The sequence below is a fragment of the Jaculus jaculus genome, chromosome 6, assembly GCF_020740685.1.
Source record: "Jaculus jaculus isolate mJacJac1 chromosome 6, mJacJac1.mat.Y.cur, whole genome shotgun sequence".
NCBI classification, from domain to species: domain Eukaryota; kingdom Metazoa; phylum Chordata; class Mammalia; order Rodentia; family Dipodidae; genus Jaculus; species Jaculus jaculus.
This window is the reverse complement of record NC_059107.1, coordinates 125561087-125633175: the sequence shown is the minus strand read 5'-3', so window position 1 is coordinate 125633175 and position 72089 is coordinate 125561087.

Genomic DNA, 72089 nt, shown 5'->3' with positions numbered 1-72089 from the left:
ACCTCAAAAGGGCCCTGGCTGAAGCTAAGAAAAACTGGCAAAACTAGCAAGGGTGCTGTTTTCCTGATGAACAAGATAACAGCACAATGGGGAAGGAGACCAACACAGTGAAAAATCAACTCCTACCAAATCAGAGAGCCAGAGCCTCAGAGGCCCCCAGTACCTTTTCACTGAAGCAGATCAAAAATGAGGCCAACCTGGCTCAGGGAAATTTTTTGGAAGAGGAGGCGGAAAGAATGTCAGAGACACATGTTGGGTCATGATATGCAGAGACACTTATGGTGCCAATAACTGTGGGTTAACTCTACAATGCATGACTCATATACCTCAACAAGGAGGGGCCAATGGGGAGGGTGTAGGTCATGGATGAACCTAATAATGGTACCAAACTGACTGTATTTGCTGAATACAAAACTAATTAATAAAAAAATTTAAAAAGGTCCCAAGGTGTCTTCTTTATTAAATTTGGAATATATGTGTTACTTCTTTACTCACAGGAGCTGTTATCAAACTAAACAATTAAGAACATATAGTCTGTGATCTTTCAAAATACATTTCTTATCTATCAGATTGGGATGACTTGGGATGGTTCTACAATAAAGAATTAACTTTGTTTTATTGAACATAGAAGGAATTAATGGCAGAAAAAATTTTAGTGCTTTTAATAATAAATGACATTTCTAAAAAGCACACACTAATATTAAGATAAGGTGTTCAGCTACTTGATATTGTTAGTAATTGCCAGGAAGCATGGGATTTCTACTAATTTTTAATACTTTGAAGTATATATTATTATTCACCTTCTTTTCTCTAAGGGATAATGCTCACAATAAGCAATTATTAATATTTCAAAAGTTTCCAATAATAAGCACTTATTTTCTTCCTGATAGGTCCTCAGATCCAGTGTTGTTTGGCTTATATTTGCTGGGATCCTCTGGACCTGGAAAAATCTTTACTGAGCTAGTTTGGATTAGATTCACTTCTGCAGCATATGCATTATCCCTGCTTTAGGCTAACAGGGAGATGTTACACAGGGCATATTACTCTGAGGCAGAGGATGACAATTCCAAGAGGGTAAGTCAAATTATACAATCACCTTGCAGACCTTCACTGCATGAGGTGTGTTTAGCTCCACTTATATCCCATCTGCCAGAGCAACCCAAAAACTAAGCCAAACTTCAGTGCTCCATGGCAAAGAGGGAAACTCCAAAATTACCTGCCAAATGTGGTGGTTGAATGTAAAATGCCCCCATGGCTTGTGAGTTTGTAACTAAGCCTCATACTTAATTCCCAGATGTTGGAGCTTTTGGGTGGTAGTGCCTTGCTGGAGAAGGTATGTCACTAGGGTCATGCCTTCGGTATTATAGCCCAGCCCCTCTTGCCACACATACCTCATTCTTGCTCCTTCCTCCATGCTGATGTGAAGATGCGACACCCCGCTGGATGATCCTGCAATGCTTTCCACACCATGAGGAAACTTTACCTTGTAACGGTAAGCTGGAAATACACCCCTTCCTTCTTTAAGTTTCCCAGTAATGACAATATAATTGCCACACAAAGGAAGTGGATGAATTCTACAATAAAGTAGATCTGAAGAGTTGGGGACTGTGACCTAATATACCACAGCATTATGATGAAGTAATGTTTACTCCAACACAGTCAATTAAATGTTTTTTAAAAGTAATAAATAAGTTCAATAGTTTCTTTCATAGTTTGTGCCCTTTTATGCAAGGATCGTGTTCTGATTTTATTTAATACAATGATTCCTGAAGCCACTTGGACTGCTTTCTAAGGTAGTGCAAGTTGTCTTCTCCAGTGCCATGTGAATGGAGTCCCCTGGGGTTATACTCCACAATTACCCAACCTGAATGACAAAAAGAGTTGTGGAATAAAAGACAGTAGCCTGAGTCTCATAGATGCTATTCCTAGTCCCCTTTGAGCTATCATTAGAATTGAGGGGTCACAGGTCAAATGTCTGGAGGAGAACTCCTGACAGCCACACACAAAGAAAGCAGTTGGGTTATTGTGCAATAGGGACACTAAGCTATTTGTGTTATGACTAAGAACAGCATTTGTATCTTCCTAGGGCGTGAGTTTTAAAACCTTCAATCTAACCAAATGTTCTCATTCAGGACTAGTTTGCCAGACTTCTCTAGGAGTATAGCTAGAAAGGAAATAAGATAATTAATACATAATTTATTATGATATAAAATTATCATGAATAGTGAAGGTGAATAGCAGATTCTCATCTGCATAGAAGAGTTTATTCATAGGGAAGCAAATCTCCTGGGACAGAGAGTAACACAGAGCTGTGAGAGAACTAAAAATAATGGCAAGGTGTATTTTTTTCCTTATGCTCAGTCATGATTCTAATTTGAAAATCAATGCCTACAGTTACTGAATAATAGTCATCGTGTATATTATGAAGTATTTGGTAAGTATATTTCCTTTAAAAGAATATAGGTTGCTGGGATATAAAATAAGAGAGAAGCTTGTTGTTTAATAAGTAAACTTTCTTTATAGTAGTTTTAATTTTATAGAAAAAATGGAATGGAAACCTATAAGGGTTCTCATATGACATTCATCCACCATTCTCCACAGAACAGTTTCTTTTTGATATCTTGTATTGAAGTGGTACATTTGTAATACTTGATGAACTAATTTTAGCAAATTATTGCTGATTAGAATCTATAGTTTACATCAGGGATCACTGTTTGTATTGTATATTCTTTGAGGATATTTACCATTTTAGTAACACACTTAGTAGTTATATATCCCTAAACATGCCTGGGGCTCCATCGGTTTACTTCTTCTTGCCCTCTAGATGGAAATCATATATATATATATATATATATATATATATATATATATATATATATATATATATATATTCTTTTTATTTATTTGACAGAGAACAAGAGAGAGAGAGAGAGAGAGAGAGAGAGAGAGAGAGAGAGAGAGAGAGAGAGGGAGGAGAGAGAGAGAGAATGGGCACATTGCAATGAACTCCAGATGCATGTGCCCCCTTGTGCATCTGGCTAACATGAGACCTAGGGAATGGAACCTGGGTCCTTTAGGTTTGCAGGCAAATGCCTTAACTGCTAAGCCATCCCCCAGCCTGGAAACTTGTATTTTAATCATATGTTTTGTCTTGATTCATTTAAAACTTTATAGCATGGACATATACAACTAAATTAAAATTTTAATTCCTAAGGTCTATAACACTGATATCATGGATGACAAAGATGATTCTGCAGATCAAGATTGATACTGGATAAGATACATAATACCAAGGAAGGGCATCTGATGGGCATCTGTCAGGTTAGAGAAGGGAGACAAGGAAGCAGACCAAGGGTGTGGTATGAGTTGTAAATAAGTGTCTGTTCTGTGTAAAATTCTGAGCCATTTGGGTAAGAGATAAAGACTGTGGAACCCATGTGTGTCACAATAGCTGTATCTCATCTGACAGAATCCACGATTCTTTCATAAAAGCAAGACCCAGCTAAGTCAGCACCACTGGACTCTATGCTAGAGTGTGGCAGTCATGCTGGCAGTGCTAAAGGACCACAGGTGAAGGTGTATTCTAGAACATATCTCAGAGACAGAACTGAACAGAACGATGAAACATTGAGCTCCACTGACAGTTACAAATGCACAACAAAACAAGCAGCGTTGAATTCTGAAGCATGACACATGAAAGACAACAAAATCCTTTTAACCATCAGAACAGTTTGCTTATTTTTACTTGAGAGAATGAATGAATTATTCTTATTCCTATATTGCTAATAATTGGATTTTTATGGCATAAAACAATCAAACTTCAACCAAACCGATGCTCTACCTTTCTATTTACATAGTCTCTTTACTTTTTTGTAGTTTTCTAGTACACATTGATGCTGTCAGTTATTTTCTAAATGCATGAAAAAAGGACCAAGCTGATATTGCAAGGATGACATGTATCATCAGCTACCAAAGGACAATGAAATAAAATTCCCCCAAATTTAATTTATGCATTTTCAGTTAGAGAACAGAAATATCACACCATGAACTAACTTTGTGCATGCTTCATTACTTTGTCTACTCAGTGTGTTTGGCTTAGTGGAATACATGCAAGTCAGATCAGCTGCAGGATACTCACATTGGAATTATGCCATCTGCCATCCACTTCTGTCAAAAAGTATAGCAAGTTGTTATGTTAGTAAAATCCTCTCCTCTTACATATCTGACCTCTTGACAAAATCTATTTATTTTACTCCCTAGTGTGTCAAAAATCCAGTCTCACCTTAGTATTTCCACAAGTATGTTCTCTAGCTAGCCACAGTAATTTCTTGCATGGAGTCTCAAATTGTTGAGTGACCTTTAAGAATGCAAATTTTATCATGTAGCTTGTCTGCTTAAAATTATTTAATGACTTCTCATTGTTACTAGAATACAGTAAAAAAAAAAAAAAAAAAAAAAAAAAAAAGGTTCTGGCTTCAAAGTTCTGTCTACTCTGCCTCTGTCCACCTGGCTCACCTTATTTGTCATACTGTCTGTCAGCCAACAGGCAGCTGCACACACTCTCACCTGCACCAGCAGTCTGTTTTTCATTTTATTTTACTCCCTCTGTTTTAAATAGCAAAATCTAGCCTTGTTAAATTTGAGGAGAAAAAAATTAACGGAGTCATGAAGCACACGTGATGACTGGGGATTTTATGGATGTACAATATGCAGCCAGGAAAGATGCCAGTACTTCAGACGTTTTGTCATGTGGACAATACTGTCCCTTAGTCTAACCCCCTCAGGTGGCAGTGTACCCAACCATGCCTGTTTCTCAAGGAACTTGCTATGGTGGCATTGGTTATTGTCTACTGAAAGCATTCCTTCAGTTCCCATGCATGGATAAGCTGTTGCTGATGTCATTTTTAATGGGTCTGCATCAAGGACAGAGCTGCTGCCATTACAAACATTGTACCTATCGAGTGTGCTGGGGAAATGAATATAATGCATTGCTAGCTTTGATTAATTTGAGTGAACTCTGTTCCCAACCAAGACTCATAAAATGATATTTATCAAATCAATAACAAAAATGTAGATGTCATCTGGCCCAACTAGAGTATTAGTTCAGTCTTTCTCATTCTTTAGTACTCGATGGGACTTTTAACTCTCTAAAGTACATCTATGGACATCCTCTTCTGCCCACGTAGATCAGATCTCTGCAACATACTTTCATAGTACTTTTTATTTACATTCTCTAGCACTAATGTTATTTTTATGAACTAAATAATTGTGTTCTTCTTTTTTTTTTAAATATTTATTTATTTATTTATTTGAGAGAGACAGACACAGAGAGAAAGACAGATAGAGGGAGAGATAGAGAATGGGCGCGCCAGGGCTTCTAGCCTCTGCAAATGAACTCCAGACACGTGCGCCCCTTTGTGCATCTGGCTAACGTGGGACCTGTGGAACCAAGCCTCGAACCGGGGTCCGTAGGCTTCACAGGCAAGCTCGTAACCGCTAAGCCATCTCTCCAGCCCATTTTTTTTACCGATTGAATTTCTGTTAGAATGTAAGATTTATGGAGGCACTGTGTCTATTGCTGTCACAATTTTCTATTTACAAATAAAGGGGCTGAGGAGATGGCTCAACAATTAAAGGAACTAGCTGGCAAAGCCTGCAGACCCAAATTCAATTCTCCAGCCACTCACATAAAGCTAGGCAGGTATTCTATTGCAGCAGCAAGAATCCCTACACTTTAGACATACAGTAAATCCCTAACATGTTCTGAATGAGCAAGTGATGCACTGACTACACGTATCTCCTCACAATTATTTTCAAGCTGTATTTTCTGTAGTTTAAGGGAATTTTCACTTAATGACAGCTTACAAGGAGCTATTTCTCTTTTTCTTCTCATTTCTTATGCTACGTTTTCCATACATTTACACAATGAACCCTAGTTATAATCCCCTCCCACATCCTTCTTTGTCTCACTCATTCATGCCCCCTCCACCTAACCCCCCCCTTTAATTTCCAACTAATTCCTCTTCTATTTTGATGTGGGATTTCCTGCCCTCTTCCATTATCTGTGTGTGATAATGTGTTGATGGGTCCAATATTATGCAGGTCTTGTACAGATGACAAAAGCCACGAGTGAGGTCTTGAATGCAACTGAGATTTTGTTTGAAAGACAGCACTCCAGGGCTCTCCTCCTCATCCTTTCGCCATCACATTCTTTCTGCCACCTCTTCTGATATGGTTCATAAGCCTTGGAAAGTTTGTTAGAGAGGTCTCATTCAGTGCTGCACTCACAACTTTGACTTCTTTTCAGTCCTTTGATGAATTTTGAATCTCTCCATTAGACTCTACCATCTGCAAAAAGGAGTGCCTTTAACCAAAATTGAGAGCTGTGTCAATAGATGAACATGAGCATAAATATAAGGAGGGCAATTTGGTGGGCATGACCTATCCATTTAGACAAACAACAGTAGCAGCTTTCCCACAGTGTTTATTACTTTGTCAGCCATAAGCTTTTGACTGACTTTTCAGTAATAGGCATGAATTCCATCCCATGGAGTGGGCCTCAAATCTAAGCTGAGAGTAGTTGGCTACCCTCATAACACAATGTCAGTATTGTACTAGTGGGCAGATCTTACCTGGCTGGCCAGTTGCATAGCATATAGGGTCCATTGCTGGTTAAGACTCTTGATGACTTTTCCCCTCCAGCTATCTGCATAACACTTTGCTGCACTATAACAACTAGCTAGCCAGGAGAAGGCTTCCAGTTCAGTTCTAGTTTGAGTTTTCAGAGTCTTGAAACCAAAACATGTAGTGTCTTCAGCACTAGGGTCTTACCATGTCATTCTAGTGGACAATCAAGATCCTTGGCAATTACCTGTATTGTTTTGATGAATGGTGCCAGTTCTTTTGATGAAAAATTAGAGATGAGAAGAAAAATCCTATACCTATTGATCTTTGAATGACAATTTAGGTTAAGATTTCAAATGGCTTATATATAAAAATTAATATTTGGTTGAGATAGCACCTTATGCATAGCTTTATTATTTAAGTTTTCAAGCCAGAATTCTTTCACACAGCATTCCATTTGCAGTTTCAAGCAATGTTACCTAAGTCTCATACTTCCCTTAAGTTCCAAATTTATCTTCTCTATTCATTCTTTTCCTAGTCATCCTTTGTTCAGTCTTCTCAAAGTCTTTTCATTGCTTTATGGCTGATAATCTACAATCTTACCTGCAAGTGAGTTCTTGCTATTATTAACAGTATTCTATTTACAAAGGATGCTATGGGGATTGCACTGTGCTGTAGATTACAATTATATAGATCACATTTGCAATCATGCAAGTAAGAACACTGTACAGAGCTTAACAAGGTTCTTCAATCCTAAAATGTATTTAAAATGAAAAAGGAACTAACTAGAAAATTTGTTAGATTTATATATAATATTTTATTGACTGAACTGAGAGTTTTACAAATGTGGTTGGGTAAATGAGTTCAGTTCTCTTGTCTTCCTCTCTTCCACTTCCTTTTTCTTCTTTATCTTCCTCTTCTCTCCCCTCCCTTCCCCTCTTCCTCCCTTTCCCCTCCCTCTCCTTTTTCTTCTCTTTCCTCTTTTGGGAGATGAGTGCATGGCCACACATGTGCTAGGCAAGCACTCTACCACTGCATTACATTTCCAACTGAGGAATCCCGCTTTAACTGCTCTTATCTTTCTCCATACCTCCACTCCTCTTTGAACCTACACTTGTCCTTGGAAGAGGCTCCATTAGTGACAATCATTTGTGGATTCAGCTTCTTCTGTGTGTTAGAACAAGTGGAGCAAATTGCTATTGTCCCTCAAAGAGCTTATAGTGTACAAGACTCAGAAATTATTTTTTTAATTAAATTTATTAATAATCAGTCTGTTGCATGCTTATTTTGAATGAAATTATAAATTACTGTATATTGTGAAAGACAGAGATGGGAGTGATGAGAGCCTGTTCAGGGGTCAGTATGACGAACTTAGGAAAAGTTGTCTTGAAAGAAGTTAAAGTAAGCAAAAGTGGGTTCAGGTACAAAGGTAGGACAGGGCCAAGTCAAAGGCATTGGAATTTGATGATATTGAAAGGTGCCTGTGAATTGAATGATTAAGGTCCTGATTTTCTCTCTCTCTCTCTCTCTTTCTCTCTCTCTCTCTCTCTGTGTGTGTGTGTGTGTGTGTTTGTGCACATGCATACACATGGGTGTAGATGTTTATGTACACCCTTTCTTTACCATTACCTGAACAATAGTTTTGAACCAAGAAGGCAAAATTGTCAAACATGTGAGCAGAGTTAGCATTGTATAAAACAGAAGCAACACTTATATCAAGATAAGTGAGACACAGAGTAGGAAACTGTGCTGCAGAGCTGAATGTACATCAGAGAGTTATGGTTTCTTCCATTTGCCTGGGGATTATTTATGGTCTTTTAACATGAAGGGTAGAGTATTTCTATAAACTGATCCATGAATCTCACATCTGCCCCAGATCTATTATCCATACCATGCTTTCTGTGTGGAATACCCTGATGGCCTATCACGCTTTTGCTTTCATATCAAATCACATTTATAATCTTTCAAATATATATCTTTTTATTTCATAGTCCATTCTTTCTTAACCAGAGCAAGAGGTTGAATCACCTGTTTATTGTTTTTTTGTACTAAATGTCATAACATTTTTGCATCCCTTTATAGTAATAAGAACAACTTTTATTTCTGTTTAAAGTGTTCTCATTCCACAACCCTTTGGCATTTATGTTGTGATCTCTTGGAGATAAATGTAATTTGCTTGTTGTGGTGTTGCATACCTCTGGCTCTTGCCAAATTTATCAAGTGACATTAGCAACTTGCAACAGGTCCAAACCATCATCATTTCAAGACAAAACCCAAACTGATCTGCATTATGATCACATAGAAATTAGAACAATCAATACACATTGACCTAGTCAGTTATAAAATGGCATGTAAGTGCATAACATGTAAGTGCATAACTACAAGTTCTACTGCAAAGAAAGCTGAGTAATGTCTAATTAATCATGGTTCCATGTAAACCCAACCTTAGACTTTGAGTAAAATACCCTTCTCCTATGCATACTGACTACCAGATTTCTCAGGTAGTCAAACAGAGATACAGAAACAGAGATAATCATGACTGCTCCATCAGGATTATTAAACACATGTGGAAATTCTTTGCAAATGTAAAATGCATGGTGTGTTAATGGTTATTGAACACAATAAAGAGACTTGCATAGCATAATGTGTTTAAAATGGCATTGATGTTGCATACGTTTCCTGCAATTGGATGAAATCATCCTTACAAGAGGGAAACATCCGGAGCTGTTGTGTAGTTTTTCTTGGCAGGTGTTGCTGTGTGATCCACATTGTTCTACTGGGAATGCCCCAGAAGATTACATGCTCATTTCAGCTGTGAGCTACCAGAAAAAAAAAAGAAAAAGAAAAAAAAAAAGCCTTTTGAAGGAAATATGTTGAATAATACATCAAACCTTGATCTATATGTTCTTGCTTCTTGAATGTTTGATTTGTCCTTCCTAAAACTTATGTGATTTTGTAACAAAAATTAAAATAAGCATCTAAGTAAATCTGCTGTTTGCAGCAGATATCATTGACTTAATTCAGTTGCTTTTAAGATTTTCCTTTAAAAGCTTTTTTTTTTTTTTTCTTGTTTGCTTTCTTTTGTAGATTTTTTTTTTTTCTTTCTTTCTGGCTTTTACAAAGTGGAGTCTCAAGTCTATCTCAGGCTGACCCAATCCTCATTCTATAGCCTCAGGCTGGCCAGCCTCCAATTACCAAGGCAAACCGCCTACTTCAGCCTCCCAAATGTTAGGAGTAAAGGCACACACCATCATACCTGACCCTTCAGAAGTTTGACAACTGCAAAAAGAAAATAATTTATTTAAAAATATCAACACCATTTGTAGAACAACAGCCTACCACAAATAGAAGGTTAGTTTTGGGCAGAATTTCAAAAAGACTTTATTTGTATGAATAAATTAATCATTTCTTTATTGTAGGTATGAATTCAAAGTAATAAAAGATATAATACAAAATTTTTGCAGTAGGACACTATGGTGGAAAGGTTATTACATGCTGTAGGCCATTCATAAAATTAATATCTGCACAGGGAACACATAGCCTTGCATTTTAACTCTTGACAACGGAACAGTTGCTCATTGTTTGCAGACTAATTTTTGCTTGCTTAGGGCTTCTAGGGATCTGTCTTAGGTTGACTTCACCACAGGTTTTCTGCATTTTCTATGTTGGAGCATCTTCTTTCTTTCCTTCCCAGTAATATGTAGCATGACAAAGCAAACTCATGGACATATGCTGCTAGGAACGATGCTTGTTTCCTATTTCCTGATCAAGTTACTAACAGTACAACAGAAGAGGCTGCTACTTTAACAAAGTCATAATGAAGAATTTGCTGGTTTGCAACTTCACTGTTTGGCTTGAACAGTGGCCTCCCAACTTCACGCTGGCTTCTAGTTCATTTGACTTGGGTGATGATGTCTATGTTTCAGTGCAATGAAGACTGCAAGTGGTGTTGCATCTGTGAGATGTTCCCCTTGGTGGGCCTGGCCTCAGAATTGGACTTATTTCCAAATGGTATTTGGGGAATTGATCACACAGCTGCTCTATGTGGATGACAAGAGAGGCTGCTACATTCTATGCCATCTAATTTTGCTTTGCCAAGAATAATGCATATTTTATATGTAGTTGTATGTATCTATCAGAAAATGTGCTTCAGTAATTTTCAAAATTGCACTTGTTCCAACATTGCATGGTTCTTAGGTGAACATAGTTTATAATAGTTTTCCTTGCCCCTACTTTGGTTATATGTATCTATCATTGATAATTCAAACATTTAATTTTATGACTTTAGCAGTAGTGGATAGCATTGGGCAAATGCTCTTTGCTGGTTTAATTATTTGAGATAAAATGGTTTATTTTCTTAATGTGATTTGACATAGCTGTTAGTCTAACCAGATTCAAATTATCATAAGCAAAAATAAAGAAAGCCATGCAATTAAGTGAAAGCTGGAAATGAAAGTTTAGTTGTAGGTCAAATGAGGTGAGGAGAAAAATTTTTATGATTCTTCAGTCCATTAAGTAAACAATTACCCAATTAGTGCATGGTGAACTGATTCTGGGCCATCAAAACCAGCTTTGAAAGGAAATAGACTGTTTCATAAAAGAAGGATGGAAGGGAATTTTCATGACCACACTAACTAGTTCATTTAGGTCTGAAGAGATGGGAGTTTCATATATGAAGAGGGAGGTGGGAAGAATAAGAAGGATCGAGCTGAAAGAAAACCAAATACTAAGGGGACTAACAGTGAAAGCAAAAAAAAAAAAAAAGATTCAGGAAGAGATTTAGATTTGAAAGTGATGACATTTTATTGTATATTCTGTCATTCACCTACTAGGGAGAGAGATTTTTTGGGAAACCGCATGCCACATATATCCCATACTTACTTGTCATTTCACTTTAACATTTTATCTGGACTCAGAGAAGCACTAAATTTCAATACATGATCTGTCCCTTACGTGGAGGAAGAATACAAGGACAGACCGCAGAAACTTGCCTCCTGTCTCAGGAGCATGTGAGGACACACTAATTTTCATGTGAGAAGTATAAATTAAAGACATGTCTGATTATTATTATTGTTACAAATTCAGAAGAAGAATAGCCTGTAATTTTAGTCATAGTTTTTGAGACAAAGGCCTTCCTGTTAAACCTTTCCAAAAACCATACATATAACCAGCAAAGACATAATTTTCTTCATTTACTCCCATCCAGAAATGTATGACCTTTTCTAGGCCTTTCACATGCATAGCCATCATCTTGTGTAAGCAAAGGATGGACCAATTTATCCAAGGAAAAGAGACTGTTCAGTATAGTCCATCTTGAGACATGAGGTCCCTGGTCAACATTGCGTTAACCTGAGCAAATGTTGTCAACCCTAAAAGCTTCTGATTCAGGGGTGGATGATAGTTTATAGGATTGTCTTGAGGGCTGTGTAAGATCTATAAAGTATGTTAGCACAGTACCTGACTAATAGTAAAAATGCAAACATTATCCAAGTATTAATTTATATATGAAAGGCTGGACATGAAAGAGAGGAGTGCTTCAGTTAAGCAGAATCTGTCACTTAGCTTGTCCTTCAGCTCAGTTTCCAAGGACTCAAGCTATGGTACATTAGGTAGACCTGCTTAGCCCAAGCATTGGTACTTGGGGATTATGATCTAAAGAAGACTGCTCTAGGCCCAGGGCAGGGTCGCCTTCCTGCAGGTGAAATGCCTTAACCGCTAAGCCATTCCACCAGCCCAAGTTTTTCATTAAAAAAAATTTTAGGGACTTCCAGTTAAGATGGTGGCATAGGTACCTACATAGCAGCCTAGGGGGGAAAAAACCCAAAATAACTCAGCAAAATACACACTTTTATTAAAAAGTGAGGTGTATAGGAAATTGAAGCAGCAGCGGAGTAGAAGAGATCCAGAGCATCCAGAGCCCGCACAGGCCGGCAAAAGCGGCCCCGACAGCTCTGCAAACCAGGGCAGCGGTGGCACACCAGAAAGCTGACAGACTCAGCTCCAGGAAAAGCTAGGTGCAGGGAGCTTCCACTCACACTGCACTCTCCACAACTCAGGAAACGTGAAGGGAGAGTGACAGTGAGCAATGGAGGAGCAGACCATGAGGTAGAAGAACACGTGGAACAGCGAGAGAACCAGAGCAACTGTTGCTCCCTCCCCTCCCCCACTGCCTGAGCCCAGCTCTAGAGAACAGAGCAGCGGTCCTGGGACCCGGCCACGCCAACTTGAGCCCACAGTGGGACCCAAGCAGGAGCAGAGTCCGGCAGCAACATCAGTGACTCTGGCACTGGTAACAGTGGCCCCAGCAGCAGATCCAGTAGCAGAGCAGCAGCAGACACAGCAGCAACAGACCCAGTAGCGGCAGCAGCAGCAGACCCAACAGCAGCAGCTTCAGTGGCAGTAGCAGTGGTGGACCCAGCAGTAACCGCTTCAGCAGCAGCAGCCAAAGACCCAGCAGAGGCAGCTTTACCAGCAGCAGTTCCAGCAGTGAGTGTGCTGATCTGCAGGGCCACAGTTTCCAGGCTTGGATTGCCCTGCTGGAAAAGCCAGTGCCCAGCTCCAGAAATCAGAACAGCAGCCCAATGACCCAGGCAGCAACTTAACTGAGACCAAAATCATCCAAGGTAACTGGGTTTGCACCAGGGAAGGGTCTTACTTGGTCACAGCTGACTTGGATCCCTCAACAGACCAGAAATCTTAACCTCTTTGTTGATAGAGGATCTGGTTGTTATAATAACTACTCTTGCATAAATACTTGGGGCTGTTTTGATTGAATGTGTTCAGTGTTTAGTTAAATTTTAGAATCTATCTGTATTTTATTCCACTCAGTCTACTTGAATACTCCCAAAGCAGGGAAACTCAACCCCTAGGAACACCTTTGTAGATACTCTGAGAGCCTTAAGAACCACACCTAACACCTTAAGCTCCTACCCTGAAAATATATAACAACAAATCAGTTGATACAGCTAAGAATACCCAGCTACCTAGAAAATCCAAGCATTAACTTAATCCAAGATGCAAAAATATATACATTATAACACAAGAAACACTAAAAGGCAAGATGGTATAAATCCACCTAAAAGTATTAATGTTTCAGAAATAACCTCCAGTGAGAACGAGTTAAAGGAAATCCTTAGAAAGATTTCAAAATAGTAAATATGTTCAAAGAAGTCAGAGAACAAATCAAAGGAGTCAAAGAGGAACTCAAAGAGGAAATCAAAGGAATCAAAGACGCAGGACACCAATTTAATGAAATAAAGAAGGCAATACAAGACATAAATAAGGAAATAGAAATAATAAAGAAAAACCAGTCAGAATTACTAGCAATGAAGAACACAGTTAATGAAATAAAGACCTCTGTAGAAAATCTCACCAGTAGAATGGATGAAGGAGAGGACAGAATATCTAAGCTAGAAGACCAGGTGGCAGATCTAATACAGTCCAACAAAGAGAAATACAAACTTATAGAAAAGTATGAGTGGGAATTTCAAGATATTGGGACACTATGAAAAGATCAAATACAAGAATTCAGGGCATAGTAGAAGGAGAAGAATTCCACTCCAAAGGCATAGTAGGTGTCTTCAACAAAATCATAGAAGAAAATTTCCCCCAAATTGGGAAAGAGGTGCCAATGCAGATGCAGGAAGCCTTTAGAACCCCAGCCAGACAAAACTTGGAAAGAACCTCTCCTTGCCATATAATCAAACTTCCAAACACAAAAACCAAGGAAAAAATATTGAAAGCAGTTAGAGAGAAAAATCAAGTTACCTACAAAAGCAAGTCCATCAGGTTTACAGCAGATTATTCAACACAAACATTTAAAGCCAGAAGGGCTTGGAGTGATATATACCAAGTTCTGAAAGATAACAACTGTCAACCAAGGTTATTTTATCTTGCAAAGCTATCCATCCAAATAGACGGAGAAATAAGGACATTCCATGACAAAAGCAGGTTAAAGGAGTATTTGAAGACAAAACCAGCTCAACAGAAAATACTTGATAGAATCCTCCATGCTAAAGAAAAGGAAAAGCATACATATAAGGAACCTAGAAAAAACAAGCAATACTCAAATACTAGTTAATGCAAGAGAGAACAGGTAGAATTGAAACCACAAAAAAAAGAAGGGCAAACATAAATACACACCTTTCAATAATATCTCTTAATATCAATGACCTCAATGCCCCAGCCAAAAGACATAGATTTGCAGACTGGGTTAAAAAGCAGGATCCTACAATTTGTTGTCTCCAAGAAACTCACCTTTCTACAAAGGACAGACATTATCTTAGGGTGAAAGGTTGGAAGACGGTGTTTCAAGGAAATGGGCCTAGAAAATAAGCAGGGGTTACCATCCTAATATCTGACAAGGTAGACTTTAGTCCAACGTTAGTCAAGAAAGATAATGAAGGTCACTTTATATTGATTAAGGGCACACTCCAACTGGAGGACATTACAATCCTAAACATATATGCACCCAACATGGGGGCTCCAAAATTCATCAAACAAACACTATTAGAACAAAGTTCACAGATAACACCAAACACAGTGGTGGTGGGTGACTTTAACACCCCACTCTCATCAATTGACAGGTCATCCCAGGAAAAATAAGCAGAGAGGCATCTGGACTAAATGAGGTCATAGATGGAATGGACCTAACAGATATACAGGACATTTCATCCAAAGGCTGCAGAATATACATTCTTTTCAGCAGGACATGGAAGATTCTCTAAAATAGACCATATATTAGGACACAAAGCAAATCTTAACAAATTTAGGAAAATTGAAATAATTCCTTGCATTCTATCTGACCACAATGGAATTAGACTACAAATCAGTAGCAAGAAAGGCTATAGAGCATACACAAAATCATGGAAACTAAACAATACACTACTAAATGATGAATGGGTTAATGAAGAAATCAAGAAGTAAATCAAAGAATTTATAGAGTCAAATGATAATGAGAACACAACATATAAAAATCTCTGGGACACAATGAAGGCAGTTCTAAGAGGTAAATTTATAGCCTTAAGTGCCTATATTAAGAAATTAGAATGGTCACAAGTAAATGACCTAATGCTTCACCATGAAGCCTTGGAAAAAGAAGAACAAGGCAAACCAAAAATCAGTAGATGGGAAGAAATAGTAAGGATTAGGGCAGAAATTAATGAAATAAAAACAACAACAACAAAAAATTCTAAGAATTAATGAAACAAAGAGTTGGTTCTTTGAAAGGATAAACAAGATTGATAAACCCTTAGAAAATCTGACCAAAAGAAAGAGAGAAGAGACACAAATCCATAAAATCAGAGGTGAAAAAGGTAGCATCACAACAGATTCCAGAAAATTCAAAACATAATAGGGACATACTATAAAAGCATATTCTCTACAAAGAATGAAAATCTGAAAGAAATGGATGATTTCTTTGATTTATATGTCCTACCTAAATTAAATCAAAATAAGATTAATCACTTAAATAAACCTATAACAAACATGGAGATCTGAACAGTCATCAATAATCTCCCAACTAAAAAAAGCCCAGGCCCAGATGGATTCACTGCTGAATTTTACTAGACCTTTAAGGAAGAGCTAACACCATTGCTTCTTAAGCTTTTCCAGGAAATAGAAAAAGAAGGAATTCTACCAAACTCCTTCTATGAGGCCAGCATCACCTTGATACCAAAACCAGGCAAAGATAGGACAAAAAAAGAAAATTACAGACCAATCTCCCTCATGAACACAGATGCAAAAATTCTCAACAAAATATTGGCAAACAGAATACAAGAGTATATCAAAAAGATCATTCACCCTGACCAAGTAGGCTTTATCCCAGAGATGCAGGGATGGTTCAATATACACGAATCTATAAATGTAATACATTATATAAACGGGTTGAAGGACAAAAATCACATGATCATCTCATTGGACACAGAGAAAGCATTTGACAAAATCCAACATCCCTTCATGATAAAAGTCCTACAGAGACTGGGAACAAAAGGAACATATCTCAATATAATAAAGGCTATTATTACAAGCCTACAGCCAACATATTACTAAATGGGGAAACACTGGAAGCTTTTCCACCTACATAAGGAACAAGACAAGGGTGTCCATTGTCCCCACTTTTATTTCATATAGTTTTGGAAGTCTTAGCCATAGCAATAAGGCAAGAGACACACATAAAAGGGATACAAATTGGAAAGGAAGAGATCAAGTTATCATTATTTGCAGATGACATGATTCTGTACATAAAGGACCTTAAAGACTCTACTAGCAAACTGTTAGAGCTGATCAAAACCTACAGCCATGTAGGAGGATACAAAATAAATACACAGAAATCAGTAGCCGTCATATATGCTAACACAAACACACAGAGGATGAAATCAGAGAATCACTCCCATTCACAATTGTATCAAAAAAAATAATAAAGTACATTGAAATAAACCTAACCAAGGAAGTAAAGAATCTCTACAATGAGAACTTTAAAACACTCAAGCAAGAAATTGTAGAAGACACTAGGAAGTGGAGAAACATCCCTTGTTCCTGGATTGGAAGAATCAATATTGTGAAAATGGCAATCTTACCAAAAGCAATCTACACATTTACTGCAATCCCTATCAAAATTCCAAAAGCATTCTTCAAGGAAATAGAAAAAACAATCCAGAAATTCATTTGGAATCACAAAAACCCTAGAATATCTAAAATAATACTGAGCAACAAAAATAAGGCTGGTGGTATCACTATACCTGATTTTAACCTATACTACAGAGCCATAGTAACAAAAACAGCATGGTACTGGCACAAAAACAGATATGTAGATCAATGGAACAAAATGGAGGACCCAGATGTAAGCCCAAGAGGCTATAGCCACCTGATATTCGATAAAAATGCCAAAAATACTCATTGGAGAAAAGACAGCCTCTTCAGCAAATGGTGTTTTGAAAACTGGATATATATCTGTAGAAGGATGAAAATAGATTCTTCTCTCTCTCCATGCACAAGAATTAAGTCCAAATGGATTAAAGACCTTAATATCAGACCTGAAACTCTGAAACTGCTAGAGGAAAAAGTAGGGGAAACCCTTCAACATATTAGTCTTGGCAAAGACTTTCTGAATATAACCCCAATTGCTCAGGCAATAAAACCACAGATTAATCACTGGGACCTCATGAAATTACAGAGATTTTTGCACTGCAAAGGACACAGTGAGAAAAGCAAAGAGGCAACCTACAGAATGGGAAAAAATCTTCGCCAGCTATATATCTGATAGAGGATTAATATCTAGGATATACAAAGTACTCAAAAAGTTAAATAATAAGGAATCAAACAAGCCAATCAAAAATGGGCTATGGAGCTAAATAGAGCATTCTCAAAGGAAGAAATATGAATGGCATATAAGCATCTAAAAAAATGTCCTATGTCACTAGTCATCAGGGAAATGCAGATTAAAACTACATGGAGATTCCATCTCACTCCTGTCAGATTGGCCACCATCATGAAAACAAATGATCATAAATGTTTCCAGGGATGTGGAAAAAAAGAAACTCTTCTACACTGCTGGTGGGAATGCAATCTGGTCCAGCCATTGTGGAATTCAGTGTGGAGGTTCCTAAAACAGCTAAAGATTGATCTACCATATGACCCAGCTATAGCACTCCTAGGCATATATCCTAAGGAATCATCTCATTTCCTTAGAAGTATGTGCTCAACCATGTTTATTGCTGCTTAATTTATAATAGCTGGGAAATGGAACCAGCCTAGATGTCCCTCAACTGATTAGTGGATAATGAAGATGTGGCACATTTATACAATGGAGTTCTACTCAGTGGTAAAGAAAAATGAAGTTATGAAATTTGCAGAAAAATGGATGGACCTGGAAAGGATTATACTAAGTGAGGTAACCCAGGCCCAGAAAGCCAATCGCCACATGTTCTTTCTCATATGTGGATCCTAGCTACAGGTGATTGGGCTTTTGCGCGAGAATGGAATACTTAGTAGCAGAGGCCAGTAAGTTAAAAAGGAGATATAAAGGAAGAGAAAGAAGGGAGGAGGGTACTAAATAGGTTGATATTGTATATTCGTAAATACAATGATTGAGATGGGGAGGTAATATGATAGAGAATGGAATTTCAAAGGGGAAAGTGTGGGGGGTGAGGGAGGGAATTATCATGGGATATTTTTTATAATCATGGAAAATGCTAATAAAAATTAAAAAAAAAAAGAAGACTCCTCTAAGGCTGGAGTGATGGCTTATCCATGAAGGTCCCATGGGTAAGCCACATGCACAAGGTGATACAAGCGGCACAAGGTGGCGCCTAGTTGTGCAGTTCGATTGCAGCAGCTGGAGGCCCTGGCATATCCATCTTCTCTCTCTCTCTCTCTCTCTCTCTCCCTCTCTCTCTCTCTCTCTCTCTCTCTCATAAAAGGTCTGCTGTAGTGTTTTCAATTCTGATAGCAAGGCTTTCAGCGTGGCCATAGTGGAGTTGCAGAGCATTAGTAGCCATCGTAGAGAATGTGGCAAGCTTCAGCATTAGATTCCTGTGGTTTTGACAAAGAAAATAAACACCATATGTCAGGGCAGAGAAGGATAGAAACATGAAATGCTCCACCTTTTCTGATGTTAGTCCATGTAGCAGAGAGAGGAGTTATACCATAATGATTTCATGATTGATCTGGGACACTTCTAATGATGGTAGCCATGGTAATGGGGGGTGGTGGTGGATGGATTTGGAACGAGGCAGGGAATCCCTGCACTTCTCTGTGTTTATTGATCTAGTCCTTTTAGTTTTTCACTCCCATCATGAGGTTATTTCATCTATAAAGATTATAATTAGGTAGACTAGTACTGCATCCAAAGTCAGTTTGGAAGGAAAAATTGGTATTTTTTTTTAATTTTTATTTATTTATTTGAGAGTGACAGACACAGAGAGAAAGACAGGTAGAGGGAGAGAGAGAGAATGGGTGCGCCAGGGCTTCCAGCCTCTGCAAACGAACTCCAGACGCGTGCGCCCCCTTGTGCATCTGGCTAACGTGGGACCTGGGGAACCGAGCCTCGAACCGGGGTCCTTAGGCTTCACAGGCAAGCGCTTAACCGCTACGCCATCTCTCCAGCCCAAAATTGGTATTTTCTTCTTAGTATTGAGTACTTCATAATCAGAAGGGCTTTCCCCTTTGGTGTCCCCACATCTTCTCACATTATCTCTGTTGACTGGAAGGTAATGAAGTTGAGGTTGAGATGTGAATGCTGTATATTATATGGACTTAGAACAGGATTTGGAGCATATTATTTTAAGAATATTATTTATTTTAGTGTTTTAAAATGTAATGGATGATATTGGCTTTCTACTACATGTGTACGTTCTCTAAACCCTGGATCTATCATGCACACATTTCTTCTAACTCTGGCTCTGCTACATATCTAATTTCTTTAAACTCAGGATAACCATGTGTGTCGTAACTCTCTTAAATCTCTCTTTCTCTCTCTCTCTTTTTAAAATTTAGTAAAAGCTTTGTATGGACACATTATGTGTTGGCACCATTTTTTCCCTCTTTCCTGTCCCCACTCCTCTGAGGACCTCCTCAGCGGGACTGCTGGTATTCACCATGGGGCTGTGGGCTGTGAGTTGGGAAAGCAGCAGTCTATGTGTGTGTGTGGGGGGGCATGCCTCCTGATATTTCCTCCAACCCTGTGGCTCCTACAATCTTCCTGCCCCTTCTCCAAAATTCCCTGAACCTTGGTGTGTGTGTGCTTCAAATATACTTTAGTATGAGATCTTAATAGCTTCTGGATTTCTGTTTTGATGTGTTTTGAGTATCCTCAGTGTCTGTCTCCATCACCCTGGCACAGGTTGTCAGGCTCACCATGGAAGCAGCACTCTTGGTCAACTCAACAACTTCCTCTATGGTTTCACCTGGGCCCTAGCTGATATGCAAGGGATGGTTCATCGCCTGCCAGGGACTCAGCTATCTTTTATTATCTTATTGATAGACTTTGGTTGTCCTTGGTTCTTGCTGTCTTCTGGCAAAGAATAGATTCTTCATCAAAGAGTGACATCAGCATAGGTTAAAGGGGATAGGCATTGTTTATTTAGAGTGATTTTGAGAGGTGTAGCCTCTCTTTTGGCCCAAGACTAGTGGCAGTTTCTCTTTGGAGTCCATAATCTTGGTCTCCAATGGATTCTGACTTGGTTCCCAGTTACAAATATCTTTACCAATCACAGATACATTGGTTACCCACCTAGGATAGGTGCCACTATTGTACAGGAGTGTACATCTTGTCAGGTTGGTTGCTTTCATATAGTAGCTTTCATATAGCTCACAATGGCATTGGCCATTTTCCTCCAGCAGCTCATGTAGCACTTTCCAGCATTATATGGGCTAATCTTTGGGGAACTGGCTTTCTTCCAGACTTCAGTTGCATATCTCAATGTTCTGTGTTGGCAACATGTGGTATGTTCAGCAATGGGGTCTTATCTTTTACCTCAGGTAGGTAATTAAGTGCTTTGACAGAAGTCTGTCTTGTTTGGGGGACCTTGTATGTCTCTCCAATAAACCTTACTTCAGTTAAGATGGCAATCATAAACAAATCAAATGATAATAAGTGTTGGCAAAGATGTGGTGAAAGAGGAACCCTCATTCACTGCTGGTGGGAGTGCAAACTTGTACAACTACTATGGAAATTAGTATGGAGACTCCTGAGAAAGATGAAAATAGAGCTACCAACTGACCCAGCTATTCCTCTACCCTAAAGGATATAGTCTTCACTGCAGATGTATTTCCTCAGTCATGTTTACAACTGCTCAATTCACAATAGCTAAGAATTGGAATCAACCCAGATGCCCATCATTTGACAAATGACTAATGAAGATGTGGTACATATACACAATTCTACTCACCAGCAAGGAAAAATTATAATGAAATTTGTAGAAAAATGGACAGACTTGGAAGAGATCATGAACTCACACAAGCACAGAAAGACTAATGTCACATGGTCTCCCTCATATGCATTTCCTAACCTGGAGCAGCTTGAGTTGCAGGCATACTTGACAGACAAGTTGAGGGACAGATAATAGGATGAAAGGGTTTGGAGGGATGAGAGTGTGGGGGGAAGATATACACAAAACTCAATCCAGAATTAATTGATACCATAGAAACCTTCTTCCTGGACTAAAATATATAATCTTCAATAGGAATATGGTGGTGGGAGTATCATCTTGTTTGATGGGTTCTGGAGAGGGTGTGATGAAACCTAACCCCAAAACATTTGGCTCTGGTGTGTAACTCCCAGTGCCAAAAACTGGTTACAATTCATATCTCTTTACTCATTTCTTATCTAAATTTCTTGGTCCATGCTGTGGTACGTACCCTCTGCTATTCTTCTTTAAGCTATCACTGCTTAATATCTTAACTTTCTTCTATGTGGAGGCTCAAGCCTGTGCTGTGCCTCCCACCTGAGTTGTGTTTCATCTAAATTTCTTTGTATGAGCTTCTAGATCCTGTCTTCTGCATGCAAACAGCTTCAGCCTTTTCCTAGATCCTAATTTTCTCTAAATAAGCCTCAAAATTTATATTTAAGCCTAAATAAACTCAATAATTCAAAATTTATCCTTCTTGAATCCATTTCTGTTAATTTTTTATAAATAGGATAGGAATCCAAAATTGGGGTTTACAAGACTGTGTGAGCCCCCCAAAACCTCCAAATCCTATATTCTTATGGCCTTTTAAGTTTCAGCTCTCATAGACTTGACTTGATGACTCTCCCGAGCCTCCCTTCAGGTGGGAATATTTTAATTCAGAGAAACTTGTTTTACTGTACTCTGCTTTGGGTATAATTTCTCTACCTTTATACACAGTCTCTTGGTTTACAAGCTATTTGTTGAGGTTACAGAATAGTGAGTAGTGAATTCTTAGAGGCACACACAAGAGTGGATGCACCAAGAATTGCCCCACCATATCAAACTAAATGCTTTAAATAGGTTCTCAGTAAATATTTACTGAATTAAATTAATTTTTTTGATTTGTGTCACTTTTTTGATTTAAAAGTTCTAAAGACAGGATGATAATTTTAAAACTGTTAGTATTTCATTTTTTTTAAATTTTTTGTTCATTTTTATTTATTTATTTGAAAGTGAGAGAGAGAAAGGCATATATATAGAGAGAGAATGGGCATACCAGGGCTTCCAGCCACTGCAAATGAACTCCAGACATGTGTGCCCCCTTGTGCATCTGGCTAATGTGGGTCCTGGGAAATTGAACTGGAGTCCTTAGGCTTCACAGGCAACTGCTTAACTGCTAAGCCCAAGATCTCCAGCCCAAATATTTCAACTTATAAAGACATTCCTCATCACTCTTGCTTGAATTTCTAAAAAGGAAGCTTCACGAGGCAAAATTAAATTCAGGAAATTAGCTGGTTAGTCAATAGCCTTCATTTATAAATTTTGCAATCTAAGGCAACATTATAGACTTAATTATGTAACATATAGGTATTGATATCTTAGTTAAATCAAATCAAATATTAGAATATGTGCCTGAGCTTTAGTAATAATCTAATCCCTTTGTTCAGTTGCCCATAGCATAGCAGATGAGAGTGTTTCATAATGAAAATGTACTGAATACCTACTATTGGATTATATAAGGATTATATAAAGAAGGCCTCTGTCTAACAACCAGCCTACATCCCATGTGAGGAGGGCAGGCATATAGATAAATGACACAAGAACAAGATCTAAGTTTTTTCATGGGAAAACCCACAGGCGACTTTGGAATAGGATTGATTGTCTAAATCACTCTGTAGCATTAATGAGAGCTTCCTATACAGGTATGTAAACTCATAAATAATTAAAATGCCTATGTGTGGAAGATCAATGTACAATATGCTACTCATAAAGCCAGTTTAAAAAAGAGACAAGGTGGAATTCAAGCTGAGACCTAAAAATAAATATTATTCAGCAGGAAAGGAAACATGGCATATAAAAATGAGACAGATGGGCTGGAGATACAGCTCAGTAATTAAGTGCACCTGCTTGTAAAACTTGATGGCATGGGTTCAATTCTCTAGTATGCACATAAAACCATATGCACAAAGTGATACATGCATCTGGAGTTTGTTTGAAGTGGCAGTGGTGCACTCATTTTCTGTCTTTCTCTCTTTGTCTCTCTCTCCCAAATACATAAATGAACATTAAAAAAAAATAAAAAGGGGCAGAAAGTACAAATGCAAGGGGTTTTTATGGTTACAGTTGGTCCTCACCTTCTACCTCTTTTGAGGAGTCGTGTTCACCCCTCCATTGCCAGACTAGCTGGCCTGTGGGCTTCTGGTGGATTCTTGTGTCTCTGCATCCCTTCTCATCAGGTATGTGGGAATTACAGATTCCTGCTTTAGCTATAGCATCCGGCTGTTTATTTCAGTGTTGTTGATCTCAATTCAGGTGCTCACACTTGCTTGGCAAATACTTTATCCACCAACTGAACTTTCCAGGGCTCCTAAAATGTCTTAGGCAAAGAAAAGGAAAATGCATTTACTAACCAATTATTGATATATGTTGCACCATTATTGGGATAGTGCTACTCTATTACTAACAAGGAAAATCATGAATTATCCTATGTCAGCTAATGTAAAGAATAACCAATATTTATTTATGGTATATTGAAAGCCTCCAACCCATACATTTGTTAATGGGTTAATCCATGAAGCTGTGACTATCCTTTTACTCTCAAAATAATTTGAAGGTGTCATTAAATTACCAATCTTGAGGAGGGGAGATAATCTTGGTTTATTTAGGATACCAGGTTAAGTACAACATGTGTTTTTTTTACTAAAAGGCAGAGGCAAAGTTGAGACAGAAGACAAGGGTTGTGGCCTTGCAGGCAGAGATTGGAGTGAGACTGCTACATGAGTGAAGGAACTTCACTAGTCACAAGTGCTTGAAGAGGAAAAACATTGCATATTCAACAGTCCCAAAGGGAACATGAGCTAAGTGACCCCTCAGCATACATTCAGTGAAAGTGAGTGTGAATTTGTACACATGTTCTCCTGATCTGTGTGAGTGTAAAACTGTGTCATCCTGTTTTTTTACAGAAGTCATAGGAGACTCACAAGAGTGCTAAGTAATGTGCTCAGTTTTCCATGCATTATGTCACTTAACATCAGAAGTGGGGATGATCAGCCTCACGTTCCAGAGAAGGTACATGGGCCTTAAATAACTTTCCTTAGAACAGAAAACTACTGAGAATACAGGCAGGGTTTGATGAGCACAGGCTATCTGGCTTCAAAGACAATACTGTTGACCAATATAGTAATTAAAGGCACCAGCCTCTAATCTAGGCTTCTCTGACACATTTATAATCATCTGTAGCTAGGATCCACATATGAGGGAGAACATGAGGCCCTTGGCTTTCTGGGCCTGGGTTACCTCATTTAGTATAATCCGTTCCAGATACATCCATTTTTCTGCAAATTTCATAACTTCATTTTTCTTTACCACTGAGTAGAACTCCATTGTATAAATGTGCCACATCTTCATTATCCACTCATCAGTTGAGGGACATCTAGGCTGGTTCCATTTCCCAGCTATTATAAATTGAGCAGCAATAAACATGGTTGAGCACATACTTCTAAGGAAATGAGATGAGTCCTTAGGATATATACCTAGGAGTACTATAGCTGGTCATATGGTAGATCAATCTTTATTAGCTTCTCCTTTTAATAACACTAGGCTTCCCATGACTTTCTGTGTAGACACTTGGGTCATGGATCATTTGCAGCCTATATACTAACATCTGGGAACTATTTGACCGTTTTCTCTTATAGTACCTTCTGGGGAGGTTTCTTTTGAGTTTCAGAGAGGGCCAGTCTCATAAATTATTCTGTTCTTCAAATACAGTCTTAAACTCAAGGGTAGAGAGAGAGAGAAGTAGAGGAAGGGAGTAAGGGGTAGAGATGCTTTGCTTTAAAATTATTTGTAATCTGCAATTAAAAATACCTTATTTTCTCAAGCATATAGTTAGAATCTAATAGAATTTAGTGTTTCAAATACAAAAAAGAATCTAAAGGAAGAGATGAAGGGGAAGGAAAGGTTGATCCATTGATTGTAGTAAGCTACAGTTAGAAAGGAACAAAAATCTCTGAAATGTAGTGTACAGTAGGGTGATAATAGACAACAATACACTGAGTATTTCAAGAAACTAGAAGAAAGTATATTGAAAGTATTAAAAGTTTTAATTTTTTTGTTTATTTTTATTTATTTATTTGAGAGCGACAGACACAGAGGGAGAAAGAGACAAATAGAGAGAGACAGAGAATGGGTGCGCCAGGGCCTCTAACCCCTGCAAACCAACTCCAGATGCATGCGCCCCCTTGTGCATCTGGCTAACGTGGGTTTGGGGAATCGAGCCTTGAACCAGGGTCCTTACGCTTCACAGGCAAGCACTTAACTGCTAAGCCATCTCTCCAGCCCCTTAAAAGTTTTAATGATAAGGAAATAGGTATTCTAGAAGATGTTCCTATTTGTACAATTTTATGTACTGCTTAAATTTAATTAGGTAAAATTAATTGTCAAAAATGTTACCTCATTTCTGTAGAGTGCACTGCACGAAACATGATTTCATTTTACTCAGAGATATTCATGTGTGATCTTTTGCTCCCTGTGGGTATGCTACAGTGTGGCTTCCCCTATCTTCAGTTATTCAAAAACATCTCTAGTTGAGATTTGTGTCTTACTTACCTGAATATACCTTATATGCCTTGCATTGGAAATTCAGTAGAATTTAATGTTTAGCGATAGTCGAAGGAATTAAACAAAAAATTAAGCAAAATCAAGTACTAACAATGTACAGAAAATCAAAATGTGAAAACAGATTCTAGTTGTTCATATTTGCATGGAAAGGAAAACACCTCTCCCATTCTTTTTCTGTTGAAACAATTTCTATTTTGGGGCTTTAATTTTTGACAAACTGCCATTCTCTATCAAACAAGGTTTAGCATAAGGTTTCTTTGTCATGGTACATTTAATGGGGATTTTGGTTTTCTATGAGGCTATAGCAAAACCCCAAGAATTTAGTGCTTGAACTCAGTTTTATCCTGCAGATTTCTCCTAGAATTGTAGAATAAGGGTCTAAAGCTGATCTCAGTAGATAAAATCAAGATGTCAAGAAGGTCATGTTCTTTTCTGCAGGCTTTAGGGAAAAATCGTCCTTTCTCTTTTCTAGTATCTAGAAGTCACCCACATTTCCACATTTTCTTGATTGTGCTGTGTTCCTCTGTCTTTATGTCTTCCTTGATGATATTTTACCACTAAGGTGAATCTTTAATTCATTCTTCACTTTGAAAGATCATGTGAATACATAAAATTGACATGTATAATCCAAGCTCATTTCCTGATTTTAAAGTCAAATTATTAGCCAAGTTATTTCCATTGGCACCCTTAATTTTCTTTGCCATGCAAGCTGGTGTATATACAAGGTTCAGAAATTAACAAAAAATATTTTTGAGGAGCCATTATTCTACTTGCTACAACTGTCTGTTATACATTTTGTGTCTTCTGTGAAGATATGAAGTCTGTGGACGCAGGCCCCTGGTTCTCTCCTACAGCTCATCTCAGACCCCAGTATAGGCCCTGGAACATGTTTTGTGTGTGTTTCAGTTATTAATTGTTGCGTAACCTGAAGTATTATTTTGTACAGACAAGAAAAGATGTAAATGTAGAAAGCAAAAATGTGGCACAAGTCTTGCTAGTAAGGGAGTTAGATATAAGGAATTTTATAACAACTGTAACATTATGTTAGACTTTCTTCTTTGAAGTTTGGACTTATAAAACAGATGAGTGTGAATTAAATGTTACAATCTCTGAAAAGTGTAGCATAATATATCACCTTAGAAATAAAATCAATACTTAGGTTATTTTAACTACTAAATAGGTAATCCTATGAGAGCAATTTCCTAACCTTTAAAGAAGGGGAAAACTGTGATTACGAAAATAGATTTTACATTTAAGAATTATTTGCTGTGGCTGCAAGGTTCTTCCCCTTAGGTTACCCAGCCAGGTTCAGTAATCTTACCACTGTGGATATTAGGATTTAGGAAACAATTTCTAAATGCTTGTCAGGAAATTGCAAAATACAAGAACTAGAGGGGGGATGAAATTGTAACTTCAGCGTGCAGAAAAATGTCACTTTCAGTTTTTTTTAAAAAAATTTTTGTTCATTTATTTGAGAGCAACAGACACAGAGAGAGAAAGAGATAGACAGACAGAGAGAGTGGGCACACCAGGGCCTCCAGCCACTGCAAACGAACTCCAGAAGCATGCGACCCCTTGTGCTTCTGGCTAACGTGGGTCCTGGGAAATCGAGCCTGGAACCGGGGTCCTTAGGCTTCTCAGGCAAGCGCTTAATGGCAAGCCATCTCTCCAGCCCCACTTTCAGTTTTTAACCTACAGGTTATCATCTGTAATATGTGGGCGGGGAGGGGGGCGGCGGAGAGTAATGTGCTTTAAAATTCCTGAACAATGCTGCTTTATTTACAAGTAAAAGGGTTGATTCAAATTTAAGTCTTTACTTCCCGTATGATACCAGATACTGTGATCTCCAAATTGTTAACTTATTTTCCCTTCACAAATGGACGCCTCAACCACATTTGGATATCCAAACATGTTTCATTAAGATCCCCCTTCTTTGTTCTACTGTATTTATTCTGGCAGAGGAGTAGAAGGATGGGTAAAGTGGCTCAGGAGAGATGTCAACTATGAATTTTTTAATATCACCATTTCAAATTTGTGAGACAAACCTGCTTTAATTTTATATTTGTGGGAAAACTTTGTTTTATTTCATATTTTTGAGACAAACCTGTTTTCATTTTACATTTGTGGGAAAAGCCTGTTTTTATTTCATATTTGTGGAACAAGCCTGTTTTCATTTTATATTAACAGGACAAACCTGTTTTTATTTCTTTGTTACAATTTTCATATGTATAAAGGGGGGATGATAGGATCTTCCTAATAGAGATAATATATGTGAAACAAAAAGAGTGCCACATATCAAATGTGCTCTCTTATCTGAAAGGCTTCCTAGTAGTGTCTAGGGGTGAATGGATATGAGTCCTGTTCCTTGAAAGCTGACAACAATATTATCATATGCAAATGCTATAGTAGTGTTCTAGATAACAGTAGTATACAATGCAATAATACTGCATACTCACATCAGTCAATCACTTACCTCCTTCATGTAAAGGGATTTGATAGCCTAATCCCTTATTGTCCCTTAAAACATTCACTTAATGATAAAATAGACTGACACCAAATAATTCTGTGCACACAGAGATTAACTTGCTAATGCCAGATATGAAACCAAATTAAAATTCAGTATGCATGCCTTATTAAAACTTTTCCCCAGATGTAAAAGAGTTGCAAAAAGACTTAAAATTCATGACATTTGAAATAATATTTCACTAAACCCACAATGCAGCTTTATTTCATCTTTCAATAAAAATCTATAAAGATAGGGCTGGAGAGATGGCTTAGCGGTTAAGCGCTTGCCTGTGAAGCCTAAGGACCCCGGTTCGAGGCTCGGTTCCCCAGGTCCCACGTTAGCCAGATGCATCTGGAGTTCGTTTGCAGAGGCTGGAAGCCCTGGTGCGCCCATTCTCTCTCTCTCTCCCTCTATCTGTCTTTCTCTCTGTGTCTGTCGCTCTCAAATAAATAAATAAATAAATAATAATAAAAAAAATTTTAAAAAAATCTATAAAGATAGACATGATAAATGAAAATAATTCTGAAAATTAGAACCACAGCCAAAAGATAAGTTTTATGGTTTGCAAATGAGATATATCCTAAAATGTTTGGTCCACTGATGGATCTAATTTTGGAAAGGCTGATGGATCATGAAGGAGTAACTTTACCAGAAGGTTAGTCCATGGATAAGCTCATACAGATGAACTAATTAAGAGAGGAGATAGTGGGCCACTGTAGATGTAATTTTGAAGAAAATATCTTGACCCTAGCCCCTCCTATCTGTATATTTCTGGTTTCTCACCACCATGAGGTGAGTGGCTTGACTCTACCATGATGCTATCTTACTATATATTTTGAAACACAGAGAAAAGTGTGGACTAAAACTCTGAGCCAAATGTAAATCTTTTCTCTTTAACATATTTCACTCAGATATTTGTCATAGCAGTGAAGAGTTTAAGTATACTATACTCTACAGATATCATGAGGTATCTCATGAAACTGATTTACCAGAACTGACTGTGGTCTTTTTCTTGGAGCAAAGAAAAAAAAAAAAAAAAAACAGGAAGAAGGAAGAAGAAAAGGACAGAATGCATTTTGAATAAATATTTCATGGAGAGATTTATAACACAATGTATAAACAAGCACATACCATAGCAGATGCATATAAGAGGGAGTTTTTTCAAATGTATTTTGAAAAGCCAGCACAGTTGGTTTTGCTCAATTCCAGATCTTATTTGAGAAATTCACAAGTGCATTTGCCATTTGAAATGTTTGCACATGGGAAATTTCACAAACAGATTGTAAATACTTAGTGCCAGATATTGAGTGGTCTTCCTAAATGTTTAACAATAATCTCTCAACTTAATAAATAATTAGCTCCATTATGTATGGTTTAAGGATTGCCACAGTCACTGCGGCAAAGTTCAAGGTCAAAGGTGACATCCTTCATGTTGATTACCCCCATTTGAGTCGTGAGGGCTGCAGATATTTTAGCTTCAAGCAGAACCAGCACTGCCAAATTTGAAGCAGATTGTAGATCCTTGACACAAGTAAATGTCATTGTTTTGAGCTATTAAGACTTGGGGGTGGGTTTATTATTTAGCTTCCAGCATCTGGAACACTCTAGTAGTTTAAATTCACATTATTTCTTACTCGTTTATGACTCTAGAACTTTCCAAAAGGTAAGTATTTATTTAATATTTTTTGACATAATAACAAAGACAGAATTCTGTCATTTTAAGAACAGTAAGCAAAATATAATTTCATAATTTTATTCCAGTATCCTAAAGATATTTGGCTGGAAACATTTTAAGAATCAATAGGAAATATATAAACTAAAATACAAAGCAATAAATACTAGAAAATACTTCAGAACCAACTTTCTTAGTCATTATTGTAATTTATGAGGCATATACTTAGAATTTTTTGTCTCAAGAATATGATGTAAAAGTTGGTTGATGTCTGTTAAAGATGTTTTTTATCCTCAAATTAAGGAAAATGGGTAAATTAGGGAGAACCGTGTGGATATACCTATATATTTATTTATAGTGCTATATTTTTATAACAGGACTTTTACACATATATACTTTTACTAGTAATTCATCAGTTACTTATATCAGTTTCTTAATATTTACTAGTGTGTTAATGGAAGATGGTATTTTTTTAAAATTTCTATCTGTTTTGTTGATGGTTAAGGTTGAATTTACCACATAAGCATGAGTTGCTAATTTTAAAATATAAGGCGATATTATTTATCATCAATCACACAGTTATACTTTTATAAACTATAATTAGTATTGCATGTCAATTTCCTATTAATAGCTTAAAATTAAGTTCTTAGTTTTCCATAGGGCTTTACAGTCCTCTAAACCAGCTTTACATTTTTTTCTCTTTAGTAATGATAGTTTTGCTATACATAAATATTTTATTGTTAGTGTAGCCACCTGTACTAACTTTTAAAGAATATTTTATTTATTTATTTATTTATATTGAGAATAAGAGTAAGAGGGGGGAAGAGACACACACAGAGAGGATGGGCACACCAGGGCCTCTAGCCACTGCAAACAAACTCCAGATACATGCACCACATGTGCATTTGGCTTATGTGGGTACAAGAGAACTGAACCTGTGTCCTTTGGCTTTACAGATAAGCTCTTAGCCACAAAGCCATCTCTCCAGCCCTGTATTAACTTTTAAATGACATATATTTTGAATCATAATCAGAAATACTACATAAAATGAGGTCATGGATGATTTGCCCTATATTTTGATATACAGATGCCCTTATAACTTAATTTTATATAGCTCATTAGATCTTAGTCAGTAATATTTCCACTTGTCCTAAGAGACATTCCTTGGTTGCTTCTATACTTTTTTCAAACATAGTAAGCTGATTTGTGTGAGCATGCTACTGACTCTCTGGTTTCTAACCAAATGACATCCATAGCAGGACACTGCAGTTAGAAGTACTCTCTAACTCTTTTAGAAAATATTTAATTAATTAATTTATTTATGAGAGAGAAAGACAGAGAAAGAGAAAGAGAAGATGGGCATGCTAGAGCCTCTGTCTACTGCAAACAAACTCCAGATGCATGTACCACCATGTGCATATGGCTTATGTAGATACTGGGGAATTGAGCCTGAGTCTTCATCATAGGTAAGCTCCTTAACTGCTAAGCCAGCTCTCTAGCCCTCATTTGACATTATTGTTTATACCTGTACTTCTCAATCTAAGTTCACAGCTCTTGATAGATGTCCTTGGACATGGTCTTCTGTCTCTTTGTTCTAGCATGATACGTACATGCATTCCTTCTGTCACAAGCTCAGTGAGGTTTCATGTACCCCATATATATTTTTTTCCCCATAAATATGATGTGTTAGATGCCAAGAGAATTCCTCTTCATGTATAACCTAAACTGCATGCATAAAATGTTTTTTAAATATAATTCAAAGAATGAATGAAACTTAAGATTCAAGTCCCCTTCCAAAGCCTTAGTAAATTTGCATTTATATCTTTGCTTTCTCTTTCTTGAAGGGGCCATACCAAAATACATAAATTCCAAATACTACAAAAAGATTATTGCTTGTATAAATTAACAGACAAATAAATAATATAAGGAAAATATCATAGATAACATATAAGGGTAAAATGTGAATCTAGAAAAGGAAAAGTTACACTGAAATAGAATTTGTCCTGGAAATAACTATCCTTTTTCCATGGCCTTGGTGGGTAGAGAACACATGCATACTATAGGAGAAAATAATACAGGAAAACCCTTTATAAGTTTAGGACCATCAAATGTGATGCCTTCATTGGGTTTACCAGGAAAAGCCAACAACATATCACGAAAGGGTACACTGACAATAGTTGGATATGTTTGATTTATTTTGGTTCAGTTTAGGAGAGAACTATACTTTATGAATCTTCTATACATGTCTGGCATCAGGAGGGTTTGGGTTTAAAATGTATTGTACTTGATTAGCCTTCAAAATTCAATGCTCAAAATGTAGTTAAAATGATAAATTTTGAGGGCTGGAGAGATGGCTTAGCAGTTAAGCGCTTGCCTGTGAAGCCGAAGGACCCCAGTTTGAGGCTTAATTCCCCAGGACCCACGTTAGCCAGATGCACAGAGGAGTGCAGTTGTCTGGAGTTCGTTTGCAGTGGCTAGAGGCCCAGGCACACCCATTCTCTCTCTCTCTATCTGCCTCTTTCTCTCTGTGTCTGTCATTCTCAAGTAAATAAATAAAAATGTACAAAATTTTTTAAAAAAATGATAAATTTTGAACAGATATTGGTCATTTTCCCCCAGTCGCCCATGTAGCACCTTCTGGCACTAGACATGCTGGCTGTCTGGGGACTGACTCTCTTCCAGCTTCCAACCATGCCATTCAATTTTACATGTTGACCACATACAGTGTCTTCAGCAGTAGGGACTTACCACTAACTTTTGATGGGTCATCAAGTACTCAGACAGAAATCTGTCTTTCTTTTAGGAAACCATGTAGGTGTCTCTGATCAAAAGCTCATTGTGGATGATCGCCCCTTGCTGATATTGGGAGTTACAGGTCAGTGCCCACTAAGAGAAGGAAGAAAAAGATAACTAATATACAAAAATTAGAGAGAAGGGAGAGAAAGGGAGGGGAGAGGGAGAGAGGGAAGCTGCAGAAGATTAAGGTTGGTCTTAATCATACCCTCTCTAGTGTCTAGTGGCTCAGGTGTTCCCTCTAAGGGCCTGGTGAAGGTTCAGCCATTTGGTCTGCCTTTTAGGGAGTAGAATTTTATGGTACCATTGCTGTTTGGGTCTAGATCTGTGTATCCCACCACTCCCTTCCCCCGCCCCCCCATCCTATTGTCTAGTCTGTGAGATGATTGCTGGGTATGTAAGGCATCTTGGGTAGAGTCAGGTTAGGTGCTGTAGATGAGTGAGACTATATGGCGATTTTGTTGTAATACCTACACAAGTGCAATAGTGGCACACAGCCATGGTGGGAAACCAACAGTTCTTGATTCTGCTAACTGATCCCCTCAATGGTACCAGACCCATAGCTGGAGCTGGGAAACAAGTCAGAACCATATCCAAACATAAGCCCACTCTCCATTATCAAGCCACCATCAATCGTGGACTACAAGAGGGCCTACACCTATTAAATTCTCTATATAAAAAAGTAAGGGTTATTTCATTTGTCCCAGTGCTAACATACTCTCCATTGGAGAAACTGCTTCTCTTTTTCAGATAGATGTAGTTCCTAAGGAGAGAGCCACCTCATCATGCCTCAAAAGGGCCCTGGCTGAAACTAAGAAAAATTGGTGAAACAAGCAAGGGTGCTGCTTTCCTGATGAACCTGATAGCAGCACAATGGGGAAGGAGACCAACACAGAGAAAAATCAACTCCTACCAAATCAGACAGCCAGAGACCCAGTGGCTCCAACACCTCATCACTGAAGCAGACCAAAAATGAACCCAACATGGCTCAGGGAAATTTTGTGGAAGAGGGGGCAGAAAGTATGTCAGAGCCACATGTTGGGTCATGATATGCAGAGACATTTATCCTACCCATAACTGAGGGATAACTCCACAATACATGACCCATATACCTCTATAAGGAGGGGCCAAGGGGAGGGGGTAAGTTACGAATGAGCCTAATAATGGTACCAAACTGACTGTATTTGCTGAATACAAAACTAATTAATTAAAATTAAATAAAAAAATAAGGAGAAGAGAAAAATGGTAAATTTTGTTCAGACAAATGATATGAACCTTGAAGATCAATAAAAACATTTTCTATGTTGAAGTTACCATCAGCATTGTCATGTTTTGCTATTTCAGAATGTAAACTATTGTCTTTTCAGTTTTTACCTTGGCTATTCTATTAGTTCTGGGGAAAACCAACTCTAACTGGACTGGAGGTCTGCTCTATGGGAGGGAATACATGTCTGGTACTGAAAACTTAATCAAAAGCTTATTGCAGGGAAGGTCATTAGCCTTAGGGGTGTAAAGCATGCTCTTGTCTTGCTAGATGCATATATATAATATATTATATATAATATATATTATATTATGTATGTATGTATGTATGTGTGTGTGAATATATATATATATATATCACCAAACTGCCCTATAAGCACTACACTTAATGTTCATATTCATATATTAATGGTACTCTCACTTTTGGTTAGAGAAACTTCTCTTTTCAGATGGCGGTGACCACTGGGATGTCCCTAAAGGCAACGTAGTGCTGAGAAGAAGTGACAAAGATTTCCAGCACTGAAACATCTCTATCACACCCAACAAGGCTCAGGGTCCCATTGTGGAAAAGGTGGCAGGAAGAATGTGGGAGCCACAGGAAGGGTAGGCCTCCTCATATTGTGTTCTTCCAGACACAAAGTGGGCTGGATATCCATGACCTCACAGTGCCTGACACTACCTACACAAGACCATAACAATAGGAGGAAAAGATGCTGACATCAAAATAAAAGAGACACTAGTTGAGAGGAGGAATGGGTATGATGGAGAGTATAGTTTCAAAGGGGAAAGCAGGGGGAGAGAGGGAATTATCATGGTTTACTGTCTATAATTATGAAAGTTGTCAATAAAAATATAAATAAAGATGTCTCAGTGACAAGTCTAATTAATGAATTCAGTTTTTATTTGACCATTTTAGATGCTTACTTGTTTATTCTAATGTATTCACAAAACTGAAAAAATAGAAACTTTATTGGATTTCTAAAAAATAGAAATAACACACCTTTCCCACTCATAAACTGAAGCAAGGAAACACCACCAAATAATCAGTTCCACAAACAGGAGCAAAACAGGCAGCAAAATAAAATAGCAGGGACCCAGGAAAAGTTCAGGCCACTCTGCAAACATTTAAGCTGGAAATCAGATCTGCCACTAAATACACTTTAGGGCTGGACCACAGAATGTGCCCTAGTGGCATCTCTTTTAGCCATGTGGCTGGAACTAAATTGTAATAAAACACCTGAGGAATTGGGGGAGATATCTGCAAACTACCACTTTCTGCCCCTGGCCCCCAATAGATTCCTGACCATCTCACATTGTAGATTGTATTCAGTCCAACATCAAAGGTCTCCATGGTCTTTACCAAAATTAAGATTGATCAAAGTCCGAAGTCTCAACTAAGAGTTAAGTAAGGCTGTCTCTTAACTTTGAGGCTTGTAAAATGAAACAAATTACATACTGTTGCAATCAGCTTCCAATTGCTGGCAGAAAATAGCTCACCAAGAGCAGATTATAGGAGGAAAGGGTTTATTTTGGCTCAAGACTTGAGGAGAATCCCCATAATGTCAGGGAAAATGATTTCATGGAAGACAACAGCCTCAGAAGAGTGTGCCAAACACTGGCAAGGGGAAGCTGTCTATAACAACCATAAGCCTGCCACCAACAAGATAATAATACCTCCTGAAGTCTCCCAATTCCCCATTGTTACCTGTTGGGGACCTAGCATTCACTAAACATAAGTTTATGGGGATACCTGAATCAAACCACCACACTCTGACTTTGGCCCTTATAAATTGATAACCACCCATGATGTAAAATGCTATGTATTCAACACAACTTTAAAAGTCTGCATTATTTTTATCAGTCCCCATGATATTCAAACATCCCTATAGTCCAAGGTCTTTTAAATGAGCCATTGTACAAAAAAAAAAAAAAAAAAAAAGAAGAAGAAAAGAAAAAAACATAATGGAATAGCTTACACATTCACACTGCAAAAGATGGCCTTGGGCATAGCAAAGAAATATTCAACCAATACAAGATTTAAAACAAGCAAGAGAAACATCAAACTTTGTAGCTCTAAGTCTGACAATTCATCTTTGTCATGTCTCTAAGTCTGATAATTCAAACCAGAAACAAGTCTCTGGAATTTCAAGTCTGCCTGTCCAGCTAGGCTACTCACATCCCAGAAAACTTTATCCATGATAGCAACTCTCCTTGGCAGCCAACCCATAGTCCTGACATCTTAATTAGGTCTCCGCTGCAAATAGTGGTTCATGCTTATGGCTCCATTGTGCCTCCATGCAGGTAACCAACAAGCCTGCTTCATACTGCCCACGGCCATTTCAAAAATACAAAACTTTGTTGCAAATTCAGTGCCCATCTCTTTGCTGCATTTGTTATACTCCATAGTAAAAGGATAACTACCAATTTGTTAAACTTGGGGCGGGGGAGGAGATAAGGCAGACTGTGAAAAACAGGACACTTCTTCAGCATTCAGGCCCCTTCAAAAGACTGCATTCTTTGTGTTGTCCCAATGCTGATTAGCTGGCCCAATATCAATGGCTGTAATCTCTCAAACAATTGCAGCTGAACAGGCAGCAGTTTCAACCGAAAGATTTCCTTTCTTTTTCTGTGCCACAACTCTGCTTATACCAGTGTATTTCTTTTTCTTTCTTTTTTTTTTTCCCCCCAAGGTAGGGTCTCACTCTAGCCCAGGCTGACCTGGAATCCACTATGTTGTCTCAGGGTGCCTCAAACTCACAGTGATCCACCTATCTCTGCCTCCCAAGTGCTGGGATTAAAGGCGTGCACCACCACACCCAGCTATACCATTACATTTCTATGCAATGCAACCCTGCACAAGTTTGCAGGACACAGACAGGCAAAATATTGCAGGCCCCTCTCACAAACTGCTTTTAGACCAGTTCCAACAAGGCTCTTTCTCATCTGCATAAGGCTAACCTCACAGCCCATAGTTCTTACTGAATTCAGATCTTCCAACTCTGACCAGAATAGTCCATTAAACTTATAGCACTACAAAGCATCTCTTAGGCCAAGATATCAAATTTATCCACATTCCTCTCACAAGTAAGTTCTAAAAAGCCAAAAGCCAGTAGTCAGGTTTCTAGCAGCAACAGCCTTACTTCTCATTACCAATCTTGTTGTTGCAGTCAGCTTCACATTGGTGACAGAAAACACTGCACCAAGAGCAGCTTGTGGAAGAAAGGATTTATTTTTGCTGACAGACTTGAGCAGAAGCTCCATGATGGCAGCAGGAAACAATGGCATGTGCAGAGGGTGGATATCACCTCCTGGCCAACATCAGATGGGCAATATCAGCAAGGAAGTGTGCCAAACACTTATAAGGGGAAGCTGGCTATAACACCCATAAGCCTACCACCAACAATATATCACTGCTAGGAGGCTCCAATTCCCAAATTTTTACTTGTAGGAAACCTAGCATTCAGAACACATAAGTTTATGGGGGACATCTAAATCAAGCAACCACACACTATGTGCCACATAGTGGCACAGCATGAACATTGCTATAAGGCATAACAAGGAGAGAGTAGACCAATGCTAAATCAACAACCGTTAGGCAGACATCAAACATCTATAGTTTAAGTTCTATATCCAGTGATGACAGTCTCAATATTTTCCAATTCTGCCCCTCCAGCTGGACTGAGTAGTTGGAGAAAACCACTATCCCATGCCAACAGTGCCCTGTGGTAGCCCTTGCATAGTCCTGGTACATCCAAAACAACTGGAGTCTCCATTGAAAAACGTAGTCCATCTTCCAATGGATTCACTATTCTGTATATCAGGGACTTCATGCCCTGTTCCATACTCATGAGCACTTCATGACCCATTTCCATGCATTTTTCATGCTTCCAAAATCAATACCAGATGCGTAGGACACAGCCATATTTTTAATCCTTAATTCCTTTCTTTCAGTTTGAAAGGAGTTTGCATTTCAACCATCCACTCTTTCTGGAGTGGAATCACCTCAGGCACTTTTTCCATTATTTCAATGTAAAGCTGTTGGGCTATCTTTAATCACGGTAATATCTCCTTAAAAATAACAGCTTCAACAACCAGTATAAGTGCCAGTAATTTTAAAGTTGCTTGAATTTTTCCAACCTAAAATCTTATATTTTTCAGTTCTATATCTTCTACCAAGAACAACAGATCAGACTTTTTAAATTCAACCTTGCTTAAACTCTCTGGATATGGACAGCAGAATGCAGCCAGCCCTTATTCCAGTAGCCCAGTTCCAACAATGTTCACTGCAGTCTTTCCTTCCCCTTTGATAGTTCCATAGCCAACACAATCTCTGCACTTAGTATTTTCATGCTCTTACTAGAATAGCCCATAAAACTTGGCTTACTGCTCTGGAGAAGACATCTTCAGTTGCATGTATCAAGTTAGTAGCCATTCTTAAAAATAAAATAAAATAAAATAAATAAACAATAGCCATTCCTCCAGAACAAAAGTTCTGAAAGACCAAAATCTACATGGTTAGATTCATCACATAGCAACGACATCACTTCTTGGTATCAGTGTTTCATTTTAATCAGCTTCACATTGCTAGGATGAACATCCAAACTAGACATACTTTATTGGAGGAAGGGTTTATTGCAGCTTACAGATCTAAGGAGAAGTTCCATCCCAATAGTGGAAGAAACTGGTTCCCATTCATAAATCTAAGCACAGAGACCCCACCGGCTAGCACCACCAGCAAGAGCAAAACTGGCAGCAAAATAGCAAGAACACAGGCAGAGGTCAAGCCTTTCTGCATACTTTTAGGCTAAAAATCCAGATATACCTTAGGGCTGGGACTCCAGGATCTGCCTACTGTGAGCCCTCTTCCAGCCAGGAGGCTGGAAATCTAACTTTCAATAAAACATCTGAATCTATATACATTGAAACTATCATCTCATGTTGTACTTTATGTTTTGAAAACCCAAAGCACAATGATTCCTATGAATTATACATATATTCACATATATATGTACATAAAACAAATACAGACGCACAGAATATTTTTCTCTTATATTAAAAATGATTCTATTAAACATATTTTCAAAAATCTTTTTTTGTGTTAAAGGTCTTTTTCGCTAGGATTATCTAAGCCAGCTAAAAATTATCTGAAAAACTAATGCAGTTTTGGGGTGTTGTGTCATGGAATTATAACAACAATCACACATTTGGCAATGTTTGGAAATGTTTTTCATTTTATCAGTAAGGAGAGATGGTAGCTATATCTCCTGACATCTACTGGGTACAGACCAAAATAGCCATTAATATTTCTACAGTGCACAGTAGCCTTCTGTAATAAAGATTTATCAGGTTCATAATGCCTTCAATGCTGATCTTGAGAAACTGGTTTAATCATATACTTTCTCACCTTTTTCCTTTTCAATTTCATAGTGTCAAGTTGAAAAGAATAAGTTCCTGCACTTGTTATGGGGTTTTCAAACACTAGATTTTATATATATAGTCTTAAATTTCTTTTTAACTATTTAATGTTTTTACATTTAAATCTTTAATCAATTTGAGTTTTAAAAGATTTTACTTTTTAAATGTCAAAATTTAGGATTCAAGGGGAAATTAACTAACTGCACCAGCACCAACAATTAACGCTTTTCTCTTGATTCTATTTTTAGAGGAACTTTATTTGATTACACTGATTTATTTCCACACACTCATAAACCACATTGTTATTGTAATTCCTATTTTCTTTTCTGAGACAGAGTCTGTCTTTTTAGCCTAGGCTGGCTTTGAACTTGCAATCCTTCAGCTTTAGTCTGAATGCTGGGATTACAAACCTAGACTACAACTCTCAGCTCTATCATTTGATTTCACACAAATGCACATGTGCTCGAGAGCGCACAAACACACACACGTGTGTGTGTGTGTGTGTGTGTGTGTGTGTGTGTGAATACATTATGGCTTTCTGGGACATTACAATATCCCACTGTAATATCACAATGCCAAACTTTGACAACATTTTGACCCAACATGGCTACAATATGATAGCACAGTATGCTACAGTGACGTCACAATAACCTACTGTAACATCACAGTACTCATCTATCAACAATTCCATCACAATTCCAAACTGTCAGAATCTGTTGCAAACTATGATATTACAATGGTTCAACGTCACAAAGCAAGGCCACAGTGACATTAAGGACCCATTTTGAGACTTGCAATATCCTACTGTCACATCACACTTTGTGACATCACATGTATATGTATGTATATGTGTATTATGTATGTATGCATGTGTATACATGCCCCACTTGATTATATATATAATCTGTTTTAGTATCTGGTAACACATTATAATAATTTTAACAACTTTAAACTTAATATTTTTTGAAAAATTTTGTGTGTGTGTTTTAATTGTCGGTGCCTGTGTGGGCACATGTGCACCACACAGTGTGTGGAGGTCAGAGGACAACTGCGAGTGTTGGTCATCACCTTCCACCTTATTTGAGGCAGGAGATGTTGACGACGGCTAGGCTGCCTCCCACCAATACTTTGATAATTTTATTTGATACAGTCTTAAATTTACATTTAACTGGTGACACAAATTCATGTTGTTAATATATATTGCATTCCACATTTTGTTAAACATTCTATATGGATTATCTGTGCCCTTAGTGTAAAGCGTGCCTTTTCCTTTCATTAACAATATTTTTTTCTATTTTATGAGATTGATGCTCTACTTATTGCACTAATGAGTCACCTATGTTTCCTATTTTAAATGTCATTTCCTGTACCTATTTTAAAAATCATTGTCATATATTTTTCCTTTTCTAGAAGAGTTATTTTTCTTGACCTTTTATAAGTACAGTCCACTTGGAATTAATTTTTTATTTGAAATAGAGAATAATCAAGTACTACTTGTATAAAAGATAATCACTCTATGACCTTGAGTGTTTTTTATTGCATACTTATTTTACATTATTTTTTGGGTTTTCAGCAAAATTGAGCAAAGGTAAGTTACTTACAAATATCGAACCTCACCACTATCAATGTCCCCTATCAGAATGGTACATATATTAAAGTTAGTAAATCTATACTGAGGCATCATCTTTATTCAGTCAATAATATACATTAGGGCTAAATCTCAGTGTTGAATATTATGTGAACTTATTTTATTTTTGATGCTGATGTAAGTGGTTTCATTTAATTTTTTTGTAAAATGATGATGTACCATAGAAATATACTTGTCTTTTCAATGATCTTATATGTATTACCTTGTTAAATTTATTTAAATACCTAAACCATTTCAGTAGTTTCCTATGGAATTTCTTAAAAACAACAGTTTTCTCTTCAAATAATGATTTAAAAAATATTTTTATTTCAGTCTTCATATTTTCTCTTTATAATTTAGGATAATGCTAAATAAAAATGATTATGTTTTAGATTCTTGGGCAGTAAGAGAACAGGGTACTTAGGTGATGCCTTTCTCATCCAAGAATTTGACTTAAGAGTCTGTGTGGGGCTATGGATGACTCACTTTGTTTTCTCTTTAATACAGAGTCACTCACCAAGCTCTGGGTTTGGGCAAAATGGCTAGAGTGCTTTCAGTTTTACTGATGTTACAGTGAGGGGGTGACAGACCTCCTGGCAAGCAAAATATTTTTCAACCTGTTTCCCCATCTTCTCAAAAGTTGCTACTTCATAAGTTACCAAAATAAAATAAATACATTAAAACTAAATAAGTACAAGGCCCATTATCAATTTTTTGTGAAATCCAGTTTTCCTCCATGGAACAAACATTATCATAACTAGATAAAGTGCCTTAATTTCAAACCCAAGTAGCATTGGTTTAGATTCTCAGTTCCTTTTTCTACTGCTCTTTCCATCTTTCTTCAGAATTCCATCTGCACCTGTGGCCTTGCTCATTTTCTGTGCTCTGAAGCCTGATGTAATTGAAAAAGGTAAAGCACTGATGTTGGAGCTGCTAGGCAGGGCCCATCAAGACAGCTTTCAGTTAGAAACAACTGGGATCATTTTAAGTTTCTTTGGGTAACTGTATGGCAAATAGTCACTCTTGTCTGTCTTCTGTATCTTATTTTCCTGTTTTCTGAAGAAAATGCAGTTTGACACATTGGCAAAAAATTATCTTAGGTTTCGTTTCAGAAAGTTAAGTGCTGTAACCCATTGAAAGAGGACATTACTAACAATCATTAGAATGCCACACGATAGACATCAATGGCTGATTATAATGGAGCTACATGTAGCGCCCTTTTGAGCTCTTCTGGAAGGCATTGCTGGTAGAATTCTTATTAGGAATATGCTTTCTATGAGACTTTAATAGTACTTCTATTTTTGTCTGGAAAGAAATGATCCTTACAATACTAATTTGCTCACTTAATGGGATTTCTTCCCCTATATGCACTGAAGTTTCTAACTTGGAATGGGTGATAGCTTACATTAGCCTAGATAGAAAAGTCCCCTCACATTGTATATGAGAATAAAAAAAATGGAGTGAGATGTAATTCCAAGCCTTCTTTGGAAATTGAGGAAATCTATTTATAATTTTCTTTGGTTACTCATTTTGAATATTGTCATTGCAAAAATCATGGCTTTTATATTAGGCATGAGGTATTTATGGAAGATATAGAAGTTGATAGGAAAGAAAATAGACTTTTAAAAATGCATGTGAACACAAAGGATATTGTTTCACTGGCTTAATAAGAGAATTCAGTGTGCTCCCACTACATACTAGGCTCTACTCCAGTCACTGGAAAAATTAGGAAACCAGGCAAATAAAGTACCAGCCTTGGCCAGCTTGCACTTGTGCATATGACAGACAGTGCACAGGGAAGTGCATGTGTAATGCGATATCAGATGATGGCAAATGTAATGAAATGACCAAGCTGGCAAAGATGAGAGAGATAAGTGCTATTTTAAACAGCATTCTATCAGTTTTTACAAGAAAATGATGCATTTGAATATGAACATTGTTGCCATGTGTTTTCATGAAGTAAATGATATGCAATTTTATCTCATTATCTGTGATGAAGTAGTTTCATTCTTACTCCTATACTTGTCCATTTTTTGTTCTCTTTCAGTTGTCTACTCTATTGGTATTCTAAAAATAAACCAAAAATGCACCTTCAATTTTAATTTAGCCTTTCTCTGTTTTTGTTTCTATCACTGTTATTTTGTCCTTTAACTTTATTATCTGTGCCTTCTTTCTTTTGAATTCTTTCTAATTTTTCAAAATGAGTCCTGAATTTATCTATTTTACATTTATTCCTACTGTGTGTGTATATAATGTATGAGTGTTCATATATGTGTGGGCACACATATGTTTGTGTGCACATGCATGGACATGTATGGAAGCCAGAGGTCAAAGCTGGGTGTGCTCCTCAATTATTTCTCTCCATCTTTTTTTTTTTTTTTTTGAGACAGGATCTCTTTTTGAATATAAACACACCAATATGGCTAGACAGACTAGCCAGCAAGCCCTAGGAATCATCCTTTCTCTACAGTCTTAGTGCTAAGATTACAGTATGTGCCACCACGCTCTGCTTTTACAGGAGCACTGGGGATTAGAACTCAGGTTCTTATGCTTGAGGGACAAGTCCTTTACCAACTAACTGAACCATTCTGCCAGCTCCTAGATTTATTCTTAATAAGTCATTGAAGCCTACACTTTTTCCTTTGAGTTGTATGACAGCCATACTCTTCTAAATTTACTTCAGATTTTCCACAGATGTTATTAAATAAAGAAAAAAAAAAACTTCATAGATTCAAAGTCAGGGAAAATGCAGGACAAAGTTATGGAAATTAATCTCTAAGGCTAGAGACAGTTGATGACAGATCATCTTCCTATGGATTACTTCATAATGAGGTGTGGAGTTATTCAAGATGAGGAACTGGTAGTTGCCACAGACCAGTTACTATTGGTATTTTCCTCTTTGTCTTTTCCACATGAGAGCTATGAGGCACTGGTGATACAGTGCTTAGCATAGCTGCCTTCCAAATGAGAGTTTACGTGATTAAGTATCCTGTCCTAATTTCTCCATCATGTACTAATTATCTGGGTAAAAATTACAAAAATACAGTGCAGTGTAGCCACTTCTAGGTGTGAAAGAGGTAACTGAACAGAAAGTGAAACAGAATTGGGATAGATCTGCTAAATATCTTTGATTTTGACGGTTACTCTGTTTGCAATGAGGAAATATGTTTTATGTGATAAAGACAGGGTATATATGGAAGTTTTAGTGGATTCCAAAAGACATTAGTAAGTATTATCTCCTTATTCTTTTATCATTTAAGTGCCATACTACTAGTGCAGTTTTAGAATTCTATAGTAGTGGAATTATAAATATGCTCACCATCATAGATAAAGATAATGTATTGGTGTTATTGCTGCAAGTAGACTATGTGACAAAGGACTAGCCCATGAGATATGAGGATCCAGGGTTCAAGTCCCTGCTCAGGCGCCAGCTGTGGGTTCCTGGGTCCTCTGGGGCCTGGCCATGGAACTCCTGAAGGCACTCCAGGCAACCATGGAGACCAAGGTTGTGCATACCTGACAAGAATCACTCCTGGGAGTCAGTTTTGGTGAACAGCTCTCAGTTTATTGTCAGGGAAATGGGGTTATAAGCATTTAAGGGTCCTAAAGGGGTTGGATGTACAAGGTTGCTTGCTGATGCCTAATTAGCATATGGGGACATTCATTCCTGAAAGTAGGCAATGGAAGGGGGAGGGGCTGTGCAAAGGTGCTGGCTAATACTAGGCAACTGGACAAAGGCCACAGGGTTATGGGCAAAGCCTAAGTCTTATCTGAATGTCCAGGTGTCCTGTGCTTGGAGAGGGAGTGGCCTTACTTCCTGCTGATCTCAGGGACAAAGATGTTGTCTGTGGGTTCAGGCTCACCGCAACTCCCGAAAATGGGGAGAGAAGATCCCCTGCTGGTCTGGTCCCTGAAATATGACTGGCGGTTCAGGCTGCTGTGATGCCCCCCCTTCCCATATCCTGGGGCCTTAGTGTCAGACAGCTTAGGTTTGCTTTAAACCTGGGCCCTGCCTATGTTCAAAAGGAATTATTTGTCAAGTGCTGAAATAAACATATACCTTTACTAATTTCTTAGCAAACTACTGGTAGAAGTTGATATGGTATGATGGTGTGAATTATTGCACCACTTTGGACAGGGGCAAGGGCTCTCTGAGGGTGGCAGAATGTATTAGTCACCTTCTCACTGTTGGGATAAAATACCTGACAAAAAACAAGTTTAAGAGAGAAATAATTTGACTTCTGGTTAAGATGATGGTATAGGAACCATGCCAAAGTAGCCTAGGGGAGAAAAAGCAAAAAAAAAAAAAAAAAAAAAAAAACAAACCCAGAAAAATACACTCTTCTACTAAAAAGTGAGGTGTATAAGAAATTATCAACTACAGAAGAGAAGCAGGAGAGATCCAGAGCATCCAGAGTCCACACAGGCAGGCAGAAGCGGCTCCAGCAGCGGTGGCACCAGGTCCACGGGCCGCAGCTGCAAGGCTCAGCTTGAGCTGCAGGAAAAGCCAGGTGAGGGGATTCTCCACTCATAATGGAGCTCCTAGCAAACTCAAGAAATGTGAAGGGAGGATCACAGCAACTAATGGAGGACCAGCTTGTGAAGTAGACGATCTCATGGACCAGCAGGAGAACTAGAGCCACTATCCACAGCCTCCCCTCCCCCACTGCCAGCATAAGCTCCAGCAAGCACCCAAAACCTGGGGAAGGGAGCTCACAGCAACCACGAGCAGAGCAGCTATCCAGAGACCCAGCCAGCCTACCTGAACACACAGCATAGCAAAGAAGGACACAAGCAGGAGTGCAGCATAACTGAGACCAAAATCATCCCCAAAGGTAACTAAGATTACACCAGGTCCGTACCTGCCAAATAAGCATGGTATGTAGGCTTGAATTAGAGTGCTAACTGCACCTTCCATGTCAGGATAAATTATATGTTAAATCTGATGGATGGTCGGATCTGCTATTCTTCTTCTTTTTTTTTTTTTTTCAAGGTAGGGTTTCACTCTAGTCTAGGCTGACCTGGAATTCACTCTGTATTCTCAAGGTGGTCTTGAACTCATGGTGATGCTCCTACCTCTGCCTCCCGAGTGCTGGGATTAAAGATGTGCACCACCACGCCTGGCTGCCATTCTTAATAAGCTATATTTTGAGCTTGTCATTTGTTGTTTCCTGATTTATAGTGCCTTTGTTTCCTCTTCTGTTGTTCATTAGGGAAGGGTCTCACTTGGTCACAAGATGACTTGGAACCCTCAATAGACCAGAAATCTTAGCCTCCTAGTTTACAGGATTAAGGGTGTGGGGCAGCACACATCCCAAGGGACTGTGACCTTGTTAGGGGATCTGGTTGTCATAATACCTTCTCTTGCATAAATACTGTGTGCTGTTTTTCATTGAATGTGTACATTATTTAGTGAAATTTTAGAATCTGCATTTTCTTCTACTCAGCCTACTTGAATACTCTCATAGTAGGCAAACCCAACATCTAGAGTCACTTTTGTAGATACTCTGAAAGTCTTTAGAGCCATACCTAGCACCTTAAGCTCCTACCCTGAAGATATATAACATTAGTTTGATTGATGGATCTAATAATACTTCAGCTAATTAGAAAATCCAAGCATTAAATTAATTCAAGATGAAAAAATATGTACATTATAACACAAGAAACACCAAAATTAAGGCAATATAAATCCACTAAAAAATATTAATGCATCAGAAATGACCTCCAGTGAGAATGACTTAGAGGAAATGCCTGAGAAAGATTTCAAAAGAATCATTATAAATATGTTCAAAGAAGTCAAAATGGAAATCAAAGGAATGAAAGAAGAAATCAAAGGAGCCAAAGAAGACACTGGAAACCAATTTAATGAAATAAAGAGGTAAATACAATACAAATAAGAAAATGGAAAGAATAAAGAAGAGAGAAAGAATTTAGTTAAGCCTTCCAAGTCTCAGTCCATCATGGCTAGGAAGGCATACTAGGTGGTAGTAGCTTGAGGCAGCTGGTCACTTTCAGTCCACCATGAGGAAGCAGAGAGCAATCAATGTTTATATTCAGTCAGCTCTCTACATTTTATATGGTCCAAGACCCAAGCCCACTAGTTGGTACCATCCATAGTGAAGGTAGGTCTTCCCACATAAATTAACCTAATCAAGACAATCCCTCAGAGACATATAATCACTCACAGATAATTCTAGGTCCTGTCAAGTTGACAATTATGTAAACCATCACACAACATGATACAACAGAAAGAATGTACAAGTTCCTGGTGACAATGGGCATATGATACTTATTCTAGGCCTACTTACCCACAAGAAAGAACTTCAATACCTATTTTGCTTAAAATATTAATGTTGGGTCTTTATTATAGAACCTAGGACTATACCCTATGTAATACACCGGTGAAAAGAAGCTTGCCAGTAGAATTCAATAGAAGTACTGAGGCTCTGGTCCAGATGTGTGCTTGGTGAGTTACGACTAAGTATGGGCACAGTTCTGTTTGACTGACACACATTGCACAGAAGGTCATGAGGGAGGAAGAGAGCTCAAATGAGCTGTTAGCAACTGATCCCTAGGAACTATCTGGATCACTGATTTTATTGAATTTTATTCTAAGGGTCAAGAGAAAGCATCTTAAAGTTGAGAGTAAGGGAGTTACAAGAGTTTATTTGTGCTTTAGAAAATACATTAAGTTTAAAACTCTACTAACAAATTCAATCTCCATAATATCAAAATTCTTAAAAACAATCATGCCTTTCAGTCTTTTGCAAGATTAAAAAAAAAAAACAATTGAGATGTTTCACCTTGCTAGATATTATCTCATTATTCCAGAGTCACTTTTTTCTATTTTATTTATTTATTTGAGAGAGAGAAAGATGAGAGAGAGAGAGAGAGAGAGAGAGAGAGAGAGAGCATGCCAAGACTTCCAGACACTGCAAATGAACTCCAGATGCATGTTCTACATTGTGCATCTGGCTTACATGGGTCCTGGGGAATTGAACCGAGGGCCTTTGGCTTTTCAGCAAGCACCTTAACCACTAAGCCATCTCTCCAGCCCCAGAGTCATCTTTCAAAAGCATGACTTTGATCTGTTATTTTGCTGCTTGAAAATCACTTGTGTTTTCTCCTGGAGGAAGAATCTTAAAACTCTTCAGAATATAACTTTCTGACCTAGATTTTCTGACATTCTACATTGCCATACCATGGTACAAATAAATAGCCAAACAATAATCAATGAATCAGTAAGTGTTAACTCTGCTGCCAATGGGCTAATGCTAAGTGTCAAAACATTCTTGGAACAAGGAAGATGATACCGATACCTATCCTCAAGAAGTATAGGGTTTTAAAGAAAAGGTAGGCTAGTGTGATGGTTAAATTTTGTCAACTTGATCTGCTTAGGAATCCACAGACATTCCTCATAAGGGGGTCTCTGAGGTTGCTTCCGGAAGGATTAACTAAAGGAGGAATCCTTCTCCCAGGGTGAGCCCTTCCCCCAGTGTGGGCGTCCCCCCTTGGAGGGGCCTTTGTCTAAGGAAGCTTTGGGAAGGAAAGTGTTCTCTCCTCCCACCTGACTGCTGGCCCTGCTTGCTGCTTGAAGACCAGTGTGGACTGAAGTGCAGTGTCTCAGTGCCGGATTGGGACTGCTGAGGCATCCAGCCTCATGCACTGAGCAGCTACCAGGTTCCTTGACTCTCAGGCCTACAGTTTGCTATTGTTGGTCTGCCATAAACTAAACCAATAAATTCCCTTTTAATACAATTCAGTGTGCCAGTTCTCTTCTTCTAGAGAACACTGACTAATACAACTACATAAAGAAGAGTAATGGGCATTTAACAATAACAGTTAACATAATCTAAAGTTCTGTTGGCTTCTAACCATGGCTAGGTATTTTCAGCTAAATTAATCAAAATGAAATTTCATTAAAAATTTAGCAGTTGTCCTGGACAAATTTCAAACATAAGAGCCATACATGTCTAGCAACTATCCTAATTATAGAACAAATATAGAATAACATTCCTACTATTTGATAAAGTTCTAGTGAGAAGAGGATCATGGCAGAAGAGCTACTCTGCAGAATTATAGATGACTTTTGAAAATAGGGGCTGGAGAGATGGCTTAGCGGTTAAGCGCTTGCCTATGAAGCCTAAGGACCTCGGTTCGAGGCTTGGTTCCCCAGGTCCCACGTTAGCCAGATGCACAAGGGTTGCACGCGTCTGGAGTTCGTTTGCAGAGGCTGGAAGCCCTGGCGCGCCCATTCTCTCTCTCTCCCTCTATCTGTCTTTCTCTCTGTGTCTGTCGCTCTCAAATAAATAAATAATTTAAAAAAAAAAAAGAAAATATACACAGGTACAAAAACTTAAGACCAGTGGTGAAGCAAATATGACATGAGTGATTAGCGATGTTTCCTGACCAAGAAAAGCAATTCAATACTTATATTGTTTATAATTCTCAGAACACTATTTGAATAAAATGTACAACAGTGTTTCAACAGATTTTTTAAAATTGTTTTTCAATGCTATAGATAGTTGCTGCCTTCATGTCTGAATCTGGGCCTATTGTTATCATGGCATCTAACTCTAATTTGGTGCATCCTGAGTAAAGGATATTTAAGAGCTAGTTACATATACAATGTGGTTGTGGCCATGAGGAGTGTGGGGAAATTATTCAAAACAGAGAGAGAACAGCATGTGGGAGGTCATGTGGTAGGTGATAGCCTTGTCTTTACAAAGACATAAAGCATGAAGTTGGTGGGAGTGGTGCTTAGATCACAGTTGTGTTAAGTGGAGGTTATAAAAATGTTCAGATAACTCTACAGTCAACCTTTGGAGAGTCTCCATATTATTTTCCATAGATTACATAGAACCTTACCACACATTTTAAGAAATTTGGTACAATGGGAGCATTGAAAAATTTGAAAGAAGGAATTAATATACATATTGGCATTTGAACGAGATTCTTTTGCTACTATAGGTAATTAGAAAGCAGAGGAGACTAGCAGAATGATGCCATTAATTTAGGTTACCTGTAGGATATTAAGCAATTTAGGAAAGAGATAATGGTAGCTTAGAGTGCGATGACAGCTGAGAGTATGGAGAGAAGTAGATATGCTTGATCTGTTCTTTATATAAAGTGGCTTGTATAGGCAATGAAGGATAAGGAAGAAGTAAAGCTGACTTCATATCTAACTTGGCCAGTTCTGGCTGCTATAGATAGGGGTAGGAAAAAAATGTTAACTTTTTTTTTTTGTGTTTTTGTTTTTCGAGGTAGGGTTTTTTCATTCTAGTCCAGGCTGATTTGGAATTCACTATGTATTCTCAGAGTGGCCTCGAACTCACATTGATCCTCCTTCCGTTGCCTCCTGAGAGCTGGGATTAAAGGCGTGCGCCACCACACCTGGCTATGCTAACATATTTTATTAAGATCATAATTTGTATGGATACATTATGTGTTGGTACCATCTTTCCCTTCGTCCCTGCCCCCATTTTGCTGGGGGCCCTCCTTAGTATGATTGCTGCTATCCCCATAGAGTTGTGAGTTATACATGTGGGAGCAGCAGTCATTATTGTGGGGAGGCAGTGTCTCTGGGCATGACATCCCAACCTGTAGCTCTTACAACCCTTCTGCCCCCTCTTCTGAAAAATTTCCTGAGCCATGTTGGGTGTGTTTTAAATCTACCTCAGTGATGAGCTCTTGAGAGCCTCTGAATCTCTGCTTTGGTGGGTGTTGAGTATCCTCAGGGTCTGTCTTTTTCACCCTGGCGGCAGATTGTCAGCCTTACCACGGAAGCAGCATGCTTGCTCTTTTCTTCATTTCCTCTGTGGTTTCTCTTGGGCTTTGGCTGAAATTTGAGGGTTTGATCCATTTTGAATTGCCTCTGAAGTGCTTCAATTTTGGGTAGCTCTTGGCCATTGTGAATGCTGTTTCTTCCTGCACCACACAATTCTTTTCCTAGGATTCATTTTCTCATGTACCTTTAAAAGAGAGCTCCAGTGATACTAATTGCTCATTTATCTGTGATTTTATATCAACCTATGCATAACCTTACTTGTAGGACTAACTATATAAGCAACTGTGTCTCCCAGAGATGACAAGACCTCTGAGGACAGCAATAGCCTTATTATATCTCCAAAAGAAAGTGACATGAAGCACATTGTACTAGAAACATGCCCACATTATTAACATCATTAAGCACAAACTTTTATTCTGCATGCTAAAAATGAGAAATACTCCAAAGCCATATTCTAATTTGGAAAAGAAAGGGATGATTTCTATAAAGAGCCAGCCAAATATTCCACTCATTTTCAGAGCTGGTAGTCAGAAATGATTCTTGAATGGGGGAAGGTTATTTTGTGGATTAGCAACAATTGGATAGGCAATGCCAGTTACACAAAAAGGGAGTAGAAGGATAGTCAAAAGATAATGAATCATGTTCAGACTTCCAGATTCTCTCAAATTTTACATTATACATTATTTTTCAGGCTAGAGAGATGGCTCAACAGTTAAAGATGCTTGCTTGCTTGATATGACTGAAAGCCAAACAACCTGGGTTCAATTCCTTAGTACCCGTGCAAGCTGGATATATAAGGTGACACATATGTCTGGAGTTCGTTTGCAGTGACAGGAAACCCTGTCACATCCACACTTTTTCTGTATGTTTCTTTCTCTCTTTCTCTCAAATAAATAAAATAAAAATATTTTAAAAAATAAAATTATTTTTGGGCTGGAGAGATGGCTTAGCAGTTAAGTGCTTGTCTGTGAAGCCTAAGGACACCGGTTCAAGGCTCAATTCCCCAGGACCCACGTTAGCCAGATGTACAAAGGGGCGCACGCGTCTGGAGTTCGTTTGCAGTGTCTGGAAGCCCTGGCACACTCATTCTCCCTCTTCTCTCTCTCTCTCTCTCCCTCCCCCTCCCTCTTTCTCTGTCTCTGTCACTCTCAAATAAATAAATAAAAATAAACAAAAAATTTAATTAAAACAATAAAATAAAGTTATTTTTGAACGAATATAATTCTATTTGTCTTTTTCTAGAACATGAAGTATCTCCGTGGTAGTGAAAGATATTTTTAATTGGACAAGGTAGTTGTTAGTTGCTATAGTAAGTAAGCCATGACTCCTGTGTCTTCACACAACCAAAGTTTATATCTTATTCAGATATCAGGCTATTCTTAGTGTGCTTGTCTGCATGACCTTCCACATGGTCACTCAGAGAAGATGTGCCTGGACACTTGAGCTCTTGATATCTCCATGTCTGCAGATCTACTTATAGATGATGCTTGTGTTGGCAAAGAAGGAGCTCATATGTAGACGGTTTTCATTTTATAAGCCTGGGAGACATTGTTTCTGGCCACATTACAATAGTCAGGACAACTAGATGTTCATTTCTTAACACACAGGAGTCTGATAAATGAATATTAGCTATGATCCCAGGAGTAGGAGGAAATTCTGAGGGAGTAGCAATTTTTGCAATTTTTCATTAAGCCTTATATGTACATAAATGAAAAATTTATGGTATTTTGTATTTAGTGCAGTGGAAAAAGGAAGTCAGATTCATGATCATTACCTGTTCTTGTGATAGTATTTTGGTGTTGTGTATGAGGGAACTTTGAAGTATTAGTAATTTGGATCATTAAATTAGATAAAGGATGGCAAATGATGCAATTTTGCTATTGCCTCCAAGGTAACAATGCAAAAATAAAGTGTTCATTTTGTCCCCCACTCTTATAGACAAGTTTGGACTTAGGTTCAGTACTCTCATTGTACAGAATTCCTTTTGACCAGGATAAAGAAACTGAATCATAACACTGAGAAGTATATATAAACTGCAAAACTGAAGGGACATATAACCATCTTAGTGACTAGAGTTATGCATTTATATGTTAACAAATCATTAAAGTTAGTCTTCTATGACAGAGCTACCGGGTTTAAATGTGTACTTGGAATAAAATACTACAATATCTTAATCGTTTTATTTTTAAAGTTTCTGTAACATTTGATCTGCTAAGTTCAAAATGTTGTGTTAAATTATATTTATTTTGTACATTTCAGATACCTGCCACTGCTTTCATAATAATTACTTAAGTCATTTGAAAACAGGAAGTTTCTATGTGACATAACCAAATAACCAGGAACATAGTCCATTTTCCTCACAGGAATGGCTATGTGTTACTTCCTTTCATAATGCTTTGGCATTTCCAGAAATAAAACCATCTTCTGACTTCCTGATCTACAGTGTCACATTGTCCTTGAATTGCAAAATATGTGGGCATTTTGAATAGTGGATAATGAGGCACCTACATATAGCTTTAAAAGTTTGCTAGTGCTATTCATACTTGGCTATTTTTCCAACTGTTATAATACAAATTCTCTAGGGTTCAAATATATATTTGAAAATGGACTAGGAGGGGTATAAGAAATCATCTAGCAAACATTCTTTTCTGTTTTTTGTTCATTTGTATTTATTTGAGAGTGACAGAGAGAGAGAAAGAGAGAGAGAGAGAGAGAGAAAGAGAAAGAGGCAGATAAAGAGAGAGAATGGGCATGCCAGAGCTTCCAGCCAATGCAAGGGAACTCCAGATGCATGTGCCCCCTTGTGCATCTGGCTAACGTGAGTCCTGGGAAATCAAGCCTGGAATCGGAGTCATTAGGCTTCACTGGTAAGTGTTTAACTGCTAAGCCATCTATCCAGCCCATCCAGCAAACAATCTTATAGGTTAAAAAACTTAGATCTAAATGGTAAAGTAATTGAAATGAGTTTCTAGAATATTCTTGTATCTAAGCAGGGATCTGGCCCTTACCAAGGCACATTGTTATAACAATGAACTCATCAAATTTAAACCTAATGTGTATAATGTCTTCTATTATGCATAGTTTGATGCATTCTTCTTTGATATATATGCATATGTTGTGTATTCAAAATGCCAGCAAATGTTCACTTTGCATTGATATATATTTTTATATATTTAAAATATCTACTTTTTATATCTTTAAAACTTAACCACTTTATATAATAGAACCAGTCTTAGTTTATTACTAATATTTCTTTGATATTAAGAGTCTTTATCAAATAAAGAAGTTCATCTGATACCGGTATGAAGTATAAGCAGCTGATGAGGAACAAAATTAATTTTCCATCAGGAAATACACATAAAGATGCTTTCTGCATATGATTGAACAAAGAAGTCAGTACTCAAATTCAGGTCTTACCTTTCTAGACTAAGACCCATTTCTTATTTTGAACAAAGGTGATTAATAAGTCATCTTTGAAATTTATTTATTGTGAATGAAAGCTAGGCAGAACTGAAAGACTGTTTAAAATTTTGTCAATAAATAAAAGAAAAAAAATTTTTCAAAAATGTAGTCAAAGTTATTATTGGGCCCATCAACATCATGAGGAATGATGAAGTAATGCGTATTAACCAAAAGAAAGAGGGAAAAATAGAAAAGAGACTGATTAGAGGGAGGGAGGGATTCTGTGGAAAGGAGAGCAGAGACAAAAAAGAGTGATGGGAGTGGTTTATGATCAAAATGCTATATATATTCTCTAAGAAATATTGGAGCTCCCTGATCTTACATAAGAGACCTAGCAAGTTAGCAGTACTTTATTGTTGACAAACAAAAATTTGTTTTAACCAATACTCAAAAGAATACAAGTTTTATATATTACTGCATATTTTGTTTGTTTGTTTTTCTAGGTACAGTCTTGCTATAGCCCAAGTTGACTTAGAATTTACTATGTGGTCTCTGGGTCACCTTGAATCCATGGTATTGATCCTTCATTTCTCCCTACTGAGTGCTATGATTAAAGGCATAAACCAACATGCCTGGCTACTGCATCTGTTTGGACAAAGAAGTTGGCACTAAAATCCAGATTATACCTTCCTGGGAAAAGAACCATTTCCTACTTTGAACAAAAATGATTAGTAAATCAGCTTTAAAATACTTTCCTTGTTAATCAAAACCTGGCATAATTAAAAGACTGTGATGTGACATTTTGATACATGTGTATGATGTGGATTTAGAGTTGCCAGTGTGAATCTCAGACCCCTTACATAGATTGTTTAAATTATTGCAGCTAGTAAGTGGCAGTCTCCTGGCTGTCCAGTGAAGAAATCTAGAGCCAAAGTCTGAACACTGGGGATAATGATACACAGGGCAAGAAGGATGCAGGGGAAGGGATTGTCATTGTACCAGTAATAATAACATCTCCAATTTCTACTACTAAGTATTTGGACCATGCACAGTTGTGAATCCTTTCTCCTATTTTGGTATTTTCAAAAATAACAAAAATGTTTTGGTGTATTATAGCCTAAAATGACTAAAACCAATACAACATCTTATTTTTTTTTTAAAAAAATGTTTATTATTATTTACAAGGTGTTTTGTATGGATACATCACGTGTTGGTACACTTTTTCCTCATCCTTGCCACCATTCTGTTGTGGACGATCCTCAGTGGGGTTGCAGGTATCCTGGGTCCTATGGGGTTGTATTTTGTTGTTGTGGGAGCAGTAGGCAGTTATTTTTTTGGTGAGGGGGAGAGGGAATGTCTCTTAAGTTTTAATAGCACAAGTTGACATCATAGCTTGAAATTACAAATATTACCTTTCCTATTTTTATAGTGAAGAATTTGAAAAGTAGCTTTATAGATAAATGCATACCAGTGTTCTATAGTTTAAAAGGATTTTTGAGGACAATTGGTAGTTGATCCTCATTATAATGGATGAAAAAAGTATAAAACTTGAGTAGAATACTAGCCTTTTTTCTGAATGCAGGACTTCGATAATAAAGTATTGTTACTGCCTTCACTTTAAGAGCAACAATGATGACTTGTAGAGAAGGAAACCATTCACCTTTGGTTTCACTTCGTTTTAGTTATTTATTTATATTTATGAGAGAGTGACACACACACACACACACACACACACACACACACACACACAGAGAGGGAGGGAGGGAGAGAGAGAGAGAGAGAGAGAGAGAGAGAATTGGCTCACCAGGACCTTAGCCACTACAAACAAATTTCAGCTGACTATGTGGCACTTTGTGCATCTGGCTTATGTGGGTTCTGGGGAGCAGAACCTGGGTACTTAAGCTTTGCAGGCAAGTGCCTTAACTGCTAAATCATCTCTCAATCCTGCTTTGGCCTCACTTCTAACAGGCATGTTACATATCTGGTATTTCAACCCTATGCTGTTTTTCCTTCTAGTCTTTCTGTTTCACTTCAGTTCAGTGGAGATGAATGCTCCAAGCCAATTAAAAGGACAGAGCTGCCCATAAGAAGCCAAGAGACCCTTAGAAGGGCTGATTCTATTATCATTCATTTTAACTTATTGTTCATAAGTTCTGTGATATTTTTATGATACGTAAGTAAAACTTACACCTTTAGATGTCTATCGATCCAAATGCTAAATAATTACAATTACCACAATTGTTATTTAAGAAGGGAGGAGAGAGAGAGAGAGAGAGAGAGAGAGAGAGAGCATGTGAGAATATGCTAGATTTATAGCTCTCTTTTAAACCTTAGACTCTCTGCTTTTATGACCTCAATCTTTTCTAACATAATTGAACTTGGTCACATCTTATTGTGTATATAAAGATAGACCACATTTCTTATCTTTGAGAAAACATGAAAATTGTCTTGACCCTAATGTTCTCCTGAGACTGAGACACAGAATCACCTAATACTGGAGGTCTTCCAGAGGCCAACAACTCATTCTGTCTGCTAATCTTCAAACTTGATTTTTGAACAGAAGCAACTAGAGGATATCCTAAATCACCTATTTTGAGATTCTAATTGAGCATGTCTGGAATCACTTTTTGAATCTTAGTTTGTAATCAAAATTTCCAGTTGGTGGCTTTGAAAGCATATCTTATGTATAGACCATTGAGAACCATTATTCTAAATGTCTACATTTATTTAAGAAAATTGAGGCCTTGAGAAATGAAGGGATTCAATTAGTCAAGTCACAAAACTTCCAAGCAGGCAGGGGGTCGTGTAAAATTCTGTCAACTACACTGCAAAGAGCCCCCTCAAGTAACTGCAGGTGACTACAAACTGTACCTAATTTAAATGAAAAATGTGACAATTCACTTGATTTTCTAGCCATTATAATGAGAAAAATGTGAAAACATTTCAAAGCATTAGCTTTAATGCTTCATAGAGCTGAAAGATTATTTAACATTTACGTCTCATCAGACAGTTCCAAAAAGTTTCAGAAATATGTGAAGTACATAAATGGACATCATATAGGAAACCTGAATTTGTCTAGGACTAATGTCTTATGGAAGGTTGATGGTTTTATTAACCTTGATTAATTTGCATGTGATAATGCAGAAACTCATGATTCTTATATTTCAACCATTAAATATAGTGGCAATAACATACATGGGCATGAATTTTTTCTCTGTAAAATACACTGATTGTCTAATTGTTTCTTCTATTCTTATATAAAAATATGTGATTTTAAAATTTTATCATATTTACATTTGTAAGGAATATTTAGCTATATAGTTTATTGATATATATGTTGTATAATATATGGCAGTAAAAATGAATTTTTTTCATTTATTATTGCAATCTCTTAGTGAAATGTGTGTGTATATATTTCATGGTCAAAGAGAATTGTACCTTTAGATGTCTATTAACCCAAATGTTTATCAGTTTCTGTTATCATTACTGATATTTGAATTTCCATCTATCAGTCATTCAAACATCCACTTGTTAACAAATCTTTACTGATTATATACTACACATGGGGCAGTGGAGAGTTTTTAGAAGCTTGATAGAGACATGAACTAAATTAGAATCCTGGAACTACCTGCATATGCACTAGACGTTCTGAGGGATGCACTATGGATATATGAATGACATAGAAGCACACAGGTCCCTCTAGGAAACTGAAGCTTAGCTTGAATTATCTCCATCTTTGAAGCTGACTTAAGGTGATATAATGTCCTGTGCCTCTTGAAACTAGGCATAGTGCACTCAAAACCTTGATAGATGAAGAATATAACCTTAAAGTCCATATTATGTCTATTTTTTGGTTTTTTGAGGTAAGGTCTCATTCTAGCCCAGGCTGACCTGAAATTCACTATGGAGTCTCAGGGTGGCCTTGAACTCATTGGCCTTGAACTCATGGCGATCCTTCTACCTCTGCCTCCCGAGATCTGGGATTAATGGTGTGCACCTCCACACCCAGTTTAAAGTCCATATTATTTCTATTGACAATTTCCCAAATACAATGTCTGACACAGTAAAGCCTAAACAAAAGAACGAATATGGCAAAATGAAACAGTAAAAACACATGTAGCAATCAGGACTGATTATATAAAGATATGAATATTGGGGAAATGTTTTGTCATATCTATGAAAAGCCCCTCTGGGAGAATAAGCAGTTGTACCTGGAATTTCGATATAAGTTCATTCCATCTGCATTTGATAGCTATATGCCTTTGAAAGATAATTTTTGATCTGTGTTTAAGTTCTAATAAAGGAGGGATGTCTAACTAGGAGACTTCAAGTGACCATTCATCTAGACCATTCCATCATGATACATAAAGGTTTATTAAATGATAAGTGCAGCCCACATAAGTAGCAATACATCAGAAAATGTAAGTGCCACAGCCAGACTGAACATGAGCAGAAATAGCTGTCACAGACAATCTGCATGAACGAATATCCTATGCCCTACATTACCTACCAATGTTGTGTAATTTCTGTGCTCACCTCATACCTGTGGTTATTTAGAAGATATTTTACAAGAAGCTGATAGAGATGAAAAATTCTAAACCATGACTTACACATGGGTTGGGTTTGTGCATGAAGTTGAGTCAAAAATTGGATAGCTACACAAGAGTTTCATTCAGGGTCAGTTTTGAAAGAGTGCTAAGAGAAAATCCTCCCAATTACCTTTGTGCAATGCACACATGTTTACAAAATAAGGATAGCTATAGACTCATGGGCAGGAGTAAATGGCCCAACCACTTGGTCAGGGCATCAACATAGATAATATTACAGATAAGAAGGGACTGGAGTAGAGGCATTAACATGGATACCCTGCCAAAAAAAGTGTAAGATCTTTCTATCACATATTTTGTCTGTAACAGAACATCTACTATGGATTGACCTCAAGCAAGCAGACAAAGTAGATAAGACTAATTAGACAAAATGACTTGGCCAGATGATATGAAGTAATCTCTGCTTTTGGCTACCTGTAACATTGTCCCATTAGCCCATGACCTAACACTCCATTGTAGAAATGTTGGAGAGTATTTTTAGTTCACAAACATGAAGGTACACTTCTCAATGCTGAATCAATTAATACAGCTACTCAGTGTCTGGAATTCCAGAAGCAGCAGAGGGCAACATTATATTTCTGATATGGTGTCATTCTCCATTAGGTCTTTTCCTTGTGGATGAGTCAATGATGTTTTTACTTTGAAGAAACGATGCATTATGCATAGTCATTACTCTTTATCTTCTGATGATTTTCAAAGATGTAACCAATGCTACTATGTCAGATTTTATGGAGCATTTGATTTTTAACCAAGGAGAACACTTTATTATAAAAGATGACCTTGGCTATCAGTAGTATCACATACTTTACAAATGATAATCTTTCCATGAACTGGAATGCAATAAATGCTTGAAGCTCTAGCATAGACATGATATTTGTGTGGAGAACTTGTCTGTTTATGCTCACAATCATAAGCTCTGCATGGTTCTGAGGCAAGAAGGCACAGGGAATAACTTAGCAACCAGGGGCAATGGTCAGCTTGGGCAACAGATGCACCATTTTCCTCACAATGCACAGAGCACTGGATGGGAAACCTGGAGTCTCCACCTGCATTCAGCTGCATGGGCACATACTCTGAAAAGTAGGACTTATGTCTTTGCCCTTCCAAACCATTAGTAATTCTCTTTGGTGGTCAGTTCCTATTAAAATAAATTCTAAGCTTAATCTAGAATTGGAAGAGTGGGGGCCTTCCAGCTTGGACTTGTGGGTGCATGTGCCATAAGGAAATTGTATCCCCAAGAGTATTACCCCAAGTACAGAATTAGCTAATTCTTTTTTCTTTTATTTTTCTTCTTCTTTTTTGGTTTGGTTTATTTATTTTTTTTATTTTTTTCTTTTATTTATTTGAGAGCGACAGACACAAAGAGAAAGACAGATAAAGGAAGAGAGAAAGAATGGGCGCACCAGGGCTTCCAGCCTCTGCAAATGAACTCCAGACGCGTTCGCCCCCTTGTGCATCTGGCTAACGTGGGACCTGGGGAACCGAGCCTTGAACCGGGGTCCGTAGGCTTCACAGGCAAGCGCTTAACCACTAAGCCATCTCTCCAGCCCTGGTTTGGTTTTTTGAAGTAGGGTCTCACTGGAATTCACTATATAGTCTCAGGGTGGTCTCAAACTCATGACAATCCTCCTACCTCTGCCTCTTGAGTGCTGGGATTAAAGAATGAGCTGTGACAGGCATGCTGGTGTGTACCTTTCATCCAAGCACTCAGGAGGCAGAGGTAGGAGGATTGCCATGAGTTTGAGACCACCCTAAAACTACATAGCAAATTCCAGGTCAGCCTGGATTACAGTTAATCCCTATCTTGAAAAACAAAAACAAAAACAAAATGTCAAACTCCTCCATAGATATCCTCCATGCATGACTTTTTGAAGCAGAGCTATAAAAATCTTTGAGTCTACTGTAGGGTCAGATAATGCTGTTGAGCCAAATTCACTGTTCAGTCAGGTTTCCTTCTTACTTCCATAGCTATAGACCCCAAAGCCATTTGCAAATAAGCACTTTTCACACACCAAACGTACCTCATGTTCTTCCTTCTAGAGAAAGAAAACTGTCTCCTTCTGTTTCTTTTGGACTTTCTGAATAAGAATGGAAGCAAAAATATCTTTACTTAAATAACCTAAGACATAATACACTATCTATACATTATAGGTGTAGAAGCAATCAATTTACATATTCATGCAAACCACACTTCTGTCAATTAAGAAAGTTTCCTCTTTTTCTTTCCTGATTGTGTCCCATGGCTCCATCAGATTCAACCACTTATTTGATTTATAGCAAATTATATTATATCATTTTTATTTTTTTTCTGTAATATATGTTGTAATATGAGCATATTCTGCTCATGTAATATGATATTTTTATCATTGTAATCAGAGTTAACTGATTCTAAAACTGATGACTATTTGTTCTTTTGCCTCTGACTTTCAGTTTGGGGCTTTCATGAGTAACATTACAATGGCTATTTTTCTCTGGAATTTTTTTTTTTTAATAACCACTTGATCAGTAAGTGCTAACTCATAAAGTAAATGCATCATTATTTTTTTTTAAAGAAGATAACACACACTTTCTCAAAGTGGTTGTAATTTCTTTTTTTACAGTTTTGAGGATTGAACTCCTTACACATGCTAAGCAAGTGCTCTATCAGTGAGCTACGGTCCCAGTCTCTTTTGATTCCTTCTAGTGATACTGGATATTAGTGCTTTTCAGTATTTGGGTCTGTTAGTATTTTTAGTTTTTAAATATTTTATTTTACTTTTTAAAAAAATTATTTATTTGAGGGCGACAGACACAGAGAGAAAGACAGATAGAGGGGGAGAGAGAGAGAAAGGGCAGCCAGGGCTTCCAGCCACTGCAAACGAACTCCAGACACGTGGGCCCCCTTGTGCATCTGGCTAACGTGGGACCTGGGGAACTGAGCCTCCAACTGGGGTCCTTAGGCTTCATTGGCAAGCGCTTAACCGCTAAGCCATCTCTCCAGCCTGAAATAAATATTTTATTTTTATTTAATGAGAGAGAGCAAGAGAGAGAGGGAGAGAGAGAGAATGTGCATGCCAGGGCCTCCAGCTTCTGTGAAAGAACTCCAGATGTATTCACTACCTTCTGCGTCTGGATTGCTTGGGTCCTGGAGAAGGAAACCTGTGTTCTTTGGCTTTGCAGGTAAGCACCTTAACTGCTATGCCATTTCTCTATCCCAGTACTTTTAATTTTAATTATACTAGTAAAAATACTGATTTTGTGTTTTAGTTACATATTCTTGGTATCAATAGTGTTGAATACTTTTCATGAACTTATTGGCATAGATGATGGGCATGTTCTGTTTTGAAGATTTTATTTCAATTATTTACCCATTAAAAAATCTGGAATTTCATCCCTGAGAATAATTGTTTGAAGACAAGCAATGAAATTTTCAAAAGGTAGGAAGAAGTATGTGTATGGCAGGGTGTAGGGGTGCATACCTTTAATCTTAGCACTCAGGAGGCAGAGGGAGGAAGGAGGATTGCTGTGAGTTTGAGGCCAGCCTATGACTGCAGAGTGAGTTCCAGGTTATCCTGTGAGAAAAGAAAAAATGTGTGTCCATGTGTATGTTTGCATGTGCATTTGAAGTAGATGAAGCCACTGAGGCAGAGCTTTTCAAATAATGGGTATATTTTTTAAAAACATATATTGAAGAAAAAGAAAGAACTGAATGAAAACATGTGTTATGTAAGAAAAGCAAATGATAGGAATGTTGTGTTCAGTTTAACATTGTGCAGTAGACAACTGTTTACTTGCTAAAAATGGAAGCCATGGTATTTACAAGGTTAATATTTTGCATTGATTTAATATTCAATACTTGCATTTGTGCTGAAAAGAGACACTTATAGCAGCTCTAAGATGTCTCTTAGTAAAAGTACTGAAGTAGATTGGTAGTAAATTTAGTAATATAGATTTCAAAAGTAAATTATTAAAATTATAGATTCTAAAGCTTTAAGCACCATTTTTATGGTTTTCAATTATTTTCTAAGTTGACATCTATGGCTCGTTTAAAAATAACATAAATCTCTTTTTCTATTTTTCAGTTTATGCAATGCATTTGTTTTAGAATTCAAAAATGTATTTGTTGGGTAGATAGATTATTTGCACAATTTCTTCCATTTGTTTTTCTTATCATCATTGATCTATAACTTGTCATTTATAGGTATAAATATTAATAGATAATTTACTTATCAGTTATCATGTTTATATGACACACACACACACATATATATATATATATATATTTAATATTTCCTATCAAGATATATAGATATATAATGAAAGCTACCTTTTCATCTATAATGAAAATATATAATGATTTTGCTTAAAGAGTGGCATAAAACATGCTCTGGAAATGTCTATAATGTTTATGCAAGGCTAGGTGACATACTGCCACACAATTTAGAATTTACTTCCTCTTTTTTCACTTTATTTAACACAAAGAATGTTTCAAGTGGCAGAACAGTGGTAAAGCATTGCTATTCAACCCACTGTTCATTTTTTTATTAAAAATATGCATGTGTGTAAATTGCCAGCCCCAGATGTAATCTCAAACACAGATGCTCATTCTCTGCTTAGTAGGAGTTGAGGAAGAAGGAAATAAAAAAAAGGAGCTGTGAAGAAATATGAAAACCAAATAATTACCCGCGATGTGGAGTTGGGATCAAAGAAAGCAATTTCTTTCAAAGTGATTTTCAAAACTAAATTGTCACTAACACTCTACTCATCTTTGATGAGAATCCAGAGGAATTTGTACCATCTATCTGAGCTTCTCCATATGGCCACATCTTGGGATATGCATGTTGCTATTCTAGTGGTATTCCAGTGGAAAAATCATATTCATTTTTAAAAATATTTTTATATGATGTATTTTAATATTTATTTTGCCATGTGGATTTAATTAGTAAAATCAAGACAATTATAGAACACATATTCTCCCATGGACATATTTAAAAGTATGAAGCTTATATATTCAATTTCACAGAGAAATGTTTATATATATTTTGTCATATGTCACATATGCATAGGAGCTCTAGAGTTTTAGAGTTTTCTGGGATCATGTTTTTGGGGGGAGGGGTTTCGAGGTAGGGTCTCACTCTGGTCCAGGCTGACCTGGAATTAATTCTGTAGTCTCAGGGTGGCCTTGAACTCACAGCTATCCTCCTACCTCTGCCTCCCAAGTGCTGGGATTAAACGCCTGTGCCATCATGCCCAGCTGGGATCATTATTTTTTTTTTATTTTTTTATTTATTTTTTTTTTGGTTTTTCGAGGTAGGGTCTCACTCTGGTCCAGGCTGACCTGGAATTAACTCTGTAGTCTCAGGGTGGCCTTGAACTCATGGCAATCCTCCTACCTCTGCCTCCCGAGTGCTGGGATTAAAGGCGTGCGCCACCACGCCCGGCCTTGGGATCATTATTTTTAAATGTAGTATAAAATGTATCTACATCAGGGCTGGAGAGATGGCTTAGCGGTTAAGTGCTTGCCTGTGAAGCCTAAGGACCCCGGTTCGAGGCTTGGTTCCCCAGGTCCCACGTTAGCCAGATGCACAAGGGGGCGCACGCGTCTGGAGTTCGTTTGCAGAGGCTGGAAGCCCTGGCGCACCCATTCTCTCTCTCTCCCTCTATCTGTCTTTCTCTCTGTGTCTGTTGTTCTCAAATAAATAAATAAAAAATTTAAAAAAATGTATCTACATCAGTCTGTATATATATTCAATGATTGTATTATATAATTAAACTCATTGAATTGTGACTTGGCTATTCATACCATTACTCTGGTCTTAGATTTTTTTACCTGCTAAAGTGGCATAATAGTGGTCAAGATAACTGTGTTATTTAATTCTTGATAATTTTTTACTAAACAATGTCCCTGGTGCTACATTAAGAAGTGATGCTACATTTTATTTTTCACTTACTAACCATATTTCTTCACTCTTACTCTGTGAAACCTAGAAATAGGTACTGCTGTTGACCAATTAGAATCCCTTTCTCCATGTTGCAGTAACAGATTTGTTCATGTATGTGATCCAAGGATTGACCAATCAGAGTTTCATGTTGATTTCTCTTAATTTTGGAGTTTATTATTCTTCAATTGATATTCAGACTGGCAAAGATGCTATGGGCACTGTGCTTACAAGTGCCAGTTTTGAAAGAAGATTCAGGCTTTTGATCTAGATTCCATAGGAATACAGGTAGGTAGGTGGGTAGGTAAACAGGTAAAAATGAGCAATGGGGATTAAAAAAAACTGGGAATGGAAGAAATAAGAGAAAGAGAGAGAGAGAGAGAACTTCAGATTGATTGCTTTACCGTACATATTCACCTGACTTGCAGTATTTTGCTTGTGTGTGCCATTATATCTATTAGTCATTCTGCTTGTATGTGTGTGTGCACCATGTTTGATCTATTAATCATTTAGCTCTCTATTAGTCCTTTAGTACTTTAGTTGGCACCAGTGGGGATGGTAATAAAAATTGCAAATAAACCATGAAGCAATTAAAAAGCAAAACAAGGGATTAAGATGAGACAAAATTATATCTGCTCTACCCAATAAACTTGAATAGGTAAATGTGACATATTATAGACCAGTGGGTTTCTAGTGGCATTAGTTAAAATATCATCAGCATATGAAAGCTGAGTCCTCACCTATCCACCAACTCTCATGTGCTCTTCAATATTCTCGATTCCCCTTCTACAAATTCAGATGAACAATCTGACTAATTCTTTAAGTGAACTATAGAATTTTCTCTCTTCCACTTCTAGGCCAAAGAGTTACAATTTGTGGTATAGTTTTCTGTTTTTTTTTTTCCTTTTCCCAATCATCTTGGCAACATCACAAGAAAGCCACATGTTCAAATGTAAAGCAAAGATTTAAGCCAATTGGATCTCATAGTCACTGCTTGAAAGTGAGTGGCTCCTAAGAGCTGTTGATCCCAAGAAGGGTTTGATGTGTGAAACCACTGAGATACTGTTGCCCCAGCCTTATCTAATTCTACACATACAAAACACACTCTCACTTTGTCCTTTGCTAAAGGCAGTCTCCTCTTGTATTCCATTTATAGAATAAGGCAGCCAAGTGGAACAAATTATGCATCAAGAAAAGAGAGCAGACAGCTGGCTAAATATATCCAATTACTTTTACAAAAATTCATAGGTTTTGGTGGGGATGGAGTGAATAATGAGGTAATACAACTGTGGAGCTCTTGCCTCTCTTACAAATAAACATCAAGGGAGGGAAGAGGTGTTCTCATAGCCCACTGGGCTTGACTAATGAGCTCATGGATGTCTAGTGTTGTGGTGTTCCCCTTTGGGGATACATAAGCCGCCTACCAAAACAGTCATTCCTCTTTATGAGGCTACTTCTTTGCTAAAAATCGCTGTTCATTTTTATATTTTTCTGGACTGCTGATGGTCAGTGCAATTTTACTGCCAGAAGTCTCATAATTTGGGTTTACAAGTCCAATATTAAATTAACATGTAGATTCCACCCAAGTTTCATTTTCATGTCTATCTATTTCCCTTCTAAACTGTTTCTAGCCATGTTGTTTTATACTAGTTTATCAGAAATTCATTAAAACATCAATGGTATTCCAAATTTCACAAAAAATGCCTTTAATGTGCTCAACTACTGGGGAGGAATTGACATTCAAGGAAATTAAACCTTGTGAGTAAAAGTTACAATGTAAAATTGCAAAAAAAAAAAAGTCTAATATCAAATGCTTCTGTCCCTGTTTGTTAAATCTCAAAGAAATGAAACTACAAAGTTTCTCTTCTACTCTGTTTTTCTTTATTTTTTCATATAATCTTGTAATATTTCCTATATTCAGGGTGATTTAAGATTTTTTGAGTACCTATACTCTGGAAGAACTCGCAAGTGGAATTGAGCATCAAAATTCAAGCGTGAGTAGTACTTTGTGAGTCATATGTAAGCATAATTCTATCACCACCCATTAAGTCTAAAAACCTAGCCATTCCCTATTCACCATAAGGTTTTATAGGTAATGAATATGGCTAAAATCATTAGAGAAAACTCCAAATTATTTGAGTTAATGAGAGTGAATAATCATCTCTCAGGTTTTTTTTTTCTCACGAGATATTATTTTGTTTATGTCAGTGGTATGAACTTTAAGACTATTAATCAAAACACAAAAATTCCCATCTCAGAAGGTGAATTTTGACATCATACCAGGATCACACCCAAGGGAAATATGCTTATGTTTCTTAGACATGTTGGATGAGTGACATGTCAAGACACAGTGTTCTTGCATCCTCAGACTACCCATCTCAGTGACTTAAAATTATTTCTGTTTCTTAAGAGCTGACGCTCATAGGTAACTAATGAGTTCATTCCAAATTTCTTTTTAAAAAATATTTTTATTTTTATTTATTTATTTTAGAGAGAGGGAGGGAGGGAGAATGGGTATGCCAGGGCCTCCATCCACTGCAAACAAACTCAAGGCGCATGCACAACCTTATGCATCTGGCTTAAGTTGGTCCTGGGGAATTGAACCTCAGTCCTTTGGCTTTGCAGAAAAATACCTTAACTGCTAAGCCATCTCTCCAGCCCCCAAATTTCGTTTTTAATCAAGGATTCAGGCTGGAGACCCAAGTTACAAGCTTAGTTTTAATAAAACACCCAAGTACATGGGGCCATAAGGTTATGCATCATATTCAGTCTTTATTTATTCAAAAAGTGCTATTCTCATAGCACAAGGAAAAGATTAAGAAAGATTGGAACAAATCAACAATGGTTATTAAGACTACTGCTAGAACATGCCACACTTGCTCACACACTGGTGCCTAAGAAAACCAAGCACTCAACTGAAGATCAGTGGGATACATATCTATGTTTATATTCCTCACTGGAATCACTGTACATTCTATGAAAATATTGAGAGGCATAATTAGTTTACATGAAGTGGGAACAAATATTTTGTAACAATAGCATAAGTTATTTCCACTTTCCCCTGAATCACTGAGATATATATATAAGTAGACTATCTATTCACTTCAATTATGTTAAAATGGATTAATTCCTGTGGTAGTTAATCTTGATTGTCAAAGCACATGGAGATTAGTGAGCCACTCCTCAGAGTGGATTAGTTACTGCTAATATGAATATGAAATATCCTAATAGGCTCATATGTTTGAATGCATGGTCTCCAGTTGCCTGAGCTGCTTCCAAAGGTTGTAGGACTTACAGGATGTAGATCCTTGATGGAAGAAGTGGGTGACAGGCCTTGAAGTATTATAGCTTGGTTTCACTCCATGTGTTGTGGTCAGTTAGTTCCAAGTGCTGGGATGAACATCCAACCAGAGATGGTTTATGGGAGGAGTAGGTTTATTTCAGTTTACAAATCCAGGGAAAGTTCCACAAATGTCAGAAGAAGTTGGCTTCCTTTTCATAGATACAACTAGAAAGAAACCACCAAGGAGCCAATGCCACAAGCATGCACAAAACCCACCAGACTCAAACTGCTCTCTCTACACCTTTGGGCTAGAATTCTATCTGCCTCCACATACAGCTTAGGGTTTGACTCCAGTATCTGTCCAGCTGTAAGGCTGGAGAGCCAAGTTACAAATTTAATTTTAATGAAATAACTGAGTCTATGGGGCCACATGGTTACATTATCACATTCAAACTACCATATCTTGTTCATCCTCTGCTTCCTACTTGGGACAATATAAACAACTGTTCTCCCTGTCTTGCTGACTTGCTTTCCCCACCATGGAACTTCCCTTGGAACTGTAGGCCCAAAGTAAACCCTTTCCTTCCATATGTTGCTTCTGGTTAGGTAAATTTGTTGATTGAATGAGAAAGTAACTAACACTTTCACTTTTCTTAATGCAGTGACCAAATACCTGAAAAGAAGCAGGAGGATTTATTTTGGCTCATGGTTTGAGGGGACACAGTATATCATGATGGGTAAGGCAGCTTCATGGAGAAGAGAGTATGTGCTGGAACTCTTCACATCTCAAAGACCAAGAAGAGGAGGGAGGGATGAAATTGGAGTAAGAGGAAAAGGGAAAAGGAAAGAGAAAGAGAGAGAAAGAAAGAGAAAGAGAGAGAGAAAGAGAGAGACAGACAGAGACAGAGAGAGAGAGAGAGAGAGAGAGAGAGAGAGAGAGAGAGAGAGAGAGATCAGGAGATTAGGCCAGTATTGAGGAAGTGTGGCTGAGCTATGACCTTTAGACCTACCCTCCAGTGTCCAGCTTCCTGCAGCTAGTGCCCACCTGCTAATGGTTTCAGTACTTCCCTAAAACATTGTAACCAACTGGAGACTAATTCTTCAAACACACAAGCCTATGTGGAAATTTCACACTAATTGTGTAATATTCTATCCCTGGAAACATTGTCTCATCACCATCTTATAATGCAAGATATATTAGGGAGAAAGTCCAAAAGTGTCTTTTTAATCTCAAATCAGTCTGTTAACTATGAACACCTGTAAAATATTCAAGACGTTACATTTTTTCTAACATACAAAGGCATGAAGAAAGATTCTTATTCCAAAAGAGATGAATGGATATATAGCAAGGGAGGAGGGGCAAATGCTAAATCATGCATCATGGTATCTGGCATCTAGGGATCTTGGTGGTGTCATCTAGGATTTAGCAGGTATGGGTAGGTTTATCCCTTCACGTTTCCACCTTCAGCACCCTAAGCAGGCCACCCACATTCCTGGTATATGCAATGTCCTGAAGTCTCCACTGCAACTCATGCTTCACTTTCATAGCCCACTCAGGACCCGCATTCAGGGAATCTAACCCTACTACACATTGCCTGGCCTAAGTGGCTTTTTCAGATCAGACCTTGATAAAAAGCCACAGTGACACTATAACTTTCATTTTTCATTCCTGGAATGAAAACTCAAGATATAGTCTGGTCACAGTGGGAGTAACTTCTGAGAACTTGCCTAGGTGAATTTAGGTAAGCACTTCTGTATCAGTTTCTTTCTCATTTCTGAGACTAAATATTCAACCAGAAGCAGCTTGAGGAAGGAAAGGGTTTGTTTTGACTTATAGTTCCAGGGCATAGAGTATATCATGGCTTGGAAAGCATGACAGTAGAAGCTGACAGATAGTGTTACCTTGTCACACCAGCAGAGAGAAAGTAGGAAAAAAAGGTGAATGTTGATACTCAGCTATCTGTCTGCTTTTTATGCAGTCCAGAAATTCAAGCCCATGGAATGGTGCTACCCAGTTAGAGTGGATTGTCTCACTTCAATTTATCTAATCTAGAAAATCCCTTCTGGACATGCCAAGAGATTTGTTTTCATGGTGATTCTAAATCTGTCAAATTGACAACCAGAGCTTAAACATTACAGCTTGAGTCAGCCTTGCTCCTGTAGTACACTATAGAGATCTTCTTTCTCCACTTATTCTCCGTTATAGCTTTTATACCTATTTGCATACACCCTGGAGCTTTTAATGGATGGAAGTTTTTCTCTCAATCTATCTTAGTTGCCTAGTATAAAGTTTCTGGTTTCTCTTTGATGATATCATTCGCTTTAAGAATTACAAAGGCTTTGTCTGTAACCATCTTTTCTACAATGTTAAACTTATATTCTTTCTCACATCAAGGTGCACAGTTTTCATAACTTTTTGCTCCCTTACTCCTCATTCTCGTTGTATTCCTAGGTAGCATGCCACATCTTGAATCCTTTACTGTCCTGAACTTTACTCTATCAAACAAATTAGTCCATTACTTTTGAAATAAGTCTCATTCAAAATTTCAGAACACAGGCCAAATATAACCTGATTCTTTGCGAGATTATAATAATTACCTTTGGCCCAGTTCCTGACAGTGCCTTTGATCTCTGAAAACTCTGGGCACATGAGCACCCTTTCTCACTTCCACGAGAATGGCCATTTGAGCTTTACTTAAAATTTCTTATTTTACCTGAAATTGAAATATAAATGTGGGTTATTTTTATTTTGACATGTGTATTTGTGGTGTGTGTGCAGTGGTTGTGTGTGTGTGTGTGTGTGCGTGCGTGTGTGTGTGTGTGTGTGTGTGTGTATGAATATTTGCATGCATGTGTATGTATAAATGTATTTATAGGCATGTGGAGGCCATGGGAAGATATCTTTCCTCTGTCACCCATTTGTATATTTACTTGAGACACAGTCTGTCTCTGAATGTGGAGCTGCAGTTTTCGCAAGTCCTACTTATTCTCTGGTCTCTGCTCCCCGCAGGACTAGGGATACAGATGTGCATGGCTACATCTGGTTTTTCACAGGGGTTCTGGGGAATCTAACTTACGTAGTCTCAGAGTGTCTCAAACCCTCATGTTTGTAGCAAGTGCTCCTAACTGCTAAGCCTTAGTACCCAGCCCAGATAATTGATTTTATTTGCTAAGCTTAGCAAGCTTACTTGGAAATTCATTGTTATATCAGAATTGTAATTTCCCTGAGACCATCATGCTGTGAAAAGACCAAGTGGAGTGTAAGTGCTTTGAAGATGAGACACCAGGTGTAGGGACAATGAAATCAAGGTTTAGTTATTTGACTTCTTCACAAAATTGTGAGCAAGATAAAAGTGTGAAAATTGCAAAATTGAGAGTTAGTGCCTATGTGATAATTGATAATTAAAACATACCTGTATTTGGACAATCAAAAAATGATATCTTGGTTCAATTTTTTTAAAAATT